Source organism: Gigantopelta aegis, chromosome 4, assembly GCF_016097555.1.
Source record: "Gigantopelta aegis isolate Gae_Host chromosome 4, Gae_host_genome, whole genome shotgun sequence".
NCBI lineage: Eukaryota > Metazoa > Mollusca > Gastropoda > Neomphalida > Peltospiridae > Gigantopelta > Gigantopelta aegis.
In genome coordinates, this window is record NC_054702.1 from 60,628,531 (window position 1) to 60,700,619 (window position 72,089).

Here is a 72,089-nt window from a genome sequence, read left to right on the forward strand (position 1 = left end):
TAATCACGCACCAGATCAATACTGATGACGAATGCATTAAACTGTATTTAGATATTTTTTACACCTGGTCTCATTGTACTTAATTGGCCTCGGTGGCGTCGTGGTTAGGCCATCGGTCTACAGGCTGGTAGGTACTGTGTTCGGATCCCAGTCGAGGCATGGGATTTTTAATCCAGATACCGACTCCAAACCTTGAGTGAGTGCTCCGCAAGGCTCAATGGGTAGGTGTAAACCACTTGCACCGACCAGTGATCCATTACTGGTTCAACAAAGGCCATGGTTTGTGCTATCCTGCCTGTGGGAAGCGCAAATAAAAGATCCCTTGCTGCTAATCGGAAAGAGTAGCCCATGTAGTGGCGACAGCGGGATTCCTCTCAAAATCTGTGTGGTCCTTAACCATATGTCTGACGCCATATAACCGTAAATAAAATATGTTGAATGCGTCGTTAAATAAAACATTTCTTTCTTTTATTCAATGAACAAATTAAAATGTTTTCAAAACATTGACAATCAAAACATGAAACTATACCTGAAAATGTGTCTTATTTTAAATCTACAGTTACCGCAATGTATTTGCAATATATATATGATAAGACTAGTAGAGTAGTTCATTCCTGTACACACATACAGTATATCACCCATGTCAGCATAGGTCAGTGGTACAGGTAAATGCGATGGGATATATGATTAATTGCCCTTAGTGGACCCATCGGCTTTTATCTTACTTCAACCAGTGCCCAGGACTGGTACATTAAAGATTGTGGTATGTACTTCCCTGTCAATGGGGAAGTGCATATAAATGATACCTTGTCGCTGTTTTGTTGGAGCAGCCACTATGCTAGTAACAATTTTCCTTTTGCATTTTACAGGTCTACTAAGTGTCGAAATACCTCAGAGAGACGGCATATGATAACCATGGTTTAAAAATATCATGTGCTGGCGTGCCATTAAATATTTCTTTCCCATCCATGCCAATATCCAACTAGTCAACAAACGTTAACAGCGCATATATATATTAGGATATCCAGGATTTTATATTGGGGATGGAGTGGGGATAGAGGGCATTGCTTTTACACATGCTATGGGGCGACATGCATTATAAAAGTAGATATTATGAAAAAAGACGTATATTTAAGAAGGTAAGGTCTTCTTGTGCCCAATCCCTGGCTACCCGGATACGCCAGTGCATATCTATGCAATTTAAAGTATATCAATCAATAGATTTTGGTTTCAACACAGTTACCTTAAGTAATATTACTTGCATATTTAAAATGTACTCAACAAAATAAATTAAGGGCCAGTAGAATTGTGGTAATTATTTGTTAATGTCATATTATTTTAGTAAGTTTTAATCACAGATAACGTCTAAACATTGTTTCAGTAACATCTGACCCATGTTACATGCAAACATCTTGCAGATGATCAGTTTGTTTGTGCATTTTTGTAAAACCTATGAAAATGCGCATTCTGCTAGGAATCATTACACGTGGATTGTAAATAGATGTGTCATTTTATTCTCTCTAAATTGCTGTTTAAATCAATAAGTTGAAGAACATTTGTTTTAGAACATGTCAAAATGTAGACACTTTATAACGAATGAAAACTTTTAAGGAAAAATGCCGAATATAGTTACTGGCCCTGTATTCATTTTGTTTCGTTAAATTACTGTGTATTAAAAATCATTAAACATATTAACTTATCTGTTAACTGATGAATTAACATTATTAATTCAGTTAGTATCTCAACACTACGAATCCAGGTCAAAACCCCCTCCGGTCAAAACCCCCTCAGTCAAAACCCCCTCCAGTCAAAAACCCCTGCGATAAATAGTCAAATTATCAAAAAACCCTCTTATTATTTTTTTTTGTATTTATGGTGGTAAAATTAGTATAATGTTGATATAGATGGATAATTGTTTTAATTTTTTATAAATAATTCTCTGAAATATATTTAGTTATGTTGTTATTTAGTGTATGTTACACGACATAGACTTCAAGGCTTTAAATGAAGCTACTTATAGACTTGTACATCTGTATCGGGAGAACAACGACGTAAAACTTTCGATGTCATTTCCGGAATCCAATACCTGAGGGAAAACACACCAGATGGACTCGAACCACTAATTGACTACTTCGATAGCACATACGTCTCTGGTCAGTTTTGCCGTATCCAACTACCAACATACTCAAACGGCACTGTTCCACCCATCAGGATGCGTCGATCGCCTCCAACATTTGCTCCAGAACTCTGGAATGTCCATGACATCACACTAACGAATGGATCTCGAACCAACAACGTATGAGAAGGCTGGAATAATGCCTTTGCCAAGTTTATCGGACATGCTCACCCAACCATCTGGCATGCCATAGACAGTCTTGGAAAAGACCAGGCAATGGCATCCACACTGTTACTGCGAGACAACAGGGGTGAGCCCCCAGCAAAACGTGTATGCCGCAACACTGTCAAACTGCAATCCAAACTCATGAATTTATGCACAGCCCGCCGAGATGGTGTTAAGTCAATGGAGGATACCCTCAAAGGCATCGGACACTGCATCAGATGGAAGTAGATCTAAATGTGATGTAATGAACTGTGACCTATGCATTATATGAAATTCTATGCAATTAAATTATATGATATGCAAGCGTGAATAAACTCCAATACTTTATATTTTTGGTATCAATTTTTTGCATAATTTTTTGTTATTTCTTATAACATAACAGTTATAAGAAACTCAGGTTTATTTTCTAAATAGCGGATTTTGACTGGAAGGGGTTTTGACTGGAGGGGGTTTAGACTGGGTGGGGGTGGGTTGACTGATGGGGTTTTGACTGAGGGGTTTTTGACCGGTTACCCAACACTACATATATGGTGCAGTTTACTCTGATAGCTTACATTTTGTGTTTAATTAGTGTAATAAATATATCTGTTATAACTGGTATGATAGCTTACATTTCATGTAACAATTAATGTAACAATATATCTGTTATAATTGGTTTTGCTTTGTTTTACAAATTGTTTTTCTAAAGTTGTTAAGTGCTTCTAGCAACCTGCTACAATACCAGGAAGCCTGATTCACTAGCTCAGTGTAGGATAAGGTTACTATGCATACAGCTGGAAACACCCATGACCCTTGCCAATGCCTGCCATCCAGAGATAATTTGTTATTGTTTACAATTACTTCCTCCTGGAGTAATTTACAATTACTTCCTGCCTCCAGTACATTTTCAAAGCATTAAGAACACAGACCCAATTAGGTGTTTCAGAGCTGCTGCTAAATTGAAAGTTTACTGTTTGCCACGTGGACTTACTGCAAGATAACATTATTCTTGACTTGAGATTTCACACAATTTGTCACATACTGGGCTGTAAGAAAAACTGTTTATAAAATAGCTTGCTTTGGCATGCTGGTTGGAGCTGTTTGTGTTCAAGTTTCAGGAGCCAGAATATATTAAATATTTCTTCATCTAATTACATCATGATCTATTATTATTAGCAGACAAAACTTTTAAGTTTTATACTAAAACAAATAATTGCTAGCAGCTAAAAACAAAATATTTAGCAAAAGTTAAGTTTCCGATTTTTAAGTGCGTTCTGGCACTAACCTCTCGATATGGTCATTCTGACACTGGTTTTTTTTTAGAGGAAACCCGCTGTCGCCACATAGGCTACTCTTTCACGAAAGGCAGCAAGGAATCTTTTATTTGCGCTTCCCACAGGCAGGATAGCACAAACCAACTACCCATTGAGCCTTGCGGAGCACTCACTCAGGGTTTGGAGTCGGTATCTGGATTAAAAATCCCATGCCTCGACTGGGATCCGAACCCAGTACCTACCAGCCTGTAGACCGATGGCCTAACAACAGCCAAGCTATGCAGTACCATCTAAACTAATCAATAATGCAGTACACAAACTCTCGGCATACAAGGGGCGGGACGTGGCCTAGTGGTACAGTGCTCGCTTGATGCGCGGTCGGTGTGGGATCGATCCCCGTCGGTGGTCCCATTGGGTTATTTCTCGTCCCAGCCAGTGCACCACGACTGGTATATCAAAGGCTGTGGTTTGTACTACCCTGGCTGTGGGATGGTGCATATAAAAAATCCCTTGCTTCCAACTGAAAATAGTAGCCCATGAAGTGGCGACAGCGGGTTTTCTCTCTCAATATCTGTGTGGTCCTTAACCATATGTCTGACGCCATATAACTGTAAATACAATGTGTTGAGTGCGTCGTTAAATAAACCATTTCTTTCTGGGCATACAATGTTCAAAAACACCCTTTATATTTTGGTGAAACGTTCCACAATGCGCTAAATTTCCTTCATAAAAACTGCGCAACCTTTCTTTTTAACTTAATCCTACGGGACATTCAAAATTCAATAGCACCAAAACTACGTCCGCCCGCTACCGACCCCGATCGGGCTGCTGGTGCTCCCTTGCACCTACCAGTGCGGGCGGTCCCCATTTCCACCTACCCAAACTCTTTTCCACTCCTGGACGGAGGAGACCGCCAAGGACGGCACCTGCGCCCATGACAAGCATGTACTACAGCAGCTTACTCTGAATGTGCACGTAAAACCCAATGACCTAAATTTAGACTTGAGGGTGCAGGGCCGTACCCTCCGGGGGGGGGCAGGGGGGGGCAGCTGCCCCCCCCCCCCCCGAGAATCTTGTCCTTTTTTTTTTTTTTATATATCTCCAGTAATAGCATAGAAATGTTTAATCTTTATAGTATGTTAAAAATTATTTATAAAATTTAGTGCCCCCCCCATGGATTTTGGTCAGGGTACGGCCCTGGGGTGCATCACCTTGGCAGTTCAATCAGTTGCCTTCACCCCTGTATTAAAATAGGCGATTTAACCTATGCAATTTGATGGACAGTTGTAAAGAAACTCTTTTTTATATTATTTACACTGAAATTTAAAATAATTAAATGGTTTGCGAGTTGGTATGGTATTAGCACGTAATAATATGTTTTGATATTTGTTATAGACGGGTGGGGGACGTAGCCCAGTTGGTAAAGCGCTCGCTGGATACGCGGTCGGTCTTGGATCAATCCTCGTCAGTGGGCACATTGACAATTTCTCGTTTCAGCCAGTGCAATACGAGTGGTATATCAAAGGTCGTGGTATGTGCCATCCTGTCTGTGGGATTGTGCAGATAAAAGATCCATTTCTACTAAAATGTTATGAAAAAAATGTAGCGGGTTTCCTCTAAAAACTACCAAATGTTTGACATCCAATAGGCGATGATTAATTAACCAATGTGCTCTAGTGGTGCCGTTAAACAAAACAAACTTTAAACTTTGTTATAGAGTTGCATGCCAGTTCATCGGTTCCCTGTTGACGCAAACGGACTATCGTGGTGATGTTTAAACAAAACGAAAACAAGCCGACTGTCAAAATGTCCCGGTGGACTTTGTCGACTCACAGGCTTAAGTTAGTCTGTGTCACATGTTGCGGAAGAATATGATTGGTCAGAGCGATAACGTTTTATCACTCTTTCTCGGAAGATTATTTCTCATTTCGCGAGGTAACAATCATGAGCACGGTTGTGAATCCGGTAAGCATAGTATCCATTAGTTCGACTGTCCCCTGTCCGTCCCCTGTTTCGAAAACCAGCATTTAAACAGGGGATGGCTAGAGGACACTCGAGCAATGTAGGCCTATTCATTTGTTTTAAATGTTACTAAATATTATGTTATTATCTCAGGGGCGGATTATGCTTTAGGTAACGGGGGGGGGGGGGGGGGGGGGGGTCCGAAACAATATGTAAATGTTTATAATTTGAAATTATAAATTTTACGTGGACATCAATTTAGATCTACGTGGTGGGTTTTGTTTTTAGCCGGGGGGGGGGGGGGGGGGTCCGTGTAACTGGGAACCCCCCATAATCCGCCCCTGTATCTATTAAGTGTATTTTAATATGATACAAGGATATAGGTGTATGTCTCTATATTTAGGTACAGCGCTCTTATGAACTTTACCGTGCTTTCCACGATGTATATGTACTTCTTTTTTATGCTAAATTAGTTAGTTTTTTTTAAAATCATTTTAATTAAAGGGCATGTGGAAATAACGCGGTGTAAAGGAGATCTATGCACTTGCTTTCAAAACTAATTTCTCCCTAACACTAAATATGCCGAGAAGAAATGAATATCTGAGGTCAGCAAATTGGCCGATGGGCGTATATATGTTGGATGTCATTGCGCAATGAGCTACAGAGGGAATCAATATAAATGTTTTAATGCTTAATATGGTTGTGTTAAGAGTATACAGCCGTCTGTAAAAAGATTAAAATTATTTTATTATTTAAATTCACGCGAAAGTATTTTAGTGCATGTTTAAAAAAGTTCATATAATGTTGTAAACGGCGTAATATAATTATTAATCTACTTTAAAAAAAAACAATATTAAGAGTAATACAGGCCCATAGGAACTGGGGGGGGGGGGGGATTTGGGGGGGGGGGGGGTGCCCGCGCCGATCGAAAACGAAAATGTATTTTTTTTTTTTTTAAATGCTAAAACTCTTTCTCTCTATATAGTTGAAACAGGGTGTTGAAGATGTGGTTGACACTTGATAAATTCACTATTCTTTGTTAAGGGGGCGGGGCGTAGCCCAGTGGTAAAGCGTCCGCTTGATGCGCGGTCGGTCTAGGATCGATCGCCGTCGGTGGGCCCATTGAGCTATTTCTCGTTCTAGCCAGTGCACCACGACTGGTATATAAAAGACCGTGGTATGTGCTGTCCTGTCTGTGGGATGATGCATATAAAAGATCCCTTGCTACTAATGGAAAATTGTAGCTGGTTTCCTCTCTAAGACTGTTTGTCAAAATTACCAAATGTTCGACAGCCAATAGCCGATGATTAATAAAGCAATGTGCTCTAGTGGTGTCGATAAACAAAACAAACTTTATTCCAGGATAAACTATCATGCAATATAAATAGGCAGTGTTCCATATTAACACCATGTCGATAAACAAATGTTACTTTTATTAACTACGGTAATCCATTAAACTCTGGAAATTTGGATGCCGGGGTTGCTCACCCCCAGCACTGTCCTCTTGGATCCGCACCTACAAGCGGCTATTGTATTGTATTTGTGTAATATGACCGGCCTCGGTGGCGTCGTGGCAGGTCATCGGTCTACAGGCTGGTAGGTACTGGGTTCGGATCCCAGTCGAGGCATGGGATTTTTAATCCAGATACCGACTCCAAACCCTGAGTGAGTGCTCTGCAAGGCTCAATGGGTAGGTGTAAACCACTTGCACCGACCAGTGATCCATAACTGGTTCAACAAAGGCCATGGTTTGTGCTATCCTGCCTGTGGGAAGCGCAAATAAAAGATCCCTTGCTGCTAATCGGAAGAGTAGCCCATGTAGTGGCGACAGCGGGTTTCCTCTCAAAATCTGTGTGGTCCTTAACCATATGTCTGACGCCATATAACCGTAAATAAAATGTGTTGAGTGCGTCGTTAAATAAAACACTTCTTTCTTTCTTTCTTTGTGTAATACGTGGACTTTTGCTGGGATTTTGCGGGCGAGTCTTTATTGTCTTTCCATGATAGTGTTAAAGGAATGCTTGCTTAAAAACATACAAGCACATTTAATCAGCGACAATTCGGTGTCAAGAGGCTCAAAAAGACCGCGTGTGTGCGGTCAGGCTAAACAAAAACCCCCGAAATATATTAGTTTCAGTGAAAGCGTCTTGACTGGATGCGTGCAATGGGTGCATTTACAGAACGCATTCGACCAGTCGCAATGAAATAATCGTATATGGTGTATAGGCCTATGTCCAATACGCCAACTACAGACGTATCAGACACTAAAATCTATATGCGCCTTTAAATGAAATCCACTACATTTTCCCATTAGTAGCAAGCGATCTTCATATGCACTTTCCCACAGAAAGTACAGCACATGCCACGGCCATTGATATACCAGTCGTGGACTCGTCACCTTCAACCAGGAAGATTGTGCATTTTACACATACCGAATTAATACCAAAGCGAATTGATATAGAACTGGCCTTTTCAGTTGTTAACGTCTTCCAACGCCTATGGAAAAGAGAGAGAAACGTTCAAATTTATGAGGGTGGGGGTGGGGGTGGAGTTGTAGTGACTATCATGAAATACAGAGCTAATAACTTATAGTATATGTTCTTTTAAAACTACAAGTCTTTGTCCAAATGTAAATAAAAGATCAACGATTTCCGTTCTTATTCTTAACTTCCTGGTCTAATCTTAAAACTCGTATTTCAAATTGTTTGTTTTATGATATAACAGTAACGTTACATCAACAAAACAGTTGGTTTTATAAGTGCTGATCCGAATATATTTACCGCGAGTGTATATTGCATGCATGCATGTGTGTGTGTGTGTGTGTGTGTGTGTGTGTGTGTGTGTGTGTGTCTTAAAACACACTACCATCAGAATAAATTTAAATAAATAGCCCATCCATAAAACACACATAACCTCAGTTTATTCGTTTACATAACAGGTTTAGCCAGTGGTAGTATAATGAATCATATTTAAAAATAGTCAATTGCAAACGTGGTAAAAAATAAATTATATCTACTTGCACATGTCGGACATATTAACGTATTATTAGACTGATTTATGTATAATTTAATTTATTCATGTCTTTAGTTACAAAGTAAAGTGTTGTAATTATAATAACATATTCTTAAAAAACCCCCAAAACAAAACAAAAAACCCTTCGACTGGTTCCTTCAAATCTACCGGCCTCGGTGGCGTAGTGGTTAGGCCACCGGTCTGCAGGCTGGTAGGTACTGGGTTCGGATCCCAGTCGAGGCATGGGATTTTTAATCCAGATATCGACTCCAAACCCTGAGTGAGTGCTCCGCAAGGCTCAGTGGGTAGGTGTAAACCACTTGCACCGACCAGTGATCCATAACTGGTTCAACAAAGGCCATGGTTTGTGCTATCCTGCCTGTGGGAAGCGCAACTAAAAGATCCCTTGCTGCTAATCGGAAAGAGTAGCCCATGTAGTGGTGACAGCGGGATTCCTCTCAAAATCTGTGTGGTCCTTAACCATATGTCTGACGCCATATAACCGTAAATAAAATGTGTTGAGTGCGTCGTTAAATAAAACATTTCTTTCTTTCCTTCAAATCTGTACACAAACGTTTGTGGTCAGGTGACCCATATATTTCAAAGTTTAGTCTATAGACTGTTTGTCGAAACTCGTAAAATATATATACCAATGGAAAGAAATGGGTCAACGCATAAATACTAACAGCAAATATTGACAGAAGCTTAAACCTCTCATCCACTATTACCGGCAGTCACACCCACATGTGATAACTACTCTAATAGTGTATTATATTACGATACGTATCGTGATGACATAGAATATCAATATCACAGTTTATCGCGATACCAAACATACGACAACACCCTTCTCTAGGTTTAACCATTTACTGTTAATATATTACAGTTACCACCGCACCCCCCCCCCCCCCCCCAGCCCCTAATACCACCCCTGGAATACTAACCCCCACTCCCACCCCGCCACTCCCCAAAAAACCCCCACCCCCATCCCCACCCCACCCCCACACCCCACACGCCCACTCCTTGATTTGAGGAGGCGAAGTCTATAAAATGGTTGTGTGGAGATTGTCACACACACACACACACACACACACACACACACACACACTCTTAAACACCTTCAGTAATGTCGACCCAGACTAGTGATTTTTGTCATTATTAGTCTAACCTACTTAGATAACCTTCAAATGTGACCTGTGTTCGTTGTGTTCAGAGGGTTTTCCGGGTAAAGGAAAACAAATGTAATCGATTCTAGAAAACGTTGAAAGTAAAAGTTATTTCCTGGTACTGAAAAATAATCTGGGGCATATCTAAGAAAAAGAAAGGATGGGTAACTACGAAAAAATGTTACAAAAAAAGATTACAGAAGGAAAATAATAATAAGGTGAAAGTTGAATAAAATGGACGCCATAACACCATAAAACGTTTTTATTAATAGGTATGCCCCTTTGAGTCGTTGTTTGTTCGAAAAATAGGAATTTATTTTTACACTGAGGCGATATAACATTATATTTTTTTCTTATTTATTTACTTTTCTTTTCTTTTTGATACCAAATATAATGGTATATAAATTAATAGCCTTGTTAAATAGGCTATCCTGACGTTGCTGTCATTGAAACATTCTTACGATATACGGAAATGGAAATCGTTTATTTAACGACGCACTCAACACATTTTATTTACGGTTATATGACGTCAGACATATGGTTACGGGCCATACATATATTGAGGGAGGAAACCCAGTCCAGTGCACTACGACTGGTGCATCAAAGGCCGTGGTATGTACCACCCTGTCTGTGGGATGGTGCATATAAAAGATCCCTTGCTGCTAATCGAAAGAGTAGCCCATGAAGTGGCGACAGCGGGTTTCCTCTCTCAATATCTGTGTGGTCCTTAACCATATGTCTCACGCCATATAACCGTAAACAAAATGTGTTGAGTGTGTCGTTAAATAAAACATTTCTTTCTTTCTTTCTTTCATATCCAATTAATGTTAAAGGACGCTATATGGAATGTCTGTCCATGGCCCCGTTCCACGAAGCGATCTTAACCCTAAGATTACCTTAGGCGCATAGCTACCCTATGCACATCTTAGGGCTAAGATCGCTTCGTGGAACGGGGCCCAGGAAAGTGGGTTGGTGGTTGGTTGTTAGTGGTTAGTGAGACTGTGAGATAGACATATGTGTTGTGCCGTTACACTTATCTACTGAGTCATTAAACGTGCTTTGTGTGGGGGCCAGTGCCGGGGTACGAACCCAGTACCAAGCAGACTTAATTCGGATGGCTTAACCTACATACCACCGAGGCCGGTCGGATCGATTTCTTGTCTGTGGTTCAAGTATCAGAGACTCAGACCTTGAACTATGCTCAGATAAACTCTGATTAGGCCTACAATGAAACGTCTGCCATGTCAGAAACAATGTCACGTCCGAAAAAAAAATGTCAACAGAGATCGAAACTGAATCGTTAATGTGAAATGTAAACTTCAGTAGATCGTCTTTCAAACCGAATTTAAAGCATGGATGGTGGTTACATCGTCAATAACAAATCGAACCACAACATCGGTAGATTACCGTCATAGGTTGATCCTTTAAGATTTACTCACGCATTGAAGGAAGGAAGGAAATGTTTTATTTAACGACACACTCAACACATTGTATTTGTGCACCGATTAAAAACAAAATTACTGCCCCTACCCCCATCAGTAGCTCTTTTAGGCTAGGCACTTCCCTACGACTAAAAAAAGGAAGGAAGGAAATTTTTATTTAACGACGCACTCAACACAGTGTAATTACGGTTATATGGCGTCTGACATATGGTTAAGGACCACACAGATATAGAGAGGATACCCGCTGTCGCCACGTCACGGGCTACTCATTTCGATTAGCAGCAAGGGATCTTTTATATGCACCATCCCACAGATAGGATAGTACATACCACGGTCTTTGTTACACCAGTTGTGGGGCACTGGCTGGAAGGCGAAATAGCCCAATGAGGCCACCGACGGAAATCGATCCTAAACTGACCGCGCATCAAGCGAGCGCTTAACCACTGGGCTACGTCCCGCCCTCTCACGCATTGAATACACAAAAAGAGACGTTTATATGCAATGTCTCTCTCGGACAAGACAACAGGTCATAGCTCGCCCAAGGTGCATTGGTCGCAGGATCGAAGCTCGTCGGTTGACCCATATCCTACGTCCCATCCAGTGCACCTCGTCTGGTTTATTGAATGCCATGGTGTGTACTGTCCGGTTTGTGGGAAAGTGCATATAAAAGATCCCCTGCTGCTAATGGAACAAAAAGTGCAACGGGTTTCGTCTGAAGAATATATTGTCAAAATGACAAAATGTTTGACATCCAACAGCCAGTGATTAATTAATCAATATGTTCTAGTGGTGTCACTGAACAAAACAAACTTTAACTCTTTAACCTGTAAAGACTACCAGTCGAAATTACCAAATGTTTGAAATCCAACATTAATTAATCAATGTCTTCTAGTGGTGCGGGGGCGGGACGTAGCCCAGTGGTACAGCGCTCGCTCGATGCGCGGTCGTTGTGGGATCGATCCCCGTCGGTGGGCCCATTGGGCTATTTCTCGTTCCAGCCAGTTCACCACGACTGGCATATCAAAGGCCGTGGCATGTACCATCATGTCTCTGGGTGTCGTTCAACATTTATTAATTCATTCATTCATCCATTCTAAGCCAATGCACTACGACTGATATATCAAAGGTCGTGGTATGCGCTGTCCTGTATGTGGGATGGTGCATATAAAAAATCCCTTTCGACTAATGGAACAAATTTGCAGGTTTCCTCTCTAAGACTATATGTCAAATTACCAGATGTTTGACATCCAGTAACAGATGATTAATTAATCAGTATGCTTTAGTGGTGTCGTTAAACAAAACAAACTTTCTTTCTTTTTTGTTCTGGGTGTCGTTAAACATTCGTTCATTCATTCATTCATTCATTCATTCATCCTAGTGGTTTCGTTAAACTAAACAAACTTTAACTTTTGTTTATGTTTGTTGTTTTTTCCCCAACTTGATCTGATTACAGGCAATCCCATACGTGGGACTCATCCCTGGAGGTGTGACTCATGGCTTGAAGATCATCGTACAAGGAAAGGTTCCCCATCATCACGACAAGTAAGTTTATTGTAATCGGTTCACCTTCTAATACTGGTCATAAAACTAAAACCATGACTGAGAGTTTCATCGTACAAGGAAAGGTCTCCCCATGATCACAACAAGTGAGTTTATTGTAATTGGTTCACCTACTAGTACTGGTCATATAAACTAAAACCATGATTGAGAGTTTCATCGTACCAGGCAATGTTCCCCATCATCACAAGTAAGTTTATTGTAATCGGTTCACCTACTAGTACTGGTCATAAAACTAAAACCATGACTGAGAGTTTCAGCGTACAAGGCAAGGTTTTCCCACCATCACAACAAGTGAGTTTATTGTAGTCGGATCACCTACTAGTCACAAAACTAAAACCATAACGGAGAGTTTAATCGTACAAGGCAAGGTTCCCCATTATCACAACAAGTAAGTTTAATTTAATCCATTCACCTACTAGTCATACAACCCCCCCCCCCCCACCACCACCACCAAAAAAAAACAAAAAAAAAACATGCGCGAGAGTTTGTTGACCAAACCACACGCACGTGGCAAGCAGATTACAATTGGACTATTCTGTAGCATTCCATGTGTTTACGAATGTCGTCAGCTGATTTACCCCTCGAATTAAGTAGCAAACGATTGGTTAGGTCTAAAAGTCGTATTAACTGTATCTTCGTTGACGGTAGTGCTCTAACAGTTAAATAGCTGTTGTTGTTGTTGTTGTTGTTGTTGTTTTATCGTGTTTATTTGTATACCTAGACGGCATTATGTATGAATTATAAATATGAAAAAGTGTTTCAAATACATAATTCTTATTCTGATTTCATATACTTGTGAACTATCATGAATTAACATTATGAACAGTTTCAAAAGCAAAAGAGTCAACATCGCATTTTCCATTTCCCTGGTTCTAATTTCCATGGACGTTTTAGTAGTAGGGAAGTGCCTAGCCCTAAATAGCTACTGATGGGGGGAGGGGCAGTAATTTTGTTTTTAATCGGTGCACTAATTTCTAGTCTTCTCAGGTTAAAAGGAATAGTTAAACTAAAAGGTCATCTTTTATTCATATTTTCATGGCTTGGGTGGGATGGATAACCACCCCACCTCCTCCATTAAGTACGGCCCTAAGTCGTAAAATATTATGTACGGGAAATATCATTAATGGTATTTAGAAGAAATGTTCAAATAGGTCGGGAGCTTTTGGGGATTTCATCAGTTGAATAATGTACTGAAATATGACGACTCGATTTGCATACTGCATCATTTGCGTTTCATCAAGCCAGTGCTCCACAAGCGTTGTAAGAAAGACCATCTATGTACTATTCTGTCTAATCGAAAACAGTAGTCCATGAAGTGGTGCGGCGAGTTTCCTCTCTCATTTATCTGTGTGGTTCTTAACCATATGTCTGATGCCATATAACATTAGATTCAAATGGGTTAAGTGCGACATGAAATAAAACATTTCTTTGTTTCTTTCAAAACGTTGAACGATAACTCGACAATACAAAGACAAACAGTTTTATCAAAAGTGTTGTGGTTTGAATTAGGGAATGATGTTAAGTCGTGATGACGTATATATTTTATACTTATAGTCCGTCCTAAGAGGAACGCCTTTATCATATTATGGAATTTATTACAAGTTATTTATTTCTAAGCTGATTGTTTTAAAAACTGCACACAAAAATAGTATATTTTTGTTATTTCCAAACCCTTTTACTTTTCTTTTTGCGTCAAACCAAATTGAAAATATTAACAAAAAAATTGTTTTGTAGGAGGATGGGACGGACTACAGTAGGTACATTATCCATCTACCTCATTTATTTTAAGCTTCCAAGTTGACTTTTCAACGGGGCCGGGCACGGAGCCGAAATCTGACAGCTGTTTCACCTTCAACCCGCGTTTCAATGAGCGGTGTGTGGTTCGCAATTCTCTTCAGTACGGCAGCTGGGGGACTGAAGAACGTCACGGCGGCTTACCCTTCCAAAAGGGGGTTCCGTTTGAAATTACCTTCCAAGTTAAACACGATGTGTACAAGGTTCGCACGTGATACGCTATTATAGCCCGAGTAGCCTACTAGACGGACATTTATATGGTTATGATCGCTCTCTGCCGTCAGAGATAACTATAGCGAAAACATGGAATTGCTGCCTATCACACAGGTAGATAAAGATTCCCATCTAATACAACAATAATGTTATGTTTGACGCTAAATACCATTACACTGATCTGTTTTGAGTTCGCCAATAACAATATTTTATATAGTATCCAATAATACACATATTACAGGAAGACAATATTCCCTGCCAATCATGTTCTGGTTAAATACGTAGGTGCTGACGGGAATTTCCCTATAGGGTGTGTATTAGTGATTAATATGTCAATTAGTTGTTATCAGAAATTATCAATGTAACGGTATTTAACGTCAAACATAGGGTTACTGTTGTATTAGAGCGAGAATCTTTACCTACCCGGGTGGTAGGCTGCCATTTCGTATTTTCGCTATAGAGTTAACTCTGGCGGCAGAGAGCGATCATAACCATCTAAATGTCCGTCTAGCTCTCGAACGGCAGAGTACTCGGGGCTAACGCTATTGGTGTATTATCACTATCACAACTGTATTATACTACTGTAAAGTTATAATATAGCTATAGTGGGATCGGAACTGGGATTGTGGATGCGATCTATTATGGGTTTTTGATAAGAATTGCGATCGGGATTAAAATTGGGATTGGGTTCAGTCTCGATATTGGGATCTGGATTGGTGTAGAGCTGGAGTTCGAGACTGGGATTGAGATAGCATACCTGAATTGGATTGGGTTCGGGATCAATATGACGTGCATAAATACTTTTTGTAAAAATTAGTAATCGAATTAAAGAGTTCAAGGAGCCACTGCATAAGCCTAGACACATGGTGAGGCGGGATGGGGGTGGGGATGGGGAATAGGGGTGGGGGGGGAGTACAATGGAGGCCACAGCTGTCTCCAATCACATCTATTCCGCATCACCTTACATATTGCTTTTTCAAATGCTAGGATCATACTATCAACTGTTATGACTGAGTTGGACAACACAGCAGTTGTGTTGTAATTTTCCCCACTGCTAATTTACGACGGGTGCGCTCAGGTTAACAACTAATCGGTCGTAAGAGTTGTATATGACGAGAATCGAGTTGTAAGAGTGCTCAGACTAGCATAGTCGTAGAAGTCGTGAGATCGGCCAACTCCATCGTGACATTTGGTAGCCTGAGAATAGCATTACAATCCTAATAGGACCTACTAGAGTGACGGTTTGTTTGGCTGACCTTCTCCAGTAAACAAATAGCCAGTGCATTACGACTGGTATATCAATGGCCGTGGTATGTCCTATCCTCTCCGTGGGATGGTGCATGTAAAAGATCCCTTGCTACTAATGGAAAAATGTAGTGGATTTCCTCTCTAAGACTATATGCCAAAAATAACCAAATGTTTGACATCCAATAGCCGATGATTAATTAATCAATGTGCTCTAGTAATGTTGTTAAACAAAACAAACTTTAACTTCTCTTATATCATTGAAAGCAAAAGCAAGACACAACACATGTAATATAAAGCAGAGGACTCAATACTTTCTTCTGGATTAGAAAGAAATGTTTTATTTAACGACGCACTCAACACATTTTATTTACGGTTATATGGCGTCAGACATATGGTTAAGGACCACACAGATTTTGAGAGGAAACCCGCTGTCGCCATTACATGGGCTACTCTTCCGATTGGCAGCAAGGGATCTTTTATTTGCGCTTCCCACAGGCAGGATAGCACAAACCATGGCCTTTGTTGAACCAGTTATGGATCACTGGTCGGTGCAAGTGGTTTACACCTACCCATTGAGCCTTGCGGAGCACTCACTCAGGGTTTGGAGTCGGTATCTGGATTAAAAATCCCATGTCTCAACTGGGATCCGAACCCAGTACCTACCAGCCTGTAGACCGATGGCCTGCCACGACGCCACCGAGGCCGGTTCTTCTGGATTAATTATTTAGTATTCAACGAAATAAGAAGTAAGGAAAATATGTTATGGGGTGTTAAGTAAAGAACCTAACGCATTGTCACTTGGTATATGTTAGCCCATCTTAGGTGTATGACATGCTACGTTGTTTAGTATAACATGCACGCCTTGTAATAATCAATTAATGATATAGGAAATAATAATGATTGCTGTTTACCGAAATGTAAGGAAGTAATGTTAGTGTTGTTTGTCTTAGGTTGCGGTCAATGGGCGACACTTCATCGACTACAGACACCGGATGCCCAAAGAGTCTGTGCAGTATCTGATGATTTTGGGAGGTGTTGAAATTAGCTTTATCAAATACGAGCCCGAGTACCCAATGGTAAGTAAGCACACGTCTTCGTTTTAAATTATGGTATATAAATATAACATGCTTTTTATGGGGCGTCTTTGGGGGTGGGTTTGTGAGGTTAATAATATCAAACAAAAGCAAGGTTTCTAATACAGTAAAATAATGATATGCTTGTTTAATAAGATTATATAGTCCTTCCCAGTAACGAACGTCATTTTCTCATAGTGGTGTGTACTATAATTATATATACTACTCAAAAGAATTTAAGGGTCAAAAATTTATAACCAAATAAGTTTCAGAGTGTATTAGATTGATGATGTAAACTACACCAAAAATTTAATTTATTGTTCCATATTTACAAAAAAACACAAATAAACGTCACTGTATACAAGAAAGTCACATGACATGCTATCAAAGTTGAAGGTTGTCAAACATGGATTTTACACATTAGAACATTCGTTTAATAGTGTGTGAATCCACCCCTGGTGCGAATACACTCGACACATCGTTGCCTCATGCTGTTGATCAGACGTCTGAAGAACTCATGGGGAATGGCCTGCCACTCTGCCATAAGAAGTTGACCCAGATCATGAAGGTTGGCCGGAGGGGCATGGTTATCCCGAACTCTCCTGCCTAATTCGTCCCAGGCGTGCTCTATTGGGGCCAAGTCAGGCGAATATGCTGGCCAATCCATCCTGGCGATACCTTGTTGTCTGAGAAAGTCCGTTACCACCATGGCGCGGTGGGGTCTGGCATTGTCATCCTGCAGAACTGCCCCCCCCCCCCCCCCCCCCCCCGCCAATCTGCTGAAGGCCTGGGAGAAACAACGGCCGGATAATCTCATTCAGATAGCGGATTCCATTCAGATTGCCATCCACCACATAGAGGGGGGTCCTGTGGTGGATAGAGATGCCGCCCCACACCATGACGCTGCCACCACCGAACCGGTGACGTTGTCTAACGTTAACGTCAGCGAAGCGCTCCCCAGGACGTCTGTAGACACAACCCGACCGTCGTTGAACTGGAGACTAAACCTGGACTCATCAGTGAACATCACTCGACCACACTGAACACGTTGCCACCGCAGATGAAGTGTGCACCAGTGACGTCTGGCCGTTCTGTGACGTGGTAGGAGTGGTGGTCGAACAGCCTGGCGTAGATTATTGGCTCTCAAACGATTGCGTATGGTTTGATCAGACACTCGAGTTCCAGTCGCAGTCCGCAGATTGTCACGTAATCGGCGTGCAGTGGTTGTGCGTTGAAGTAGAGCCATATTGGTGATGTAGCGGTCCTCTCTATTTGTAGTGCTTCGGGGTCTTCCCGAACGTGGACGATTTCGAACAGAATTCGTTGCTTGGTACCGTTGCCACAGTCGGCCAACGACACTCTGACTGACACAAAGTCTCAGAGCAACATTTCTTTGCGTATTGCCATCCTGGAGCCAAGCAATAGCCCTTCCTCGATCTTCGATAGTCAGTTGAAGTCGTACCATTGTCGAATTTGGAGTGTGCACCGTACACGAACGCAAGCTCCAATTATACGGAAATTCAGCATTGGGAACATGGAATACACGTGCAAAGCGTGCAAATGAAGCGCTTTGTGAAAAAGCAAGTTATGGGCACTTAGCAGACCTTTCGCTTTCGCCCTAATTTACGTGCAAATGTAAGCATGTTTTCGCCATTAGAACTAGTCGACAGTGTCAATGACAGTGGATTTTAATTCATTTATGGGTTGCTTTGACCCACTTTCGTCAAAATGGAACAATACCATGCGTGACATTATGGTCTAGCTAATATAACTGACATTCAGAAAATAATGTCGAAAATATCGTCTGACCCTTAAATTCTTTTGAGTAGTATATATTTCTCAACTGACTGCTTTTTAAATTGCACAAAAAAGTAGTGTTTGTTTTTGTGTTATGTCCAAAACATTTTTGCTTATCTTCTCATATTGCACAGTTGTTCTTAAACTTGAGTTGGGTGGAGGAAAGAACATTCTAGAAGTGGTGTAGAGTCGGTGAATAAATACAGCATCAGAAACCTACTATACTAAAGGGGATGGGGTGGGGGTGCGTTGGGTCGGAGGGGTAAGCGAACGACTTAGAACCACTGCTGTACGTAATCATGACAATTGTAATACACAGTGCTAGATTCGAAGTGTTGTGTCAGGTCAAAGTGTTATTTCAGAGAATCAAGAATCCTTCCTTTTTCAGGAGAGCACAAAACTTCTAGAAAAATGGCGTTCACAGCAGACCATTAAATCGTTTTTAAATTCAATGTTAAGAAGTATACATCAAATGTTGTGTCGGGGCGGGACGTAATCCCAGTGGTACAGCGCTCGCTCGATGCGCGGTCGGTTTAGGATCGGTCCCCGTCGGTGGCCCCATTGCGTTATTTCTCGTTCCAGCCAGTACTCCACAACTGGTGTAACAAAGGCCGTGGTATGTACTATCCTGTCTGTGGGATGGTGCATATAAAAGATCCCTTGCTGCTAATCAAAAAGAGTAGCCCATGAAGTGGCGACAGCGGGTTTCTCTCTATATATCTGTGTGGTCCTTTACCATATGTCTGACACCATATAACCGAAAATAAAATGTGTCGAGCGCGTCGTTAAATAAAACATTTCCTTCCTTATAGACTGGATGCGGAGCGTGCGTGGGATCCGACTATTAAAAGAAAAAAAATCAAAATACATTAGTTTCAATGAGATATATAGGCCTAAGACTGTCTAGACTGGTTCAGGATGCGTGCAATGCGTGCAATGCGTGCGTCTAAAATGTCATGCGGCCAGTCGCAATGAAATAATCTTATATGGTGTATATGTCCAAAACGCAAGCCGCAGACACATCAGACGCAACATGCGGACCGCACGCACGCGCCGCGTCCAGTCTGTATGAGCCTTAATACCGCTAGTGGCCGACAGTTCAGTGGCTACTGATTTTCACTGATATTAAAATGTATTCATTTCATTTCATTTCATTTTAACCAGGGATATGCCCCACCTCCCATGCCATCCGCTGGATACCCTGGAAGTCCTGTCTTCAATCCGGTGAGTTCGGTCAATACCTCATTATGTACACCAGTAGTACAAGACTTTTAAACAGGATTTGAATATCGTGACTAGAATCAACATTGTGGAAAAATAGTGTAGTCTGTTTTAAATCAGCTTATGCAGTCAAGTAAATAACGAAATTCTATGGAATAATATAATTTTCCGCATATGCATCTTATAATTATTACTTCATAGTCCTTGTTTCTCATTCCAGCCAGTGCGCCACGACTGGTATATCAAAGACCGTGGTATGTGCTATCCAATATGTGGGATGGCGCATATAAAAGCTACCTTGCTGTTAACGGTAAAATGTAGCGGGTTTCCTCTATAAGACTATATGTCAAAATTACCAAATGTTTGACAGCCAATAGCCAATGATTAATAACTAATTGTGCTCTAGTAGTGTCGTTAAACAAAACAAAGTTTCTTTTTATAGTCCTTTTTATTTCACTGAAAACGTTTATGACTAATATGCGATATTTTGTAGGTTTTATTTCTCCTGATATCCGTTGAAATTGTATGTGATTGAATCATTCAGAGTATAAATTCATCCCACAACTAGAAAAACAACATTTTTGTTTTACTATGCATAAAGTACTCATAAAGTGATATGCATGCGTATCTCAGTGTCAGTACCTATATTTCTCGATAATATATATATGTGGAATTTGTTTTTCCTAGATTAAAGTGACAGAAACTAGTTTTTAAACACTAAAGCATATTTTTTACTATTCGAGCCGTTTTTGATACTGATGATCAGACATTACTTAGATTTTATTGTTTAGCTGATCCACTTCCATATATCCGAAGTGTTTCTGGTTATCCTGGTGTTTCTAATACCACAAAATGCATGTGTCATATTTCAAAAACACACGTACGTCTGAGAAGTAACGGTTATGGAGACGAGCTCTAGTCTATTTTTCAGGCTAATTTTTTCCATTTCAGCGTCACATACTCTTGTTTCACTCTGTTGTATCTTTATCCAAATGTGTTAGTTTTGTAGCGTAACTAAACTTGATGTTCATTTTCACGGGTTAAGACTAGGGTCCGCGACTGTAAACATGAAAACATTTACGATAGTAGGTACGAATGTTTCTATTTGTTTTCTCTCTTGTTTACCACAGCCTACGCCGTACTTGATAAACATGCCCGGAGGACTGTACCCTGGTCGCATGATATTCATCAGTGGTTACCCCCGTCCAAACGCCTCCAGGTAAGTAATTGGTTATGACCCTACACTCTAGTTAATCATCTGTTCCTGTTTACCGGCCTCGGTGACGTAGTGGTTAGGCCATCGGTCTACATGCTGGTAGGTACTGGGTTCGGATCCACCCAGTCGAGGCATGGGATTTTCAATCCAGATACCGACTCCAAACCCTGAGTGAGTGCTCCGCAAGGCTCAATGGGTAGGTGTAAACCACTTGCACCACCAGTGATCCATAACTGGTTCAACAAAGGCCATGGTTTGTGCTATCCTGCCTGTGGGAAGCGCAAATAAAAGATCCCTTGCTGCTAATCGGAAAGAGTAGCCCATGTAGTGGCGACAGCGGGTTTCCTCTCAAAATCTGTGTGGTCCTTAACCATATGTCTGATGTTAAATAACACATTTCTTTCTGTTTCTCGTTAGACCCAACTGACCAATAAATAGAATACAAATATCATGATCGAGTAAAACAGATTTATATTGCCAGTGTAACGTGGTATTTATCTTCAGTTATCAATGGCGTAGCCAGCATGAGACAGACTAGTCATTTGCCTCGTCTAGCATTTCCCCAGATTTATTTTATTTTGCCAGTGACACTGATATTTATTTTACAGGTCTGGGGTTTGCCTCGGCGGTTTTTCCTTTCTGGTTACTCCCCAGATTTTCACTCTTAATTTAGTGCACAATAATTTAAGGACTTACAGACAAAAAGGACACTTATTGACTAAATTATTTTTAGTTCGCAAGGGCGGCATGTAGCCCAGTGCTAAAGCGCGAGCTTGATGCATGGTCGGTCTAAGATCGATCCCTGTCGGTGAGCCAATTGCCCTATTTCTCGTTCTAGCCAGTGCACCTCGACTGGTATATCAAAGGCCGTGGTATTTGATATCCTCCATGTGAGATGGTGCATATAAAAGATCCTTTGCTACCTGAAAAATGTAGCGGGTTTCCTCTCCAAGACTGTATGTCAGAATTATCAAATGTTTGACATCCAATAGCCGATGTTGCATAATCAATGTGCTCTAGTGGTGTCGTTAAACAAAACAAACAAATAATAAGTTATAAGAATGGATTTGTTCCATATTAGGGGCCTATGACGTATATTTATACCTTTGAAGGTATGTAACCTATGTATTTACATTTTGACTGTATGTCGAAGACAGCGCCATCCAGTACTTTATTCACCATACGGGTGCGGAGAAACAGCTTGCTTTGGTTAGCACGTGTACGTTATAGGCCTCTTGAGAAAGAAGAAGACGTTTGTTTTGTTTAACGACACCACTAGAGCACACCGATTCATTAATCATCGGCTATTGGATGTCAAACATTTGGTAATTTTGACATAATATATTATATTCTAAGGAAGGAAACCCGCTACATTTTTCCATTAGTAGCAAGGGATCTTTTATATGCACCATCCCACAAACAGGGTAGTACATACCACGGCCTTTGATATATCAATTTTATGGACATGAAGCATCCCACCCCCAAACCCCTCCCTCTGTTTCCAGTGAACCTGCGTTTAACCTTAAACTTGATGTTTAATTTTGTCCCCCTCTTTCTTTCAGGTTTTCCGTGAATCTGCAGTGTGGGCCACATGAAAGCAACGACGTGGGCTTCGTGTTCGACGCTCGCTTCAACTTCGGCGGCAAGTCTAACGCGACTGTCAGAAATCACAAAGTGGGGAACGTGTGGGGGACAGAGGAAACACACGGCTCTTACTTCCCCTTTCTCCCAAACTCGCCATTCGACATGATCATCTTGGTAGATCCCATGAGTGTCAAGGCAAGTCTTGCGGGTTTTTTTTCCAAGTCATAGCTTTTTGTCGACAAAGGCAGATCCGGGGGGGGGGGGGGGGGGGGGGGGGGGGGGTTTTTCTGTGGGGAGTTTTATTATTATTATTTTTATTAAGTTGCCGTATTCTCGAATTGTTCCATGTGCCCATTTTGCCTTAAACAACCCCCTCGAATCATTTACAGGATTCGGCCTTGATCGTGTCCTAGAGTACTAATGTATCAGGGCCGTACCTACCCTGGGATAACTAGAGGGCTGTGTAAAATGATCATGCAGTTACATTGTCTTCACCAGCTCAACAAAAAAAAAAAAAAAAAAAAAAGAGGACACTTTTGAACTAAAAAGGACACAGTCTAAGTTTTCTAGAGGCAACTACCCCCATCCGAACCCGCTAGGTATCACTGGTTATGTTTTGATTTGCAGAATCACGGTTAAATCTATTAAAGTTGCAATCATGTATCTCCGTATCATAACCTCACTGACAAATCGTCAAATACCTTTGCAGTCACAATTAATTTGCAAGTCCTGTCGCCACAATTTATTTATTTAATTTATTTAGTTTATTTATTTATTGAACATGGGTGAAGTTATATTTAACCACTGTTAGTGTGTTAATGTCACACATGTTGATGAACAAAGGTCTTGACTGCTATTTGCAGAGTAAAACGGCTGATGGCCAGGCACAGCGGAAGCAAATAAACAGGGGGGGGGGGGGGGGGGGGGGGAGATCGAGGGTGCAAAGAAAAGCTTCTAACGGTATTTGGGGGTATGCTCTCTCGTAAAATTTTAAAAACTAGATGTCCTGAAATGCAATTTTCTGCATTCTACAAGTAAAATTCATCTCTGCCTTAAGATTTACTACTAATATTTTTATTCACAATTATGGGGGGAGGGGAGGGGAGGGGAGGGGAGGGGGGCTAGGACTCTCCCAAGCGCCCTGCTCCGCCGTGTCTGATGGCCATTCTTAGAATTCAGAATATAGACGCCACCATCCCCGCACAGAAATCGATTTCCAATTTATCGAATTTAGACGACTAACAAAAGGGAGACAATATCCTTGGAATTCCATCCGTTATAACCTTCTACTGGGTAAAATCGACAGTTAAACACAACATTCATATCAGTCGGTTTCTACAGAACGCCCGTTTTTGCATTCCTAGCAATAGGCACCGTGTAAAAACGTCTGATACATTGTGTAAAAGTGACAAACCTTAGAATCTGCTTTATATAAGTTAATCTCTTTATTTCTCACTGTATTTCAGGTTGCCGTGAACAACCAGCATTTCTGTGAGTTCGGACACCGGATACAGCCGATATCCCGCATAGACTGGCTCAACATTACTGGTGACGTGCAACTGACGTCGGTCCGTGTTCAGTGATCCACGCAAAACACGTGCCTGACGTGGTAGTGATTGCGCCATCTCGATGTGATACCTGATACCAGCAATCACTGACATTAGCATGTGTTACGAACAACTATTGTAAGCTCAAAATCAATGTAACGATATAACAATAACAAGAACTTTGTTTACAAATATAGCAAGTTATTATCGACTGGTGTGTTCTTCATTTTCGACTGGAATTTGTAAATTTACTCTTAAGCAATGCAACTTTCTTTATTACTGAAAAGGAACATCCAAATAATAATAATAAATTCATTATTGTATTATACTGAAAAGTTGTGTTGAGTTTACTATTTATATTAATCACAACCTGTTTAGTAACCTACTTCAATAGAGAGTTAATAGACGGGGGGAAAAAAGAAGATTGTTTTGTTTAACGACACCACTAGAGTACATTGATTTATTAATCATCAGCTACTGGATGTAATTTTGACATACAGTCTAAGAGAGGAAACCCACTAAATAATTCCTCCATTAGTAGCAAGAACTCTTATATGCACCATCCCACAGACAGGATAGCACATACCACGGCCTTTGATATACCAGTCGTGGTGCACTGGCTGGAACGACAAATAGCACAATGGGTCCACCGACGGGGTTCAATCCCAAACCGACTGCGCATCAAGCGAGCGCTTTACCACTGAGCTACGTCCCGCCCCGTTAATAGACGGCATGTCCTTAAAATACACAAGTGTTATATAATGTGCCCTTTACAGCACATTTGACTGCATGGACCACACTTCCAACGACATAGTAAATATGTATCCTGGTCTCTGTACATCGAGTGCATCCTGATCAATATATAATGAAAAAAAAAAAAAAATGCTTTGATGTCAAATGTTGTTCTTTTTTATGTTTTAAAAATAATATTGTGTGTCATTAACTAACTGTGATTCACATAATTGTTCTATAACCTATTTCAAATGTGAAATAATTAACTCTTGCTATGTTGCACTAGACAACATCTATTATTAAATATATTTGAAACTAATACAAATATAATCCACTGTTCGTAAGAATAGGGGGAAATGCAACTCGTATGTAGGATTTTTAAGCTACACTTTGCCAAACATAAATGTGCAATATTACATATTTTATAAACAAAACAATTATTTAAATATTTTTAGTAAATGTTTTCTACCACGGCGTTGAAGGGACATAGAAAAAAAAAATTTAAAGCGTGCGCACGAGTTATTAAAGCGTGCGCACGAGTTATTAAAGCGTGCGCATGAGTTATTAAAGCGTGCGCACGAGTTATTAAAACGTGCGCACGAAATATTAAAGCGTGCGCACGAGTTATTAAAGCGTGCGCACGAAATATTAAAGCGTGCGCACGAAATATTAAAGCGTATAGATATAGCTGAAACACTGTAGACGTCAAATTATTTATCAGACAATAAGAACTCGTTATTCGTACCTTCTTGTCTCGCATTCGTTGTACATCCTCTTCTGGAATGTCGCGATCTTTTAACAGAAACTCTCCAAGTTTGTCCATTTCTCAATGGCGTCAAAGCTTGGGCGTAATCTTTAATAACTCATGTGCACGTTTTAATAACTTGTGCACACGCTTTAATATCTCGTACGCACGCTTTAATATCTCGTACGCACGCTTTAATAACTCGTGCACACGCTTTAATATCTCGTACGCACGCTTTAATAACTCGTACGCACGCTTTAATATCTCGTACGCACGCTTTAATAACTCGTGCACACGCTTTAATATCTCGTACGCACGCTTTAATAACTCGTACGCACGCTTTAATATCTCGTACGCACGCTTTAATAACTCGTGCACACGCTTTAATATCTCGTACGCACGCTTTAATATCTCGTACGCACGCTTTAATATCTCGTGCACACGCTTTAATAACTCGTGCGCACGTTTTAATATCTCGTACGCACGCTTTAATAACTCGTGCGCACGCTTTAATATCTCGTACGCACGCTTTAATATCTCGTACGCACTCGTACGCACGCTTTAATATTTCGTACGCACGCTTTAATAACTCGTGCACACGCTTTAATATCTCGTGCGCACGCTTTAATAACTCGTGCGCACGCTTTAATATCTCGTACGCACGCTTTAATAACTCGTGCGCACGCTTTAATATTTCGTGCGCACGTTTTAATAACTCGTGCGCACGCTTTAATAACTCGTGGGCACGCTTTAAATTATTTTTTTCTATGTCCCTTCAACGCCGTGGTAGTTTTCTGCTTTGAATTTAAAATAAAAACTATGTAATTAGCGCATAACAAATGTTAATACAAAGCCGCTACATATTAACAACAACAGTTATAACGCAACCGTTATCGTTTCTCTTTAAATACAATCGTATAATACACGAATTAAAAAATGAGTTACAAGCGCAGATCCTAGTTTCAACCCGCAAAAATGGACACTAAGTTTAGTTAATTTACAAACCTGTAACTCATTTGGATGAAGTTACAAGAGAGTGAAACAAGTGAAAAATATAAGTAAAGTTTGATTTCAGTGATCATAAATGGCTCTAATAGTGAAAAATATGCCTTAGTGTTTAAAAACTAGGGTCTGTCTCTTTAAAACAAGGTAATGTCTGGTGTCAGTAGTGTTTGAACAGCAGTGTATTCTGCTTCTGACACCTAATATTCCGATCAAACTCAGAGGGTTTCATTATGCATGGTGTTGGGTGTTATAACATCATTAGTATATTAAAACAAGGCAAATATTAATGTAATATTTTAGCTAATATACTAGTATGACAAGACTGGACATTAACCTTCTGATCATAAATTTAATTGTAAAATTAGCTCAGCTAATCAAAGAAATGAGAGTTTGACGGTTTAAGGCCCAACACACGACTGCATCTTTCAAGATTTCATTCTACATGCTTAATAACAATAACTTAAATTAAAAAACAAGTACACAAGTATTAAATATTTATTTCAAAGTATAACAAATCAGTGTTGCGTAGAATAATGATATAATAATAAATTATATATATTTATACTAGACAGTGGAGAATCTCTCGTAAATGCATCATTTTTCTTGCGTAAATATAACTTAACAATTTATTTCAAAGTGTAACATATCAATGTTGCGTAGATTAATGGCGTAATAATAAATATATTAATACTAAGACTGGTGAATAACACATTGGTTAAATATAATATTAATAAAGAGGTCATTAAATGTAAAGTCAAAATGGCCAAATCAAAGGTTATACGGGGAGCTAAGGTACTATATACGCTAGTTACAACATAAAAACAAAACCCCATATATCATCGTCATACATTTTAGGACCAAGGTGATAGATATCGTAGACCTTTAGTAGAGATTGTGGGCAGGGTGCAGGAGAAACATCCAATATAATACTGAAAATGTTCTAGGTTTTTTTTTAAATTTGTTAAACAAAAACACAAAAACCGATCAATATCCCCCCTTCCCAGACACACACACAACAGAAAAAAAGAAATAGAAGAAACCCGAAAACACCTATTCCGTTTCTGTCAACTTGTCTATTTTCCTATACTCACCATCGCCCCACCCCAACTCCGCGCACACACCGTTTTACCTCACTGTTCTGTTTCAGCTGACAGAATGGGGCCAAGGTATCGAATCATAAAGTCAGATTCTTCTAGAGATTGGTACACCGCCATGCTGGTATTCCCTTCTTTAAAATGGTCACCATGGAAATCTGAAGTAGTCAACAACATCCCGACGTTGCCATTTCTAACACAAGCGATGAAGTTGGCTTGGTACGGCCTTTCTGGGTAAACGATATTGCTGTATATCTTGTATTCCACCATCACTTGATCTTTTGGCTCAAACTGCAAGATGGCGTCGCGTTTGACGTCTGCTACATTGGTATTCCCTCTTGAAATGGGGAGACAAATCGCGCCAATATTTGCTGTTAGGCGGTTGTTTAGAAAGAGGCTGCATATGTCAACGAGACGGTCTGAATCCATGTTTGGGGTCACAATGTATATTAGATTGTCTTCGTCGGAAAACCAAGAGTTTAAAATGGATCTCCATAAGCGGTAGAGGACAGGTCCTTCTAAACTGGCGCCCACTTTCAGTCTTTGAAGTTGATCCGAGAGAGCATCAGTTGGCAGCTAAAACAACAATAGATACTATTATTTTGCAGTATTTTTATAGCTACAAATGCAAATTCAGCAAACCCTAATTATGACTAATAATATATATTATACTAAAAATGTAAACGGCGATTTTGCGTCTACATGTCCTAATTTCATAAATGATTAAAGTAAAGTTTGTTTTATTTAACGACGCCACTAGAGCACATTGATTTTTTTTATCTTATCAACGGCTATTGGACGTCAAACAATACGGTCATTCTGACACTGTTTTTTAGAGGAAACCCGCTGACGGCACAGAGGCTTCTCTTTTACGACAGGCAGCAAGAGATATTTTATTTGCGTTTCCCACAGGCAGGATAGCACAAACCATGGCCTTTGTTGAACCAGTTATGGATCACTGGTCGGTGCAAGTGGTTTACACCTACTCACTGAGCCTTGCGGAGCACTCACTCGGTGTTTGGAGTTGGTATCTGGATTAAAAATCCCATGCCTCGACTGGGATCCGAACCCAGTACCTACCAGCCTGTAGACCGATTGCCTAGACACGACGCCACCGAGGCCGGTTTCATAAATGATTAAAAACAGCATTTTATATGTATAACTTCAAAATTATTAACTTTACTTGTCTTCACACATTAAAACATATTTTAGATATTAGAAGATATATATTTGTTTGTTCACTTTTTTCTACCTAAAAAATCCACTTTTGATAGAGGATGCGTTTCCCTCCATTTTGATACTGAACAGAAGGAAGTGATTGTAGGTACTTTACCCCAACGGCCACGATCATTTGTTAAAAGACTGGTTTCTTTCATGAAATTATATGACCATAATGGAATGTATCATAAATAAAAATAACCATTGGCTACGTTCCCTAGTCCCGTCCCAGTCTCCATTCATGTTTTTTTAGAGAGTGTGAAAGGTCAGCTGGCTAATTGCTCATTGTTGAACTCATTCAGAAGTGCTTAGGGTGTAGTATTAACACTACAAAACTGACACCTCTGATGATACATAAACGATCACTATTGAATGAACAAACAAAAACAGTATACCGGCCTCGGTGGCGCAGTGGTTAAGCCATCGGACTACAGGCTGGTAGGTACAGGGTTCGCAGCCCGGTACCGGCTCCAACCCAGAGCGAGTTCTTAAGGGCTCAATGGGTAGGTGTAAGGCCACTACACCCTTTTCTCTCTCACTAACCACTAACCAATTAACAACTAACCCACTGTCCTGGACAGACAGCCCAGATAGCTGAGGTGTGTGCCCAGGACAGCGTGATTGAACCTTAATTGGATATAAGTACGAAAATAAGTTGAAATGAAATGAAAACAGTATTAATAGTATCATGTGAGCCTTACCAGCTGAGGGTCTGGTTTGATGTAGCCATGGTCATCAGAAGTGAAACAGAAATGGGTTTCTTTGGCAGACGGCATATCTTCTCCTTCCGGTTTCCCACAGAAGTCAACCACGGACACGCCATCTAACAATGCCTCGTCTGGCCAGTTTTGTCGGTCTACAAGAGAAGTTCAATGTGTATTATTTATAGTGCAATATTTGATAAGGAAAATACTCCCTTTTTGTCTCATCCTGAACACTATTTTTATAATTAAATAATTGAGAAACTAAAACAATGATTCAAGATTGAGTAATTTAGTAATTCTTAAGCCCCGTGTTATACGTTTACACGGCCGTAGCTAGCGGGGGTGGTGGGGTGGGTGGGTGGGTGGGTGATGTGGTGTGTGTGTGTGTGCAAGGGGGAATTATAGAAACTTAAAGAAAATTATATTTTTAACTGTTTAAGGAGTTTTAAACTGTTAACTACTCAGTTGCCCCCCCCCCCCCCCCCCCCCCCCCAAACAAAAAATCCTAGCTACGGCCCTGGTTTATACAGCTTTTTGTCTACAAATTAGTGCAATTTTTAGTCATTTACTTTTACAGGATTCATTTTGGGTGGAACAAAAGGGGATTCTTATTATATATGAAATGACCCTAAATAGAGTAATACTTTTAATAACGTTTTTGCTGTCAACAGATATCGATAAATATATACTGCAACATGACATCACAGCTTTAACTAATCTGTAATCAAGGCTCGACATTATTGTTGTGGAGTGGGAAGCAGTCTTGCTTCTCACATTTTAATCTGGAAGCAAATGTTAGAAACTGAAAACAGTTCTAGAAATTAGTCAGGAAATTAAGACTCCTTGAGAGACTTATATGTGGAATGTTTCAAATAAACATGAATAAAAGCTTATGATTTTTATTATCACTCTTGAACATTTGGAATTCTAGATATATTTAGAATATAATAGTAAATAATTCTCAAAAATAAGATGGAAATCAAAGGTTGCTTGTGAAATTCTTTATCGGGAAGCACATTATTAATTTTGGACAGCACCCTTTCAATATCAAGTCTTGTTTAATTGTATTTTGTTCTTGTGAAAAACCAGTTTTATTAAACGAACATAATCGATATAGCACTTTCCCTTACATTTCTTTATGATGGCTTGCTTCTCCAATGCGAGTGCTTCCTTCTGTGATTCGGTATAGAGAGATTTCAGAGCTCTCGGGTTCTCTATCGGTGACCCATACGCATCCATTATTCCTGGAAAGCGATCAACGAACCACTCTATGGCAAACTGCCCGCAGATTGTCAGTGTGCCACTGGCCATGAATACAGAGACCTTCATCCCATCAACTTGTAGGATTACCCGGTCGTCTCCCTTTGAGGCGCGCTTGTACATCTTCCTGTAGGGAAAGCGCTTTAAAGGGTAGTTGTTGGGATGCTGTAAAACGTTTATCCAGAGGATTGCGAGAGCTGTGGACCCTCGTTTAGAGACATGCTTGATACACACTGTTCTTTCCTTGCTTATATCCAAATACACCATCTCCCCCGTCTTGGCAGAAACAAATGTCCGAACATGTTTTTCTATTGCCGCTTCCTCGGCCATAGCTGCTCTGGATGGTGTGAGGTGGTTACCTTTCTAAAGCAAAACATAAATAATAATCATATTATTAAAGTTAATATAATAATAATAAGTAATAATAAGTAAATATGCTAGTCAGTTTATCATAATGAATTACACACACACACACACACACACACACACACACACACACACACACACAACACGAATCTCGTTGGCTCGAATGCAGGTCGATCGAACATACTGCTTCGATCGAACCATTCTATTTTCACTAGGTCGAATACTAGCTTTTTCTCGCACAATTATGCATTGGCAGATTCCAGTTTTAATACCTTTTTTCTCCTTTTTACAGCTCGGCTCATTTCCCTTCAATGAACTCAAACTTACTCTTTTCATAATTGTGTGACCATCACGCCCTTTATAAATATCCGCCCATAATTATGTCAGTCCCATTTCACTCGAATCGGTAATCGAAGATATTTATATTAGAGTTTAATTCTTTATTGATAAATAAACAATAAACGATTAAAAGAGAATTAAAATGAGGCAGATGCCATACATACGCTATAATTATTCGAACTGAACGTAGACTTGTAGTTATAGCTAGGCGTATACATAGTATATAGTGGAGGTGACACAGTGACAGATTTAGTCTACTGTCACGCATACATATATACATATATATATATATATATATATATATATATATATATATATATATATATATATATATATATATATATATATATATATATCAGGGCCGTAGCTAGGATTTTTTGTTTGGAGGGGCAACTGAGTAGTTAATAGTCTAAAACTCCTTTTCTTTAACTTTCTATAATGCTTAACGAATTTTTTCGGGGGGGGGGGGGCCTTGCCCCCCTGCTAGCTACGGCCCTGTATATATCAACATCATGTAAGGGTCGAGAGTCACAATGTCTCTAGTGTGTGGGGGGGGGGGGGGCAGTTGGGGTTGGGGACAAGCCAGATATTGTTTATTTATTTATACAGAATGGGGGAAAATCCCGTATCTTTTCGTTGTTCTACGGGTCTGAACATTACATGCAAGCTCAGGCCCGTACGCAGAAATGTATATGGGGGTGGGGGGTGCGTAATCGACGGTCCAAAGGACCGGAGTTGCTAGGGAGATCCGGGGGCATGCCCCCTCCGAATTTTTTTAAAATCTAGAGTAAATTGGACCATGTTTTAATCTTTTTTTACACATCCACGGACGGACCTCGGCGGACTATGAGGGTGCGTACACACCCCTCGCACCCCCATGCGTACGGGCCTAATACTATCGAAGATATGTATTGAACGAGATATATATGCAGGTATGTGACCGTTGCTAACGTAAACAATAGTCACTTGCCTAGAGCTGGGTCTGCTCTGAATCACAAACTCAAAACCGTTTCGATATTCAAGTCCTATCGTACATTTCACAAAATAACATGATTAAATCGTTCTGAACATTAAAGTGAACAGTACAAATTCAGACACTCTAGACAATGAATATTATTGTTACCTGTATGTTATGATTTTATGTAGCGGTCCCTTTCATGTCGACAGAGAAGGGAAGTAAGTCAAGTAGTCGGTGAATGTAGAGAAATTGACTTAACAAACTGAGTAACTGATAAAGGTAGGCTATTTCAGGTGTAGCTCAAATATTTTTTCCTTACATAACTATGGTCGGGAGAGACCACCTCAGATATATATTATTTACACTGTATTACGTTACTATTCATGCATTTCAGTGTTACGGAATGTGCATATTAGATTATTCTTTCATAGCCATGTGCGCCGATGGTAGGCGGCGCGTGACATGTAACTGTTGCGCCTTTTGCAATCATCCTTTGTGGTGCATAAGCTTATATGTTAAACTTAAAAGTAGAGGTAAGTTCAGCACTCCATTACTTCATGCATGTGTGTACAAAAAAACCCACTATTGAATGAACGTACTTAAACAACATTAAGAACCATAAAATACACTAACGATTTAGATGGGGCTTTTTGTAGTAACTTTAATAATTTTGCTAAACCGCCATGAGTAAACTGTAAGCCTACATAGTACGTGACACCTTTGATATAAATGTGAAGTAACAAGAAATCTTCCCATCAAATGTTTGTTTTGTTTAACGACACCACTAGAGCATATTGATTACTTAATCATCTGCAGTTGGATGTCAAACATTTGGTAATTCTGACTCGTCAACACCGGAAACCTGCTACATTTTCCCTAATGGTATGGTATGGTATAGGGATTAACGTGCACATTCGGAGTAAGCTGTTTAGCGCACGCCTGTCATGGGCAAGGTGCCGACCTTGGCCGGCTCCTCTGTCCAGGACAGGCTTTTTCCTAATACAGCAAGGGATCTTTTATATGCTTCTTCCCACACAGGAAAGCACATATCACAGCCTTTTACCAGTTGTGTTGCACTGGTTGGAACGAGAAAAAACCCAATCAGTTTAATGGAGATGGTTTGATTCTGCGATGCAAGGACCTCAGGCGAACACTCATCTGACTTAGCTGAATCCCACCTCCCTTCCCATCAAATAACCAGTAGAAAACAAATTGTGCATTTCATTGTATTTCTCATTTGAGACAGTGCACCAAGAATGGTATATCAAAGCCCATAGCATGTACTATCTTGTCTGTAGGGTGATGCATATAAAAGATCCCTTGCCAGTGTTTGAGATTAAACGTTCTGGGCAGTATCCCAGTTGGATACTAACATTTCAAAATCTGGTATCCCACCTGAGAATTTAGTATCCCACTTAAATGAACTTCATAAATTACATGGTAACAAACTTGGACGACACTGTTCTTGTTCCCTGCCTATTGCTACACTGATATCATAATCGAAATCGCAGAATTCACAATCGAACGAAATCGGCAAACAGATTTGCTTCATCCATTTTGGTATAATACTGACATAAATTAGTATTTAGCAGTAATCTATAAGTGTTCTCAACATTACTAATAATAAGCCTACCTGTATAAATTGTCTGCAGACGTGGAATCAATATCTTAAATAATATTTGAAGGGAGGCAACATGCAACAAAAACAACAGCAATTTAGCGGTTCCCAGTCTTTTGTTGCACCGCTATTGCTCCAGTATGACATTAGACTGAGTACGAGTTGGGGAAAATATTGTTACGACGTAGCATTAGACAGGGTACGAGCTTGAAAATACTGTTACTTAACTTCACTGGCAAATAACGACTTTATAGATTCAAAGAAAAATAAAAACTCAGGATTAAAAAACCCAACAACATTATATGGCATCCCGGTGGGATACAGGTTTCTTGAAGTTTGGTATCCAAAATTAAAATCTGGTATCCCCAGGATATCGGGATACCGTTAATCTCGAACACTGCTTGCTACTAATGAGAAAAAATGTAGCGGGTTTCCTCTGTCAAAATGACCATATGTTTGACATCCAGTTGCCTAATAAATCAAGGTGCTCTAGTGGTGTCATTAAATATTTTTTTATTTTTTTCATTGGATTTAATAATAAACACTGGATTTTTTAGACACTTCAAAGTTCAAATGAGGGTGCACACACCCAACATCCACCCATGCACCCTCCTTGGACCCTAAGCCTATAATTATTCACAGTTTGTACATGTATATTGACTAAACCCATGTGCACTGAGTCTTTTTTTTAATTGTTTTTATTTGAACTTACACCAAATATCCAAATATATGGATACATAAGATTTGCTGTCAACCTGCACTTGCCTTTAAAATTTAAATGTGTGCTATTTTTCAGACTGTTTGATGAGATGCTTGTCCAGGTTCAGAATCATCCTGTCTGACTAATACACATCTTTTATCGCTGAACGCATGTCAGTGATTATGATGGGTGAAGAGGGTTTACCTCCAGCTCCACCCCCACCACCACCACCATCTCCAGTTTCACCCCAGCGACCCATTCCAGGTGATAATGCTGATGATGGTTCTGTCTGCACTCAGCCAATAGAACAACCAATCACCAAAGAGATCTCATCCCACAGTTTAGGATGTGAAGCTTATGAACTATTTCATAAAAAGCAGTAGGTGCAATATGCAATAATCTATTACATATATTATGACTGTTTTATTATACATTATATTCTATGTACAGTATACATGGATATATGGATGGATGCCTGGATGGATATATATACACATGGATGGCTGGATAATTTATATGGATGAGTAGATGGCAGGGCTCAAAACTCGCCAAAATATATGGTGGCCCAAAAACAAATATCTGGGCCACTAAAATTTCATTTCCAGTGGCCCAAACTTACTTTAGGTAGCCCAAACATGAAATATTTATATTTCAGGTTTTAAGCGAGATATTCAAGTAAGCATATGAAATGTGCTTCTAAATAACAAAGATACCAACATACACGATATTGAAATGAAAAATTAAAAGTAAATACTGGCTTGAGCAAATTATTTACTTATCTTGTACATATTTTACAAAATATCTCAACTTAATAATTTTTTGTTTACATCATCAACGGAAAATTACATGGCGTGACTCATCTCCCAGGAATAGCTCACGTATAATACAAAAAAACAACTGAGCTACATAATTGTTATTCAAGTATTAGCGAAGTGTAACTCTTGTTCATGTGTTCACTGTTTAATATAAGTATTTGTAAGAAATAGATACAAACGAAGTGCGGATAAGGTTTTTCTTATCCTGATAGAAGCTAACTTCATTTGCGCCAGACAGAACTGAAAAACAAATTAAAATTCCTTGGCATGCTTGCTTTTTTCCTTTGCTTCTTGCTGTGCATTTAAGAAAATAATTCCACCCGGCAGAGGACATCATGATCGTGATTTTACTCCGAAAATGGTAACAATTCATTTCATTAGTCAATTCAATAGACACCAAATTAACTGGCCAATTAAAACCCCCAATTAAAATGGGATTTAAAAAACAAAAAACAAAACAGAAATCGGAACACCACAAAGCATGTAACAAAAATTAAGACGGCATTAGGGAATGTTAGAATTTGATCACGTATTCGGCTGAGATGTTCCAAATGGTTACGAACTGGATCAGAATGACTGCTTTTATTATACAACATCAATGTTTATAATATAAATAAATGTTGGCAAATTATGGTAAGCCGATCTTTTCAGTTCTGTGACCCACGAGCAAAATTTTAATGTGGAATAAATACACGTCATACAGTTATTAATAGTAGCTCATATATTATAGAAAGAAGATCGCCCAAATAATATTATTTGGGCGACTGACACCATTATTTTTTAATATTTAAGTATCCCAAACAGGGCTTTGGTCGCATTTGGCGACCTGGCCACAGGCCGTTTCGAGGCCTGGTAGATGGATATATGGATGGATGGATGGATGGATGGATACAGGTATGGATGGATGGATGGATGGATGGATGGATGGATGGATGGAAAGTTAAAATTTGTTTTGTTTATTGACACCACAGGCACTAGAGCACATTGATTTATTAATCATCGACTATTAGATATCAAACATTTAGTAATTTTGACATATTATAGTCTTTTTACATTAGTAGCAAGGATTCTTTTATATGTCCCACCCCATAGACAGGATAGCACATACCACTGCATCAGCCTTTGATATACCAGTCGTGGTGTACAGTGAGAAATAGCCCGTGGGGCCCACCGCCCATGATCGTCCATAGCCATTTTACCACTGGGCTATGTGCTGACCCTGAATGGATGGATGCATGTATAATGGATATTATATGGAAGGATGAGTGGGCAGGTTATGTTTGAGTGGGTGATGGGTGGATGGGTAATTGACAGATAATGGATGGGTGAGTAGATGAATAGGTAATTGAATAGATGGGTAGATATATTGATTGATGGTATATTGCTTAGATGAATAGATGGGTCAAAGGCTACATGGGTGGTTGTGGAACATGATTGCATTCATGGTTATAGTATAGGACACCACCAAGAATCACAGATTCAAACACTATGTGAAGATGTCGTGAACACATCAGGTAAAAACCTGTAATATTTTTTTTGATGAACATTCATTTATTTCTTTGCAACGTTTCAAAAGAAGCAAAATATTAATATATATTTAAGGGTTAATTGTTTTATTTTATTTTTTTATAGGTCCAGTCTTAGCAACTCTGCCAAATACTGCTATATTTCTTTCTACCAACCTGTCTCCCCTATTTTACAGAATGGACCAGCGTATGTATTCACAGATTACTGAATTATTTGTAATAGTTAGGTGACAGAGTTTATGATAGTAAAATAGATTATGTACATTAAGTTATTAAATGTGATGATAGGATAATTACATTTGTCAGAAGAGAGACAATACTTCAAGTAGTAAGAATGTAAAAGCACTGGACATTTACTTGAATTTACACACACACTCACTCACTCTCTCTCTCTCTCACACTCACTCACTCTCTCTCTCACTCACTCGCTCACTCTCTCACACTCACTCACTTACTCGCTCTCTCTCGCTCTCCTCTCTCTCTCTCTCTCTCTCTCTCTCTCTCTGTCTCTCTGTCTCTCTTTGTCTGATCCTCCTCCTCTCTCTCTCTCTCTCTCTCTCTCTCTCTCTCTCTCTCTCTCTCTCTCTCTCTCTCTCTCTCTCTCTCTCTCTCTCTCTCTCTCTCTCTCTGCCTGATCCTCCTCTCTCTCTCTGTCTCTCTTTGTCTGATCCTCCTCCTCTCTCTCTCTCTCTCTCTCTCTCTCTCTCTCTCTCCTCTCTCTCTCTCTCTCTCTCTCTCTCTCTCTCTCTCTCTCTCTCTGTCTGATCCTCCTCTCTCTCTCTGTCTCTATCTCTAGATCTCACTCTTATGTCTGTATCTGATCTCTCAGTCTATCTCTATGTTCCTAATTCATTTTGTTAAGAGTTGATGGCTAAATGTGTGTGGTTGTCATGCATGTTAACTATGTATTTGTATTGACCTTGTTACTCATATTAATGTATCCAAATTCTTTTTAGCATTTCTATTTCATTTTTATTGTAAAGGCATCAGTTACCAACCCACTCTACAAAATACACACACACACACACACACACATGCACACAATGTCACGCACAGTCACTCAGTCACACACACACACACACACACACACACACACACACACACACAGACAGACACACATACACTTGCATTCACACACACACATATACACTCTCTCTCAAATTGTCATATCTGATATCTTTATGATATCCCATAATAGTTACTACAGTGACGGACTGTTACTAACACCATCAGGTTTACTCGTTACAGGTGTGGGATTGTAGCTCTAGCCATGTCAGCGTCTCTCCTCGGTAAACCTCACATCAAGACACAGCATATATTTAATAGGAGCAGAGAGCTGAACGTGTCAAAACAAGGAGAGCTGTTTTCAGGTATAAGACATAAACCGTAAAAAGTAGACAGACAATTTTTTCTATTTACATCTCACCTTGTGTACAGGTTAAAAACAGTTCAACAATGTTCAACAGTAATAATACTTTTTTTTTTTTAAATGTTTAAAGACACCACTAGAACACATTGGTTTATTAATCATTGGCTATTGTTTGTCAAACATTTTGTAATTTTTTTATATATAGTCTTAAAGAGGAAACCTGCTACAATTTTCCATTAGCAGCAAGGGATCTTTTATATGCATCATTCGCAGAACTCGACCTTAGCGATAGCCCGAGGTGTTTTGGATACCGATTTCTCACTTGGACTACCAGATGTCTAAACACGGTAGTCCGCCTGGCTTCTAGATTTTATTGGCATATTCAGTTACTATTTAAACAACAAGACGATTAAACACCTAATACAACATGTTTTAATAAAAATAAATGATTTTCCTGTTTTCTCTCTTTTAAAATTAAAAAACCCCCAAAAAAACTATGGGAATACCAATTTTTATTGATGGCTACCAGATTTCATAACCTGGTAACTCGGTGGGCTACCACTGAAAATTGTTACGGTCAGGGCCTGCATTCCACAGAAAGGATAGCACATACCACTGCCATTGATATAACAGTTGTGGTCCACTGGCTGGAATGAGAGTAAAAAAGGAACATATATCTGTTACCGTTAATTTGGGTCCACGGGCCTCTGAAAAATTGCGAGAACGGTTGTTTAGTTCCATCGTTGCTTGCGCAAATCAAATTTTGTGTAACCTATTTTTTGTTTGCGCCAAATTTTGAGCACCGTTTACATGGATATAATGTGTTACACAAAAAAGGAAATGGATATATCGGGGTGGGAATTCTCCTTGGATCAGCCATTTTACTCTCATGGAACATTGCATTTCCTCACATTTTAATCGTCCTTTCCTCCAAAATGTGTCAGATGGCACAGATTTTAAGCTAGGATTTCAAGAATTTCCAGGACCCCTGTAGATTTCCTCTTTTTGACAGTTTACCAGTTCCCACCCCTGATATATATATGTATGCGTAACCGATAAATGAGTGACACAGATTTTCAATTCTCCGTGGCCTGAGTACATTATCGTTACATTTAAAAAACAATTATTATACTTTGAAATGATTGCTAGGAAGGAAGGAAATGTTTTATTTAATGATGCACTCAACACATTTTATTTACGGTTATATGGTATCAGACATATGGTTATAGACCACACAGATATTGAGAGAGGAAAACCGCTGTCGCCACTTCATGGGCTTCTCTTTTCGATTAGCAGCAAGGGATATTTTATATGCATCATCCTACGGACAGGATAGTACATACCACAGCCTTTGTTACATCAGTTGTGGAGCACTGGCTGGAACGAGATGATTACTAGGATTTATTCATATGAGTATTAACACTTGGCGAGGGTGAGATGTAGACCATTGGTAAAGCGCTCACTTGATGCATGGTCAGTTTAGGATCAATCCCCGTCAGTGGGCCTATTGGGCTATTTCTCGTTCTAGCTAATACACCATGACAGGTATATCAAAAGGCCGTGGTTTGTGCTATCCTGTGTTTGTGAGGTGGTGCATATAAAAGATTCCTTGCTACTAATGGAAAAATGTAGCATGTTTCCTCTGATGACTGTGTCAGAATGACCAAATGTTAGATGATTAATAAATTAAATGTGCTCTAGTGGTGTCGTTAACCAAAACACACTTTAACTTTCACTTTAACACCTGACAAGCATATATATTTATTTCTAAATTCATGAACAATGAGTATATCCTAAATCTCTGTATATATCAGCCAGGGCTGACTAGGAATTCCAACAGCAAGCAAGAAGACTTCTAAAAAGCGACCTATTGGTCTCCTGGCTTTGCCAGGTTATTGGAAGGCTATTTGACCTTGTTAATTTGATTGAAAACATATTTTATTGCATGAAAACAAAAAGATTGGGCACAAGTTTGCCAACTTACTTGGCTCTCTCCTATATACATACAATATAATGGCGACAATTACGTAATTATAATGTAATAATATAATTATATTTTGTATGTCTCATTTGCTTTGAGAGTAAAAAAGGAACAGATATCTGTTACTGTTAATTTGGGTACATGGGTATAAATGTATTTCAATAATAATCAATGAGGAAAAGAGGGTATTATGTACAACAGGATTTTGAAAGAAACTAGAAAAGAAATAAAGAAGCACATGTGTCTTTAAACCATTAGATTATTTTAATCAAAACAATGTGCTTGTTTAATAAAATTTTGAACACAAATAAATATATTTTTTATTAGAGATCACTTAAGGTATTTTGACCATGTAAAGACAGTTGTAAATTTATTGCTAGTCAAAACCATCCTGGTAATATCATATTAAATATGTGTGATACTAAAATTCATTGTTGAAAGTATTGATGATCTAATGAGAAGAAAAGGAGAGGGAACCAGTCTGATTAGAATTAGCTCCACTGGTTAATAACTACTAGACTAGTAGATCTGATTTCAATTAGACTGAGGTGGGACTGGACCCCATGCTACCCAATCTAATTAACATTAGCTCCACTGGTTAATTACTATTACCTGTGGATCTAACAGCACCCAGTTGGAGTTCATGTGCAGTTGACCTTTCATTCAACCAATCAAAACCTTACTTGAAAAATCATGTCAGTGATTTGAAAAGAATTTGAAAACATTCGGGATTATGCCGAGGGTATACGAAATGATTCGGGTGAATTACGAAGTATGCCGGAAACTAATTTCAATATATAATTTTATATAAAATTTGTTTCAAGACGAAAAAAAACCCTGTGATGGTATAGCCATAAAATCTGTTTATACGTATATACAATTCAGTGTTTATTACTGCACTTTTCCCCTGTTTTTTAATGTTGTAATAGACCAAGAAGTTCACCTATTGCATAAATAGTCTCGCCCAATATATTTAGAATTTGTATGCTCCTGAATAATGCTATAAAAGGCGAAGTGTAATTGGTCGATATTTAATTGTTATTTATAGATGAAATGTCACCTGGACATGGGAGTCCACGCAATGCTGTTAGATCTACTGGTAGACCAGTAGAGCTAATTTTAATCAGATTGCCATGTTACCCTACTTTAGATAAGAGAGACATGTGTAGTCATGGTGCCATTACCTTTGTCTTTACAGTGGAGTACATGAAAACCTTGGCACAAGACACGCTACACTGTCCTGCAATGGTGTCTGGTGTGTGTGGGGATGTTGAGAGACAGCTGATTGTGAAGAGCCTCCTTCAAGGCGCAGTGCTGCTGATACCGTATCCTTTACAGAGTTGAAACTCGGTTGGAATTTAATCATCCTTCATCGATTATAATCCGTTTCCACCAACTGATCAACTTTCGATTACACAATCGGTTAGAATTATATACTAGTAAACATAAGAAGGATTTAAATTATAGGTACCATGAACCTAGTGTCATGTTCACCAAAATAGATCCAATAAATCAAACATTTTACCGTTTGACTATTTAATATAATGTTTTCTTTAAGTACACATGAAAACAAACCCCAACCCAACGTATTTACATCAATTTTAGCATGTAAACTGGAGGAACATTTACAATTTCTCACATCATCGATTGTGGATTTTTGTAATCGATCATCATGTCGAAAGACCCAAACCAGTAAATGTTCTCTTATAATTGATCATCAAGACATGACTAATGCAGGGCTTGAACTTAACGATGGCACCGACGGCAATTGCCGTTGTTGAGATATAAATTGTTATAGGTAAAACTACACAACAATGGCAAAATATATACACCTGGGCCCGTGCTTATAAAACTTAAAGTCTAGACTTTAATAAAGTCCAGACTTTAACGTAATGCTATTTGAATGGCGTTGCCATGACGTTAAAGGTTTATAAGCACGGGACCTGGAGTACATTGTCTGCCAATATTTAACATTTGCACATTTGAAATATGTCTACATAAAGCAAAATAGCCTTTCAGTCATGTTTATTTATCTTTTTTTTTTAAATTGCCATAGGCAGGCTCACAATAGCTGTCGGAGGGACATTTCACCCATGGCAATTCTTTTAAAAATTGCCGTGGGACACAAATTGTTAAATTTGAGCCCTGCTAATGCTTAACATGCAGAGCCTGTTATCTATGTGGGCTAGTGGAAAGAAGCACAATTCTGAAATTAAACAATGGGTTTTTAAATTTAAAGATTTGTTTAATTTGTTTGACACCTTATTATTTTCAGATGTGACACCCTTTATTAGATCAGTGATTTCAGTTTCAAAAGGATTTTTTTTATATGAAATTGTTTTTATTGCAACCAAGATCAAAATGACCAGGGTTTCTTTTAAGTTCTCAAATGATCTCATAGTGTGCCCTTATATTTTCATTTAATCCAAAACCAGTAACTGTTGTAAATTTGTAGATATCCTTTTTTTTCTCTGATTTTCTTTCGTGCTTTCTTTCCTTTATTTATTATTTCTTTTTATGTTCCTTTATTTCCTACCATAGTTGTTTTTCTGCTCAACCTCAACCAAATGTTTTGTCTAGATTTCCTTCACCAGACACTTCAGCTATGATTCGGACAAAAACCACCGTCCTTGTTTGAAGAAAGGTCATAAAGCTCATTGGGCTCTCATAACAGGTAGGCTTAGGTCAGGTCAGAGTGTTTTACGTGCACATTTAGAGCAAGCTGTTGTAGCGCACGCCTGTCATGGGCACAGGTGCCAGCCTCGGCCGGCTCCTCCGTCCAGGACAAGAAAGTGGTGGGTTGGAGGGGGTACCGCCTCCACTGGCAGGTGCAAGAGAGCACCAGCGAGATGGGGTCTGTAACAGGTGGAGGGTGGTAAGCTTTGTAACACTATTTTATTTATCCACTGACTAAACAAGCTAACGTTTATTATAACATGGATTGAAGGCCAAAGTCATAGGGGACCTATCTAAAGTTTTCGTTAGCAACCTTGTGCATAAATACAAAACAAAAAATGTGTATAATTGTTATATATTTGTGTCGTTGATTATGAATCATATATCTAGACATACATTGTTTTAGTTGTTATGTATGTTATATATCATTTTATGAAAACAGTCTAGTTTGATGGTTTTTATTGTTTGAATTGTTACTGGCAAATAGTAATTGAAAATACAAATGTATAATTAAGCTATAAATATTGTTAATGTAGTCGATATATTGTAATATTTTATGAGTGAGAGGCTGGGAAGGAGGGGGTGGGGAGAGAGAGAGATAGAGAGAGGGGGGAGGGAGGGGGGGAGGGAGGGGAAGGAGAGACACATGCAGATAGAGATAAAGTGATAGAGAGAGTGGGAGCAGATGAATAGAGGCAGACATAGATTGGTTGAGGGGAGAATGAGAGGGGAGGGTTAAATATAATGCTATTTATTTATCACTAGGAATGATCGCAATTGGTGGGCTATTTCTCGTTCCAGCCAGTGCACCACGACTGGTATATCAAAGACCATGGTATATGCTATATGTCTGTGGGATGGTGCATATGAAAGATCCCTTGCTACTGATGGACAAATATAGCTGGTTTTCTCTCTAAGACTATGTCAAAATTACCAAATGGTTGACATCCAACAAATAGTGATTAATAAATCAATGTGCTCTAGTGGTGTCGTTAAACAAAACAAAACAAATTTTATATATTGTACCTCATTTAACACAAATAAACATGCATAATCTCATACATGTAGACTTCATTTGACACACACAAATAATTTTTATTACCAGGTTTCTTTCTCGTGGTCGACCACGAACTGGAATCAACAGTACGCTCGCTCTGTTCAGCGGACCCTGAACACAGTGGTTTGTATCATTGTTCCAACCCGTCCTCGCTGCTACAGCTGCAGCATGCGGTGCAGCGTGTCACGGTGTACGCCCAGCAGGGAAAGAGCAAGTACCCCGGGGTGTGGCCGCTCGAGGACCTCCTGGCCAGCACCACGAACCTCACAGAACTCGACCCTGACCGGGCGGCAGACTCAGAGTCCTACGTCATTCCTCATGGAGGTGTATTGGAAGGGTTGTGTGGAAGGATAGTCATTCTTACAAAGGATTAGGATGTTATAATATTGCAACAATAGGCAACCGTCCTGGGCCCCTGTTTTACAAAGCGATCTTAGCTCTAATTATTTTATGCATTTAGACCATAAGGCTGGTACTGTGTTCGTTGCTCGGTACCGGCTCCCACCCAGAGCAAGTTTTAACGACTCAAGTGGTAGGTGTAAGGCTACTACACGTCTATCTCATTGTCCTGGACAGATAGCTGAGATGGATGTGCCAATGACAGCATGCTTGAACCTTAGTTGGATCTAAGCACGAAATAAGTACAAACCAACCAACAAAATAATGCATTTAAGGTGATATTAGCGCTAGATTTGCTTCACGGAACACGAGACCCTGGTGTGTCAGAATATTAAGCGGGTGTGTCCGTTTTTTCGTGCCTTGTTTTTATGTGCCTTTCTTCCTGTCTGGTAAAATGTAGCTTAAATATTAAGAATAAGAGATGCAGATTTGTGTTTCCGTGCCGTTGCTTGTTTTTATTATAGCCATGAGGTGTTAAGATCTCAATGTTGTCAGGGCATCTTTGAACTGAGATGGTCTGACTGTGTGTTCCATTTATTTGTTATCTAATTGTTTCCATTTTATCTGAACCCAGTAATGGGGGGAATTTGTGTTTTGCTTCTTTGTTTTTGTAGCTGACGTCTTTTTTCCCATTGTCATTATTATTTCCTTCTATCATACACGATAATTATTTTCCGATTATTCCCTCATTTCCAGGTTGTCAGCAATAATCTCCTATATACCATAAGTGACAGGGCTCCCATTTTTGAAGGGGGTCAGGCTGGATTTTGCCCGAATTAAACAAAAATGCCCGAATCTGGATAACAACATACCAAACAGCTATATAGGGTTTCAAACGAATGACTACACATTTATACATGGAATACAACTACTTTTGAGGGTAGAATGATGGAAATACATGGTACAAAGTTATCAGGTTAGCACACTTTACCAGAATATCTGTATCATGTTTGCCCGAATTTGAGGTTTTGCTCCAGCACTTGGGGGTGGGGAGCAGCTGCCCCCCTGCTTCCTGTCTCGTAGGCTTATGTCCTATACTAACTGGCTTCTGGAGAAATCTAATCAATTACTCTATGTACTTTTCTTTCTTTTAATTTGTTTCCTCTTTGTTTATAGCAATTTTTAAATAAAATTCTTAATTTATTATATTTTGCTCATCTTAACTTGTATAATATTAAAGAGAGGCCTTAGTATGGGCTTTTGCCAGTTGGCTAATCAGTCTATTTGATGGTAAATATTGTTTAAACCGATGATGATATGGCTTAAAGTTACCACAGATATGTTTTATACGACACACTAGTAGAAGAAGTCAGGCGCGGATTCAGGTGGGGGCCCCTTATTTTTGGTGAAACAATATATATTACAGAATACATAAAGATGCAAAGTTATCCCGTCCACCTTTCTAGGACCTTTCAATTATATTTTCAAATACATTGTACTACAACGGGTTTTGGGCCCCCTCTATTCAAACATCGTGGATCCGCGCCTGGAAGTGAACCACGATGTGTTGTCGGTGAGTCTTGTTTTGAAAAGTGTAATTCATCTGTGACGACAGTGTATTTAAGGACTGGAATGTTGTTACTGACTATAAAATATTTTTTAAATTAACATTTTGTCTTGTTTCTTGTATCTTGGTTTGGGACGTAATAATTACAAGACGAATTGTGATCATTATGTCTGGCGCTTGTAAGTTTCCTTTGGCATGGCCATAGCATAACTAACCGTAAACGTATGGGGCGGGGGGAGCAGGGTAGAGTTGTCATGTACCCAAGCAAATGGGGAAATGAAATGTTCGGTTTATACGCTTATCTGTCTAGCTGGGGAAGTACTGCGGACTGCCTGTCTGCGGCAATTAGCAGTGCCGAGCATAGCCAGCCATAATTTAGACCCCGAACTAGTGTACCCCGATTTATTCTTACTATACTAGCACCCGGTTATTTTACAATACAAAGCGACATCAAGTCATGACTCTCTGTCTCTGTCTCTGTCCTCTCTCCTCTCTCCTCTCTCCTCTCTCTCTCTCTCTCTCTCTCCCTCCCTCCCTCCCCCCCCCCTCTCTCTCTCTCTCTCTCTCCCCCCCCCCCCCCCTTCCTCTCTCTCTCTCCCCCCCTTCCTCTCTCTCTTGTAAGATGACTCATACATATTATGAAATATAGTATATATACATTGTTTGTTTTGCAGGACAGAACACTAGTGTATTTTTATACTGGCACTTAACTTCGAATTGTCTGTTAATATCTTTAATTGGACAAATTGGAAATCCAGGTGGAATTATCCTAATTACATGTTTAGGACCAGTTGGGGGGTAGTGCGTGGGTCCCGGGGCTGTATCTGTCTGTGATGTGATCTGTGGACAGATGCGACCAGGCAAATGGATATGGCTCTTATTGACGTGTTCACTCGTGCGGTCAGCAGATATTGCGTAATATTGCCTGCCTTGCGACAGACGTTTGTCTGGACAGGCTCCTTGCACTGTCAAACAATAGCCTACCATAATATTAAAATTAGTATGTAGAGCAAATGTTTATATGATTAGATCCACTAACCATAGTTACTTGTCTGTAAATAATTCAATATATGACACGGTGTTTTTTTTGCCATTAACTTATACACTGAATAGCCAATAACCGTCAACGTTTCTGCTTAAATTATCAACCTCTGTGGACCGAACTTACGAAGCCTGTGTTTAAGCATTGTTAATGTATGTATTTACATGCGTAAATTCGGAACCATGTATTTCTGGTCATTGACGTACGGACGCTTCTTTTTTTTTGGTGGGGGAGGGTGGGGTGCGTCGCAGGCCGTTTTTGCCCGAATTAAAAAACAAACACCGAATTTAACATTTATTCATATTAGCATTACTGCCAAACAGCTATATAGGATTGCAAACGAATAACTACTCATTTTTACAAGGAATAAAACTAATATTGTGGTTATAATTATGAAAATACACGGTGAAAAGGTTTCAAGCCAGTTACATTTTGCTCGAAAATATCTCTATCGTTTTTGCCTGGATTTGAGGATTTACTTCAATAGTGAAGGAGGGCAGTTGCCCCCTTCAACGTCTCATGTACTTATGTTTTTGGTATTTGTGAGATCTCAACAGACCCCTAGGAACTAAAGGGAGGGGATGGTGGTGGTGGAGTGAGCAGATTTTAAGGCACACCCACTTGAGGACGAAAATGTAGTTTTTCTTTCTTACTCTACGAATAAAAATATGTTTATTTGGATTGCCGATTATTTCACAGCGTGTTCCACACTTATATACATTACAACACACACACACACACTCTCGCGCGCGCATACACACACACACACACACACACACACATATATATACATGTGTGTGTATATGTATATATATATTTAGAGGATATTATTATAAAATTTATGTCCCGAGTGAAATAATTTTCAGTTGTCACGAGCTTTAGCGAGTGACAAATGAAAATTATTTCACAAGGGACATACATTTGATAATATCTTGTTACGAGTTTGTTATTCTATTTATTACCTGAGCTATTTTTTCTCTAAAAGCCTTTATTTTCAACACACATACACGTACATGTATTAAAAGGATATAAACCGCTTTACGCACTGTTCTGAGTATTGCTATAACTTTGTAATTTAATCACGTCCATAGATCATTTTCAAAAACAAATGTCCTCTTTACTCTGGTACAAAATCTATAATGAACTGCATTAAAATGACATTTTGTTATAAATTTAACACCAAAAACAGACAGCCGTAAACGCAAATTCTTTAAACTACATGACGTCAAATAAAAAATGTTGTGTTTGCCAAATCGTGATGACGTCATATTTAGTACCGACAAGGTCATTGTTTTGTAAGCGTCAAATCATCCAATAGTATTGTTCGTTAGACCAATGCATGATAATTTCTCAGTGAGAAATTATGATTTTTATTTTCCCCGTTATGAGTGCCTTTTGGGGTAATAAATATATATACACACACACACACACACACACACACACATATATATATCACACAACCACACACACATATATATCACACAACCACACACACACACACACACACACACACACACACACCTAATTAATTAACTAATATTAAAAGTGAATATAAAATTAATTTATACAAAATAAGTATTGTTAAGTGTGTATTGTATACAATATTGTCTTACTATCTGAACCATGATTATAAACTTACTTACAATCGTGTATATTTAAAGGGTTTAACATTAATAAACACAATTTAAGTTCATCTTGGATGACTATATTTTATGTATGATTACTTTTAAATATATGTTTGTTAGTTCGTGAAATTGTTATTTTAGTGAAATTTAGTAAAAAGAAGCATAAACATCATTCAGATATTGTTCCTATGGGCTTGGCTCAAAATTAATTTTGTGACACCCCCTCCCCCCCCACTCCCCCCACAAAAAAGAAAACTCTAAAAATAAAAACAAAACAAACAACCACCCACCCACCCCAAACGGTACGTACCTTGAAAAACTAGGGTCGGCGACTTTAAACATAATCTTCGAATATTAAGTATGCTGTGATGTCAAGTTACTACGAACATTTGCATAATTTTGTTCATGTCGCTTGTCAGGGCGAGACGTAGCCCAGTGGTACAGCTCCCGCTCGATGCGCGGTTGGTCTGGGATCGATCCCCGTCGGTGGGGCCATTGGGCTATTTCTTGTTTCAGCCAGTGCACCACGACTGGTATATCAAAGGCTGTGGTATGTGTTATTCTGTCTGATGGATGGTGCATATAAAAGATCCCTTGAAATCGAAAAAAAAAGAGTAGCGGGTTTCTCTCTCAGTATCTGTGTGGTCCTTAACCATATATCTGACGCCATATAACCGTAAATAAAATGTGTTGAGTGCGTCGTTAAATAAAACATTTCTTTCTGTCTTGATATTTTATAAATATTTGTATACTATCAAAACTTCTTTCCATCTCCACCTACCCAATTGTTCGATAGTCCCGTCCCCCCCCCCCCCCCCCCCCCCCCCCATCTCTCTCTCTTCTCGGTATGTGTGTGTGTATCTCTTTATCCGTGTATCTCGTGGTCTGTGTATGTCCCTCTGTCTCTCTGTGTGTGTGTGTGTGTGTCTCGCTTGGTCTGTCTCCGTCTCTCTTTCTCTCTCCGTCCATCACCTCACGCTCTCATCTTTCCCCAGTTGTTAATTGCACTCATCCCCATTTTCAAAACGTGCAGTCAATACCGGTATGTATACATGCAATGGCCACATAAATACATTCAGAATAAAAGACAGTTTCCAGTATATTGCTTTACTAAATTATACAATAGTTATACAAATATCAATAATAAAATATTAAAATGCCATATTTATGCTACCACATCACTGCTTAACAATTATTTGGATTAAGTAATTCATCTTTATCATTGGCATGCTTATATTGTTTTACTAAATTATACAAGAGTTATACAAATATCAATAATAAAATAAAAGTAAAACCTTTTACAAACTACTAAATAAATCATCTATAGTTCCTACATCACAAATGAAATATTCAGCGGAAGGGTGTGATTTTACCTCTTCATTATGGGCGAAATATTATAGTTTACCATTTTGCTCTTTAAAAGACCCAACGCTGTTGTGGTTTCAGTACCAGATTTTACAATGAATTATACCAACAAATACCTTTTTACATAAAATAAAACTGATTGATTCTAGTATGTGTAACTTTTGTTCACATGAACTAGAAACACTGCAGCATCTATTTTATGACTGTCCTAAAGTCGTTGAACTCTTGAATATTATCGAAAAATGGTTATTACAAAAAGGTGATTATACCCAGTTGAATAGGAACACAGTCCTATTTGGAATTATAAATAGTAAACATATATTTGTAAACCGGTTAATTGTTAACGTAAAATATTACATATACAAATCAAAATTACAAAAGAGTACACTAAATGAAACTGGTATCAACAATTTTATTACAGATAAGTTACAAATAGAAAAATACATATATTACAAAAACTGTTTTCATATAGAATTCGACGACAATTGGGAACCATGGTTAAAAGTTCTAGAAGGCCACACTTTACACTTAGTACTTTGTTTGTGTATAACTGTCATAAGTATGACGCCATTTTGGAAGTATATTATAACTTCATTTGAAGTTTTCACTTTTCAAGTCTTTTTATTTCCAGGATTGCTCCTTTTTTATATTAGTATATGTTTGCTAGGTGTGTAAGGTGGCTCAGGGCCCCAACCCTTTCGTACACTATCATAACATATTTCTGGGGCAACAAACTATTTACTAAAAAATATTTTTTTATATTTTTTTTTATTATTAAAATGCCATATTTTATAACTACGTCACGTTAACAATCATCACTAAGTAATCATCTTTATCACTGAAGTCGGAAAGAATAATGCGAAAAAACCCATCTTCATTGGCGATTAATCTCATCGTCGTCAGAAGTATCATCATTATTATCATTATCATCGGAAAAACGAAATGTCATCTTCATTTTGTCCTCATCAGAAGTATCATCATCGTCATGGGTGTTCAAAGAATCATCATCACTTGTGGCATCATCATCATCATTATCACTATCATCATCGTCTTGGCTTTTGTCCTCATCAGAATCATCTAGGTCATCGAAATAATCATCTTCGCTTGTATCATCATCATCTTCGTCATGGGGATCCGGACACTCATCTTTTCGTATAAAATCACTGAGATTGAGACAAACATCATTTCCAGAACCCGTGGAACTAGAAAATCGGGTACTCTGGAGAAGGTTCTCGGAGAAACCTATTGTTTTAGGCATCTTGGTTTTAGGCTCATCACCCTCGTTGCTTGTGGCAATGTCTTGTGGCTCATGTGCAAGACCCACATTCCGTTCTATATAACTCCTTTTCGTGTATCCGTTTGCTTCGAGTCTTCATTAATAGTGATTCCAGGTCTGTCTTCAGTCTCAAGATAACAGATCTTCTGAGATATCTCCGTGTTGTCACTAGACACTGGAATGTTTGGAATGTTATTTCCTGTTGCTACATTCTCAGTGCCAATCAAAGCAGTAGCTTCTACTTCTTCAACAATGGAAATACTTGCAGAACACGATTCTACGTGGTTTATTACTTCAGCATCAGTAGTCGGTGTCTTGCCTACCTGATTCACAATCACATGGTCTTCAGACCTCGCACCCACTATGATATTTCCGTGTACTGGAGCATTTATGTTAACCACCACAGTCATATTCCCTGAGCCAGTGTTCATGTAGCCAGTGTTCAGTGTTTTTGACTGTATAGATTGTGCCTGCACAAACCCACTACTCTCACGAACGTTTAGACTAGACATTGTGGCTTTGCTTTGTGACATCACCACTTGTCCATGCAGGTAACGATAGTAGATATTTACCTTCTTTCTTCTTTTCTCGACAGCTTTCTCAACTTAATTCATATGCCAGGTTTTAACAACAGGCTGAAATCAAGTTAATATAATATTAATAACTGGGTTTGATACTTATAAAAACAATTGTAATCCTTCGATCCCAGTAAGTGTCTGTGTTGTTGGATTTAGAAACCGGGGGATTTCCCCACCATCTAGCTTATCGGATCTGATTGGTGTTAAGCCAGTAGACTGGTTATTGTAAACAGTAATTTATGACATATGTAAAGTAACAGTCTGCTCGTAACAGTTTGTATTTGAGATTCGGGTTATCGAGACAGGTTGTCTTGTACTAAGTCGGAGACTTCCGTTTCTCAAAAGGGAAACGCTCTACAACACAAAACGTTAAAGTTTGTCTTGTTCAACAACACCACTTGAACACATTGATTTAGTAAACATCGATTACTGGATGTCAAATATTTGGCGATTTTGACATAGTCATAGAGAGGAAACCCGCTATATGTTTTTCATTAGTAGCAAGGGATGTTTTATATGCACCATCCTACAGACTAGCCTGAGTACTCTGACTGTAAGAGAGCTAGACGGACATTTGGACATAAACACGCTCTCATTACATAGCTTGGTCTCTGACTGTAATGAGAGCGTGTTTATGTCCAAATGTCCGTCTAGCTCTCTTACAGTCAGAGTACTCGGGCTACCTACAGACATGATGCCACATACCACGGATTTTGAGTAGATCAGTAGGCTTATAATCTCCCTCAGTAGATCAATGTAATCTTCTTTCTGTGAATCAAAATACTCATCGTACACACAAGGAAAGGAATAGTGTTGATATATTTTACCTTTTATATATATTTTTTCACACACACACACACACGCACATACACACAACTGGTTGTACGCTTCGAGTGACTTGCGATTTATCATGGTTTCCCCATTGCAGGTACTCCTCAGGAATATTTGTAAGATATTCATATATATCACATTCAACATTAGGCCACGAGGTCATTAATCTATAAATGCTCGGGCAGTTTATAATAGACATTCACGCAAAGCACAAGCCCACAGCACAAGAGAAGGAACCAAAGCAGAGGCAGAGGACATTTAAAAAAAACCCGAAAAAGTATATACCCACCTTTTCTGTCCAATCCATGCTTTAAAAAAAAAAAAAAAAACAAAACCCAAAACCCAAACTGCGTCGCCGCATCAATTTTGCAACTTCGGTTTGATCAGAAACCGGTTATATATTTATTCACGGATTTATCCAGGTGGGTTTGGGTTTGGGTTTGGGTTTGGGTTGGGTTGGGTTTTTTTTTTTTTTGGGGGGGGGGGGGGGGGGGGGGGGGGGGGGTGCCAGTGTTCCATGTCTGATGGGATCAGGACAACTAGCGGTAGTAAATCATATCTGAGATTTTGTTCAGGCCACTGAATGATGCAATACACCACTGTTAAATTAATTTATTAGAACAGCAGAGTTTCTGCCAGAGAGTGAAACGGGTACCTGGGCGCCATACCCAAATTGATTTGCAGATTATTTTTTTAACGTTAACTTTTTGACATAATTAATTACTCTTATCATTACTGTATGATTTTCTTAACCCTATTTCTAAAATTAAAATCCCCCCCCCCCCCCCCCCCCCCATCCCCTGTTGACTGTGGTTGCATTCAATTCCATAGCGCCATACCCAAACATTTCAAATAATTTCTGGCAGAAACACTGAACAGACATAATAAATTAAATGTGTATATAGGCCCCTATATTGGGAATTTTTAACATAGAAATTGGGAATTTTCAGTGTCACTTTCTGTTGGGAAGGGGCCTATGTTCGGACCCACACAACGTCTTGATAAATACTTGTTATTATTATTTTATTCTTTCTTTCTTTCTGTTTTTTTCTTCTTTTTTTTTGGGGGGGGGGGGGGGGGGGGGGGGGGGGGGGGGGGGGGGGGTGCCTATAGTAACTTTCGATGTTTTGATTAGCAACAGATTAACACTTGGGACTACCGACTAAAACAAAACATCAGAAGTACATGAATGCAATAACATGCACACGCATGTGCAATATCATGAATCTGCGTATGTTTATATGGCAACTTTAAGTAAAATTAAAAAAAAAAATTTTTATTTCGCAACATATCATGTTCAGGTGTAGTTATAGTATAACAAGAATACTGACAGAATCCAAAATAGAAGTGCTATGCTTCTCAATGGTCAAAAATGCCTAACACTGATGGGCGATTCAATGTAAATGAGCCATTTGTTTTCACCCAGTTCACTGGTTGCTAGGCATGCTAGGGTGAAGGTCAGCGGATGTGACGTGCAACACGAATCGGAGAATTGACTGGTGTCGCATGACCTTCTACTTCTAGCGTACGTATTCAGTTGAAATGCTGGAATTTGTCGCTGCGCTATTAATAGATCATACATTAGCCCCGGGCTGCGTTCAACTAGACCTCTAGACTGGTTTAGGCGCCTCATGTTAAACCAAATGGCCACAGTCGGGAACCAATCAAATAGTTCGCGAACGTTAGCGAAACCTAAGATTCCCTACCAGGTTCTACATCCTGGCTGGAATTTCCCGCTGCGCTATAAATAGATCATAACGTCGACCCTGGGCTACGTGCAACTAGACCGAGTGGAAAAACATTCACTAGACTGGTTTAGGCGCCTCACGTTAAACCAAATTGGCGTCCCCTAACTTTAGTACTGCATAACTCAGAAAAACTAAAAATTCATTCTAATATCTTCACCATTTTGAGATTGTACATTATAGGGGCCTATCTCTGGCAGTTTCTTGTAATATTTCCCCAAGAAGGTAGAAGACTGTCCCCATTGCCTGGTTTCTAATTTACAAGGTAGCCATTTAATGTAACCAGCATGTATTAAATAACATGTATTTTGTCCGAAAGTCCCCATGAAAGATATTATCCTTCATTGTCCAAAAGAACTTAATAGCTACTAAATATATTTAATAATATTTAATAATAGCAAGTTTTTAGTGTACAAAATCCATGTCCCCAGATTCCTTGTCATCTAGGCCTACGTCACGACTACTTCGGGGTGCATAGAAAAAATGAATTTCAATAAAAACTACTATTTCCATGTGGTATTGCAAGTTCAAGAACGTGCAATTTTTTAATATCCACGACAGCGAACTTGTTTTTGTTGAAATGGTAACAGATATAGTTCATTTTTGGACACTATACAGGTGCGTATATTTATTACATGTCATCTACAAACGGCTGGTAGGTACTGGGTTCGCAGCCCGGTAACGGCTCCCACCCAGAGCGAGTTTTAACGACTCAATGGATAGGTGTAAGACCACGACATCCTCTTTTTTTTCATTAACCAACTAACCCACTGTCCTAGACAGACATCCCACATAACTGAGATGTATGCCCAGGACAGCGTGCATGAACCTTAATTGGATAAAAGCACGAAAATAAGTTGAAATAAAACAAAGAAATGTTTTATTTTAACGACGCACTCAACACATTTTATTTACAATTATATGGCGTCAGACATGGTTAAGGACCACACAGATTTTTAGAGGAAACCCGCTGTCGCCACTACATGGGCTATTCTTTCCGATTAGCAGCAAGGGATCTTTTATTTGCGCTTCCCACAGGCAGGATAGCACAAACCATGGCCTTTGTTGAACCAGTTATGGATCACTGGTCGGTGCAAGTGGTTTACACCTACCCATTGAGCCTTGGTAGTAACTGAAATGCTGAATATATAATTTGTAATTGCATTGACGTCCAGAAGCGATATTACTACATTTACCATAGTTAGATTTCCTGGTATATATTTTAAACACTGTAGGTGTATTATTTGAAAATTAGTCTGTAAAGAAAAACAAATTTTGTTTTGTTTAACGACACCACTAGAGCACATTAATTTATTAATCATCGGCTATTATATGTTAAACATAATGTCATTTTGACAGTTATAGAGAGGAAACCAGCTAAATGTTTTCATTAGTAGCAAGGGATATTTTATATGCACCATTCCACAGAAAGGATAGCACATACCACGACCTCTGATATACCAGTCGTGGTGAACTGGCTGGAAATAACCCAATGGGCCTACCGACGGGGATCGATCCTAGACCGACCGCGACCACATTTCAGATATCTATGACTGGCGTAGGACCAACAGCGATGGTTTATATTATACATGTATATACTTATATTTATGTATACAATATAATGTGCCCCTCCCCCCCCCCCCCCTCCATCCCCCCTCAACCTTTTGGCACCTTCTTTTTTTTGGCACCTTCCTTGGTGAAATAATTTTCATTGTCACTCGCTTATGCTCGTGACAACTGAAAATTATTTCACTCGGGACATAAACATGGTACGAAATGGAAGCTCGTTTAATATCTTATAAAACTCATCTTTCTACATGGTCATGGCAATCATTCTGGGGACCAGAACACTCACAAGAAGTCGGAGCATTCTTTGTTTCTGTTTAGTCTCTTTCTTTGTACACTATATATATATATATATATATATATATATAAAATTACATTGTTCATTCATGTACACAACTCACGCGTGGCATGTCTTGTTGTATGTTAACAATTTGGTATTATCACAATTATTCTCATCTATTAAACATAGTCATTGTAATCACCATTAGAATCACCATGGGAGTTATAGTACTCATCTTATTACATAGCCATGGTAATAACCCTGGACGGCGATATACTCATATTGTTATATACATGTAGTTATATTAACCCTAGGGGTGAGCATACCCATCTTGTTACAAACTCATAATAATAACCCTGGAAGGCAGTATACCCATATTGTTTTATAGTTATATTAACCCTAGGGGTGAGCATACCCATCTTATTACATAGCCATGGTAATAACCCTGGACGGCAGTATACTCATATTGTTATATAGTTATATTAACCCTAGGGGTGAGCATACCCATCTTGTTACAAACTCATAATAATAACCCTGGAAGGCAGTATACCCATATTGTTTTATAGTTATATTAACCCTAGGGGTGAGCATACCCATCTTATTACATAGCCATGGTAATAACCCTGGACGGCAGTATACTCATATTGTTATATAGTTCTATTAACCCTAGGGGTGAGCATACCCATCTTGTTACATACTCATAATAATAACCCTGGAAGGCAGTATACCCATATTGTTATATAGTTATATTAACCCTAGGGTTGAGCATACCCATCTTGTTACAAACTCATAATAATAACCCTGGAAGGCAGTATACCCATATTGTTATATAGTTATATTAACCCTAGGGGTGAGCATACCCATCTTGTTACATAGCCATGGTAATAACCCTGGACGGCAGTATACTCATATTGTTATATAGTTCTATTAACCCTAGGGGTGAGCATACCCATCTTGTTACATACTCATAATAATAACCCTGGAAGGCAGTATACCCATATTGTTATATAGTTATATTAACCCTAGGGGTGAGCATACCCATCTTGTTACAAACTCATAATAATAACCCTGGAAAGCAGTATACCCATATTGTTATATAGTTATATTAACCCTAGGGGTGAGCATACCCATCTTGTTACATAGCCATGGTAATAACCCTGGACGGCAGTATACTCATATTGTTATATAGTTCTATTAACCCTAGGGGTGAGCATACCCATCTTGTTACATACTCATAATAATAACCCTGGAAGGCAGTATACCCATATTGTTATATAGTTCTATTAACCCTAGGGGTGAGCATACCCATCTTGTTACATACTCATAATAATAACCCTGGAAGGCAGTATACCCATATTGTTATATAGTTATATTAACCCTAGGGGTGAGCATACCCATCTTGTTACAAACTCATAATAATAACCCTGGAAGGCAGTATACCCATATTGTTATATAGTTATATTAACCCTAGGGGTGAGCATACCCATCTTGTTGCAAACTCATAATAATAACCCTGGAAGGCAGTATACCCATATTGTTATATAGTTATATTAACCCTAAGGGGTGAGCATACCCATCTTGTTACAAACTCATAATAATAACCCTGGTGTTAGAAAACGTTGTTTTCTTACATGGTCATTGTAATACTTCTGAGGATCACAATAATCATCTTCCTGGGAACCACGATTGTCATCTCGTTACATACAGTCATCATAATCATCGTAGGAATCGGGGTATTCGTCTTCCTGCATAACGAAGTTGTAATCATCCTGGTAGTCTGGGTAGCTGTCTTCTTGTATATAGTCGTTGGGATCATCCCAGAGATCACGATAATCGTCTTCCTGTGGATCAGGATAATCGTATTCCTGTGGATCAGGATAATCGTCTTCCGGTGGATCGGGATAATCGTCTTCCTGTGTATCAGGATAATCGTCTTCTGGTGGATCAGGATAATCATCTGCCGGTGGATCAGGATAATCGCTGTCCTGTGGATCAGGATAATCTTCTTCCAGCGGATCAGGATAATCGTCTTCCTGTGGATCGGGATACTCGTCTTCCGGTGGATCAGGAGAATCGTCTTCCTGTGGATCAGGATAATCTTCTTCCGGTGGATCAGGATAATCGTCTTCCTGTGGATCGGGATACTCGTCTTCTGGTGGATCAGGAGAATCGTCTTCCTGTGGATCAGGATAATCGTCTTCCTGTGGATCGGGATAACAGTCTTCTATTGGATCGGGAAAATCATCTTCCGCTTGATCGGGATAATCGTCCTGTGGATCAGGATAAATGTCTTCGTCTTGGTCGGGATAATCATATTCCTCAGGATCAGGATAATCGTCTCCATACATACAAGAAATGCAATAGTGTTTATAAACAACGATCGTTTTAGGCGTCTGTTTCGAATCTGATGTCTTGGCCATTTTTAATTTAGTCTCTTGAACTTCGGTAACTGTAGTCACGTCTCGTCTCTGACTGACTGAATCCATCTCATTGTCTGTAATATCCGGAATGCTTGCACCAATTCCCTTGGTGTCTTGCTTGTTAGTGCTTCCACTTTTGTCTTCAGTCTGAAGATAACAGCCCTTTTGAAGCTCCTTGGTGTCGTCATCTGAGACCGGATCATGTCGAATACTAAACCCAGTGCCATGCCTTTCTTCTTCACTAGACGTACTTGTAGTATGTGATTCTACCCGATTTGTTGCTTCAGCATTTGGAGCCGATGTTCCGGCTACCCGGTTCACAATGACATGGTCTTCAGACCTCGCACTCAAATATACATTACCGTGTATTTGGCCAGTTATATTAAACACCACAGTCATATTTCCTGACCCAGTGTTCACATAGCCAGTGTTCAGCGTATCAGACTGAATACTGTCTGCCACTACAAATCCACTACTTTCAAGAACGTTTAATGTGGTCATTGTGCAACTGGTTCTCGGTTGCGTTCGTGCTAGTCAATACAAATGATAGTGAACGTTTACCTTTCGTTGGTCTTTTCGTCAGTGTTCTAGTTAACTGAACTCATAACAATAATTTAAAATTAAATAGTAAGTAACACTGCTTTTGAGTATTGCGTTTTGTCACATAGAAAAGCGTAAGTCGTAATCTGCACTGGGAATCCCAGGTTTTTAAATCTCGAAGTACGAAACCTGGGATTTCCTACTACCTGATTCTTGTCGGATCTGATTGGCTAATTCATTCGATAGAACAATACATCAGCCTCAAAGTGACATCTGGATATATCATTGTGTCAGATTCAACTGTTGGACTGTGTGACGGTGTTTGTAATATGTTTTAATGCTGTTATTTATTTCTAATAAATAAATATAATTTATCTAGTGTACAGTTGAAATATTCGTGTATCATTGTGTAAGATTCAAGCTGATCGAGAGACATGTCAATTTTCAGGGTCGTAACTATTATGAAGCATGGGGTGTTTAAAACCCTACGCCCTCTTCCCTTAAAAAAAAGAGAGAAATACTCCACCCCTCCCTAAACAAAAAAGACGCGTAATTACACAGTTATTTTAGACTATGGATCTTACTCTGTTATGAGGTATATCGTCCAGTATTTACCCCAGTAACTACACCTCGTATTGGTTGGACTGTGTGACGGTGTTTGTAAACATATTTATTTACAATAAATAAATATATTTTATCTAATGTACATTTGAAATACTCGTGCAACTGCGATTTTCTGCAATAAAAGGTCATGCTTGAAATGTATTTACATGTGTATGTCATGTTAACGTTCAGGCACATCCATCCCAAGCCAAATCTTTAGCATGGAATGATCATGAACGTTGCTGGTAACAAAAGGAAAAGATTCTTTAAAAACATAAGTAACAATCGAGACACCATATTAATGTTTTTACTTACAGGTTATTATTTGACTGCAAACATTTTATATTGGGAGCGGGTGGAGGTGCACCCGCATTGGTAGTGGGCACCTACACTGTCTATGAGTTGTGTTATAGGGTGACAGGCAAATATAAAAGGTAGTGGCGAAACAAAAGAGGTAGGCTTTTATTAGGATGGGGAGGGGGAATATATCTGTTGATGGTGACAGAGTTGCTGGTGTTTGCATTTCTCCTCATATCTGACGTCATTGTCGTTTGGTCAAAATTAATGCCAGGAAAGTTAGTTCATTTCGTAGAAACGATATCTAACGATAATGTATATTCAGTTTTATATTTATCCCCGTAATCAGGGTCCAATTTCACAAAGCATCGCAAGCCTAGTTTTGCACGTAAACGTAAATCTACGACTAAATGACAATTCATATTACTATTATAGTACAAGAAATATAGTTTAAAGTACACATATTTTATGTTCCTTTGTCCTTAAAATGCTCTATCTTCCGTAACGATGTAATTTCCTGTGTGAAATAGATGGCAAACACATGTAAATGAATGTCCGGTGTAACTTCTAGTTGCACGCGTAAACTTACGATGTTTAGTGAAATAAGTTCAAGATCTATGTATATCCCAGTAACACTCGACAAACAAGCAACAGGTAATAGATATGTATACATCTTTACATATACATACACATATTTAGAGAGATATTCATATCTTTGCCAGTGTCAGGTTTGCCCACAGGTTCATGTACGCTGATTACGTGTTTGTAGACCCCACCCCACGTTTGTTGTCGATTAGCTGAATATTACACTACCGGCCTCGGTGGCATTGTGGTTAAGCAATTGGCCCTAAGGCTGATAGGTACTGGGTTCACAGACCGATACGGGTTCTCACCCAGAACGAAAGAAAGAAAAAGAAAGAAATGTTTTATTTGACGACGCACTCAACGCATTTTATTTACGGTTATATGGATGGAAGGAAATGTTTTATTTAACGACGCACTCAACACATTTTATTTACGGTTATATGGCGTCAGACATATGGTTAAGGACCATACAGATATTGAGAGAGGAAACCCGCCATCGCCACTCTTTTCGATTAGCAGCAAGGGATCTTTTATATGCACCATCCCACAGACAGGGTAGTGCATACCACGGCCTTTGGTATACCAGTCGTGATGTACCCAGAACGAATTTTAACTGTTCGGTAGGTAGGTGTATAACCATTACACCGATTTATCTCTTGTTGACCGGCGTCGGTGGTGTTGTAGTTAAGCCATCGGACACATGGCTGGTAGGTACAGGGTTCGCAACCCGGTATCGGCTCCCACCCAGAGCGGGTTTTAACCACTAACAACTAACCCTCTGTCCTGGACAGACAGCCCAGATAGCTCAAATGAAATATCTCATTACATGTAACAGCTCTCCATTAACCTTTGTCCTGGACAAACAGTCCAGATAGCGGAGATATGTGCCATTGCAGCGTAATTGAACCTTAATTGAATATAATCATGAAATGAAATAAAAAGTATTTCTTAGAATGTTTCGGAAACCGCGGCGAATCGGTGTCATAGGTTCGAGTCGTAGCAAAAGCATGTGAATCAATTTGTTAGGGCAGAAAGGATATTAATTCCCTTGGGTAGTTATAAATGTGTATGTATGTATGTATCTATGTATGTATTGATGTGTGAATATCTATATACTGTATGTATGTCGAGATTGACTGTTACATACATAGATATTAACGCACTGGCGCAGGGGATAATTAAATCCTTTCTGGCCTCACAAATTGTCCCATGCCGTTGCTGGGACTCGAACCTATGGCACCGAATCGCCCGCAAATTGCGAGATTAACCACGATGCGCTCTGAGCTATCGAAGCATGCATATTAAAGTATTAATGTATGTATGTATGTATGTATGTATGTATGTACGTATGTGTGTATGTATGTACACAGTATGTATATGTGTGTGTGTGTGTGTGTGTGTGTGTGTGTGTATACATCCATGCATATATGTGTGCACATAGACACACATACACACACACGAATACATATCTATTACTAAAGTACATACTATTTTTATTTTATTATTATTATTATTATAATAACTAGTATTACTAGCATTATTAGCATTATAAAAAAAATTAAAATAGGGGGTGGGGTACATTTAAACAAACAGAATAAAAACCGAATTGAGCGTGCTATTTGTTTATAGTTGTATAATAATGTATATAGCATCATATTCCCAGCCAAAAAAAACCCATTGACATAAAGGTGTCAAGGACGCGTGGTAAGTTCTTTGTACATAGCTAATCACACACCCACAATCGGAAAATATTTTATGAATCGGTTTCAAGCAGCAGATCATGAGAATAGCAGGTTTTCTAATGTCTGTCTGTTTGATAGCATCTCCAGTCGTTAGACATAATTGCCGTGTGAATGCTCCCGCATGATTGCTTGTCTGTTTGTCGCAAGTATTGCTTTTCATGGCCACGTGACCCCGGGGGCCAAAAGTCAGTCTCGAAGATGGCGATCGCGACATAATGTGGCGACGATCGGTTAATAGCCCTGAAAGTGAATGTTGTTTAATCAACACTGCCCAGAAGGATATAATTACAGCAACACCCCTCGACGACAGGAGCTGCTGGTTTGCGGTTCTAAATAAACAGCTCGTAATGCGTCGCCCGTGGGGCTGTAATTAGGGGTGGAGATACTGATACGCTTGGGTGAGACGTCCACCCGGTTGTCATCTGCGTGATGAGAATAGCAGATGACACTTAAAAACATTTTAGAGAATCGATCTTACTCGACCCCCCCCCCCCCCCCCCCCCCCCCCGGTCCCCTCCCGCTCTTCTTATTTAAATGTATTTTCTAGGAGAGCCTGACACACCTCTCCCCCGCCCCATACCACAGACACTTCTCTCGCCACAGTCTAGACCAATCCGTATGAATTTCTGCACACGCGTCTTTGATATACCAGTCGTAGTGTCCTGTCTGGGACGAGAAATAGCTCAGTGGGCCAACCGACGGGGCTCGATTCCAGATCGACTGCGCACCAAGCAAGCGCTTTACAACTGGGCTACTTCTCGGACCGGGAAGAGACTGAATCAAAACCAGCAATGGCAACCCAACACTTTATTTAATTAACAGATATTGGGTGTACAAATGTAACTGTCGCACACTTATCTATAGAACTAGAAGTCTGTTGTCGCAATATCGCAACATAAGCTAAAAGTCTGTTAATCTAGTACTATGGGAATTTTTTTTACAAATACTTTCCAATACTAAGGTTAGCCTTATTCACAAATGTCTTTGGTAGTGCCCCACGACTGGCATAGCAAACGCCGTGGTATGTGCTGTAATGTATGTTAGAAAGTGCATTTAAAAAATCCCTTGCTGCTAATGAAAAAAAAAAAAGTAGTGGGTTTTCACTAAGACTACCAAATGATTGACACCCAATAGCCGATGATAAATAAGTCAGTTCTTTCTGATGGTGTCGTCAAACAAAATAAACCTCAACCTTGGTAGTCTGTGTCAGTCATGTATCACTTGTTCCGACGACGAATAATTTAAAGTAATTAAAAGCGGTGACTATCTAAATGCTGTAGGAAACCGTTCACGCATTATTTCTAACACCTCATTTCCCCATCATGTTTTCAATATCAAAATCACAAAAAACACACGTTTACACCTTTTTATAAATTTAAAACTACTTTATTTGTTTTCAGTTGTGCATACAAATCTAATTTTTATTGCTTTTCAAAAAAAATGTTAAAAAAAATTGCATAGTTTTTGTATCTTAATTACACGTTGTAAATGGTGATGATCATGATGATGATGATGATGATGATGATGATATTATTACTACTGATGATGATGACTGTCAATAAAATTATAATAATTATAATTAATTTATAATTAATTATTTTGTTATCATTTATATTATTTTAAAATTTACATGCATCGTGTATATGCAGCTTAATTAATGCTAAACAATTCTTACAAGTATTTTGCCTGACAGTTGTTTCTATTGTTGGCGTTCATCAAATCCGTACGGTGGCAGCACCATCATCGACGGACCTTTTCCCAGCAGGCGCCCCAGGGAGCTCTCATTATGTTAAACGACAAGCATTGTTGACAACGTCTTTAAAAAGTTGTTTGCGCACGCCCGATGTGCACGGGGAAGAAGTCACTCCCAGTCATTAGAATCCGAGGACCTATTGTGAGTGTCGTTATAAAAGGCTTTCGCCACATTGGACAGTGATTTCCATATCTAACTCGGATTTGACAGAGCACGAAGGTCTCCCCAAATCCATCTCTTACAGATCTTCGGATAACCAACTGCGTGTTTTTGCCAGAACACACACACAACCACACCCGCAGACATATGCACACAGTCTCTGCCATGGAAGTTAGCGGCATTAATAAAAGATCGGCAGACAAATCTGATTCAGCATCAGATGATTCTGAAAAGAAAATGATGAAGTTCGCAGACAATTTGAACTCCGCTTTCAGCAGCAAAGAGGAAAAGTCTAAAAGTATTCCAAAAGATGTGCATGCTGAAAAGATCTCGCCAGTCGGCACGAAATTAAGAAGTAATTTCTTCGACAGCTTCGGACATCCTCACGGCTATTCCGGCGAAAGACGGGAACCAACTGTCGCAGAATGCGCTCCTTATTTGCGACTGCAGGAAAACATAAAGCGAGAGGTAGAGAGACGATACGAAAGTGATTCTCAGCAGCAGATCAATGTCTGTGACTCTGATGATGGCTCTTCAGATATAAACTACAAAGACTCGTATGGCTCTGACAAAATGTCCAAATCAAGGGTACCAGAAGACGTTCGACTGCGAATCAACAGCCGGGAACGACAGAGAATGCACGACCTAAACTCAGCCCTGGACAGTCTTAGACAAGTGATGCCTTATTCAAATGGACCATCAGTAAAGAAGTTGTCTAAAATGTCCACGTTGCTACTGGCAAGAAACTACATAGTGATGCTCTCTCAGTCGATGGAGGAAATGAGAAAGTTAATTCAAGAACTGAGCTCTCACAGAGCCGCTGTTCCACCCCCACGGCTTCCACAGTTCGTGCACAGTCCATCCAGACATTTACTGTTGTCTCCGTACGGCACTGCCCATCTAGGGGTGAGGTTACCACAGCCGACCATCGCGTACCCTCCCAATGCTGTTCTACCGTGTGCATGCTCGGACTGTCAAGTGAAACCAAGACTGTCACCAGAATGGAAGTCGTGAGATTCAGTATGCACCAGTTAGGTAAAAAAAAAAACAACCCACAACACCTATCATTAAAGCTGAACTCGTGAGATTTGGGTTACTGGTTAGACCAAGTCTGGAAGTTAATAGGATCGGTACGTATTGGTTAAGTAAAAGCCGTCTACCGAACAACACTCGTTAGATCTTGAGATCTTGAGATATAGTTTGTATCAGTTAGATCAAGATGCTCATCAGAATGGATGTCTCTCGGGTACCAAGCAGAAACTGTTGCCAGAATGACAGTCAGGCCAAAACTCACTAAATTGGAAGTTGTGAGACTTAGTATATACCGGTTAAATCAAAACTATTTTCATGTTAATAGAATGGAAACAGTCAGATCCAGTATCCAGTATACATACATACATATATATATATTTGGAGTTTCAGTATGCCAATTTAAAAATTTAAAAAGGTTTCCAATTCACTCCGAGACAGGCATATGTGTGAAATTAAACGGGGACTATGGCGGTGGAGAATATGTTCACATGTTGTGAAGTGTAAACATAAACATCAAACATTCATAGGTTTATTATGTGGACTAAAAACATAGTTTACAAAAACTGCATAACGTAACATCGTATTAACTAATCCACAAGGCACGATTGTGAAATCCTATTGTTAACAGCAGACTTGTATTTGTAATACTGATTGTGTACATATTGTTATCGCTGCAGACAAGTATACAGCGGCGAAATTTGAAATGAACTGACAGTGTGTGATCTTCTTAAAATAGTTGTTACTGAATAAATTATTTATGTATTATCAAAACGCATTTGGTTTATTCTTACTGTCTTATTTTATCTGTAATAATGTAATGCATGTAAACAAATATTATTACTTGCAAATAGTGAGTTATTTTACCCGTGTATCATACACCAAATGCAAACGTTATTTCTGGAATAGAATACTACTATTTGTTTTATGAATTTTATATATTATCCACATTTGCGTCCATGTTTGAAAACATTTCCATATATATATTTAAATGAACATTCCTGAGTTTGCTGCAATTGTTAAGATGTTGTCGACTAACAGAGACTTTTTAACGACTGTAATTACATATCAAATATATTTGTCTGCATAAAATATTAGTGGCTGTATATTAAACGTGTTTCTGATCATTCTAATATTTGTACTAGGTTGAATTTCATTTTATTTCATACGTACGAAATTATTTGCAGACAAAATACTGGATTTTGCGCTTCTTACAAATATTAAGACGACCAGAAACACATTGAATATACAGGCACTGAATACAATTTTAATATATTCTCACATAAGCCCTAAGAATGTTGCCTTTTTAAAACTTTGCCACCCAATAAATAACATTTTTATAATGAGATACATTACATATTGGATAAATTACAAAATTTGACACCCAATAGCCGATGTATTTTTCGTGCTGGGATGTCGTTCAACATTCATTCATTCATTCATTCATTCATTCATTTGGATAAATTAAATACCAGAATACTGTAAATCATGAAATTAATGCGTCATGATATTATTGCGTCCGTACATGAGTGAACAAAAATGCGTATTTTTATTAATGCGTCGGGCAAAAGTACACATCACATAAAAACCACAGTTTGTTTGGGCTTCATCTTTCATGATAAAAGAAGTCAGTAGTTGTTTTGACAGCTAGTAGAGCTACTACATAATCTGAAGCTAATCGCATGGTGGGACGACCAGGAAACCCTAATTACTTAAAGTAGTGTAATTAGTATAACTACACCTTATTGTTAAGGGTATGCCTCGCACTTTTGTGTGGTGATTGCTTCTAATTAATCCACCAGTAGGAATAAAAGGTAAATGGGTCGCTATTGCAGGGCACAATATTTCACGCGAACGCAGACGTATTATTCTAACAAATGTTTTAGACTGATTTTATACACTTGATGCGCAGCACAGGAATAGACGTTAACAAATACGATATATTGCAACAGTGACAACTTGCGACCAGTCTAACTTAAAATGCCATGTATAGAGTCGAGCCAAATGGTTTGAAGAAATAATTTTCTACTGTTTAATGTTTAAAGGAATATATTTAGTAATAAAATTTGTTGATGATAATTTTACAAATGTTCAAAACAGTTTAAATGTATACAGTAATCCAGAAGTGTAAGAAAATTAGAAAAATACTCACATCGCAAAATGAACTTTTTAAAAACAAAACATTTGGAACATCACTGTATTATATAACCGCTATGATATTCCAGGAAAGTGAAAATAGAATGGCAAAATCGAAACGAAAGAAAGATTCTTGAAGTATTCACAAAACGACATTTAACAAAAATTGTTTTTGTATTTTGTTTCATCTTTATATTATAAAAGTTTTATTTTATTTAGAAGTATTATAGTAAAATCCTGCAAATTTTTTGTATTGGGAATGAGACTAAACAAAATGCGTCAAGTTATTATTGCGTCGATGTCTTCGCCGCATTTTTCGCATTAATTACTTGCTCGCATTAATTTCATGATTTACAGTATTTAATTTCAAGGTATATACAATTACACAGTTTTCCCTTATGAGTGAGTAACGGGAAGTGGTTAATATTGGCGCCTTTCGTCTTCTGATTTTTGAAAAATATATCTCAGTATATAGAAATATTAATTTTCCTTAATTCAAATATCAAAAATTCAAGAACTCCAGCTAATAATTAAAAGTTAAAATATAACATAATTATTATACACATCAGGGGTTTATCAAGGAGTTCTGCGGAACGTAACACAGGTCTCTTCCCAAAAGCAAGTAGCACTTAAAATTGTTTGTTTTGATAAATTAATTTAATAATAGCACATGTCCTAAAAAAAAAAAAAAAAAAAAAAAAAAATCAAATTTATAATTAAATCGTGATAACTTTCTCAATTCCATCAGAAAAGGGACCCTGCCAAAAATCCTGTATAAATCCCTGCATCTACAAATAAACACTTTAATTGTTTTTAAATTTTAGGCCACATGGCCTTTCTCATAAATAGACTTACCTAAATATATAACTATTTTACTTTCCTGTAGGAAGATCGTTCTTACATTTATAATATAATATAGTCTGACGTGTAACTATAGGCTTATGAGATGGAGGATGGGCAGAAAGATATCTCTTGTCGATATATAAGAGAAGTTCAAAACGGATTTCGGTTCAATTTCTTGAATTTCGTATTTTTCAAGGGTGTAGTTACATCAGAATAGATTTTCAGTAAGCGAATATATGTGAACGAAGGAATGATAGAATGATCGGATGGACTGACGAACGGATGAACATAATGAATGAATGAACGAATGAATGATTCATTTATTGAATGAAAGAACACAATAATGTTTAAGGAAACCATAGCACGATACAAATATCGGCTACAGGGCGTCGAACAAAGGTAAATACATACAAATTCTAAACTTATTAACAAGACACAATTTAAACATCTGTGACGTTAAAGTTTGTTTAGTTCATCGACACCACTAGAGCACATCGATATTTTAATAATCGGCTATTCGATATCAACAAGCCCGTAGGAACGGTATCTGGAGTACGGGCCACAGTCTCTTGTGATGGTGGTGGTGGTGGTGGTGGTGGTGGTGGTGGTGGTGGTGGTGGGGGGGGGGGGGGGGGGCACAGCCACATTTTGATCTTTATTTATAGAGTAGGACAAAGAACACGTACATTTTTGTCCTCTAAAGTGGAGGGGGCTATGCACCCCGGCCATTCGGTTCCTACGGGCCTGATCAAACATTTAGTAATTACATTCAGACCCGTACCTTTCAGACAAAACCCGCAATATGTTTCCATTAGTAGCAAGGAATCTGTTTGATGCACTTTCCCCACAGACAGTACAGCACATGACACGGTCTTTGACAGACCAGTCTTGGCGCACATGGTCCATTGAGAGGTTTGATCATACTATCTTCGTACCTCATGTGATGACTCTACTAATCTTTACAGAGACAAACAAAAGAAGATTACGCATATCTGTGTGAAACGAAACTTTGTGACCAGACCATCAAAAGAGCTTAATATAGAGCTGTGGTATACATGATAAAAGTATACAAACGACAACAACAACAACAACAACAACAACAAAAACCACTACCACCAACAACAACAACATCAACAACAATAACAGCGAACAGCCACAACATCAAATTCAGCATAGCACTAAATGTCTATATTATTTATAACAAATGAACTATTTTGAAAACGAAAACATATCGTGTTAGCTAATAACGGCATCACAGATGCTTGTGAAATTATTAAAGAATGTGTAATTCGATACTCTCATGAAAAGCCGCGATAATGTTGACACCCCAGCACCGCGATTAGAAACAGCACTTGAGTTCATTTTTGTTTTATTTAACGACACCACTAGAGCACATTGATGTATTCATCATCTGCTATTGGATGTCAAACATTTAGTAATTTTGACATATAGTTTTAGAGAGGATATTTTATATGCACCATCCCACAGGCAGGATAGCACATACCACGGCCTTTGATATACTAGTCGTGGTGCACTAGCTGGAACGAGAAATACCCCAATGGGCTCACCGACGGGGATCGATCCTAAACCAACCGCGCATCAAGCGAGCGCTTTACCACTGGGCTACGTCACGCTCGACAAAAAGAATGACACTGAACAATAAATAATGTTTTGTCTTAGCTTTGTCTTATAATTGTATTATATTTTACCTAATGTACCATGTATATGGTCTGCGCGAATAAATAAATACATTATTGTGTTAAAGGAACTATCCTGAGTTTGAAGCCATTGTAAGATGTTTCCATCTACCAGAGCCTTTTTGGCGACAAAAGTTACATATCAAATACATCTTCTTGTTGTAATTGTAGTCATCAATAAGGCTCGTGTGTCGTAAACATGTTACAAACTCAGGATTACGGCTTTAAATAGTAGTAAATAGCAAAAAAATTAAATCTTCATCATTTGTTTCATACATCCGTTTTCATTAATTAATTAATTAATTCATTCATTCATTCGTGCGTGCGTTCTTTCCTTCCCCCCTTACTTTCTTCATCCATCAATTCATTCATTCGTTCGTTCGTTCGTTCGTTCATTTATTTATTCATTCATTCATTCATTCATTCATTCATTCATTCATTCATTCATTCATTCAGTCAGTCAGTCAGTCAGTCAGTCAGTCGGTCAGTCAGACATTCTGTTTTCTTTCTTTAATATTTTTTTCTTTAAAAAACGAGTATTGAAAAACCCCAATAATCTAATAATTCAGTTTCCTACAGTCTTAGGTGCCAGAGGCGATTTACACTGCGGTTATAGCATACACCTCCAATCAACGACAAAAAACCCCAAACCATTAGATCGTTTCCGGATGCTTGGCGGGAAAATCTCTGTTGCCGTCTGCTAACCTGTCATCTCTTTTCACGAGTCATCTTTTAACTGCCAAACACCAGGGGGCTGGCTCTTCGGGGATGAGCTTCAATAAAAGGGACGAAACCTGCACGCGAGATGGGAGTTATTTAGACACTTCCAACACAAAACAGTTATCAATTTGTTATCAAACACCTTTTCGCTTTGTCATTTCAATTCCAAATGGCATCTTTGCCAGAACAAGAAAAGGCGCGATGTTATCTGTCGCTGGCCGGGTGGCGGATTGAGTCTCTCGGTGTTTCACTCTAAGCTTCTAATAGCAAGAGCTTTAATTAGTTGTAAGTCTTCCACTGGAGGGTCGCCTACAGGAGAAATGGAGTTGTCTGATGCTATCTGGTGGTTTGCTCGTCCGGCTTTTGTGTTGGACTAATGCTTCATTGCATCATTGTCAAGTTGTTTCAGTTTCAACACTCTCGCGAACAGCCGTTACGTCAAAACCGAGAGTATGTCCTCTTCTCATCCACTTCCATATCGGGTCAATCTTTTCAACAGCTGTTTGCTTTTCCTCGTCATAATTACTATCAGAGGCGATCAAAACAAGATCTTTGTATATATTACAAGTAGTAGTAGCCATGAAAATGATTATGATGTAACGGTGATTATGATGATGACCACCATCGTATTAGTCGTCATGGGGAAGAGGACATGCTTTATTTAACGACGCACTCAACACATTTTATTTACGGTTATATGGCGTCAGACATATGGTTAAGGACCACACAGATATTGAGAGAGGAAACCCGCTGTCGCCA

General features: G+C 39.0%; 4 protein-coding genes across 5 annotated transcripts; 2 read left to right on the plus strand and 2 right to left on the minus strand.

The window, feature by feature from the left end:
* Nucleotides 1-5,438: 5,438 nt before the first annotated feature.
* Nucleotides 5,439-24,764, plus strand: LOC121372151 (galectin-4-like). Its single transcript, XM_041498422.1, has 8 exons — nucleotides 5,439-5,559; nucleotides 12,630-12,718; nucleotides 14,526-14,733; nucleotides 16,942-17,067; nucleotides 20,026-20,085; nucleotides 21,213-21,301; nucleotides 22,861-23,077; nucleotides 24,349-24,764. The coding sequence occupies exons 1-8, from the start codon at nucleotides 5,539-5,541 to the stop codon at nucleotides 24,463-24,465; spliced, it is 927 nt and encodes a 308-aa protein (XP_041354356.1). The 5' UTR covers nucleotides 5,439-5,538; the 3' UTR covers nucleotides 24,466-24,764.
* A 2,629-nt stretch (nucleotides 24,765-27,393) lies between these two features.
* LOC121372152 lies at nucleotides 27,394-33,084 on the minus strand. Of its 2 annotated transcripts, none has more exons than XM_041498425.1 (4): nucleotides 33,016-33,084; nucleotides 31,058-31,546; nucleotides 29,925-30,079; nucleotides 27,394-28,581 (listed from the first exon to the last, which is right to left on the minus strand). In XM_041498425.1, exons 2-4 carry the CDS (start codon nucleotides 31,515-31,517, stop codon nucleotides 28,042-28,044), a joined length of 1,155 nt encoding a protein of 384 aa, XP_041354359.1. In that variant the 5' UTR covers nucleotides 31,518-31,546; nucleotides 33,016-33,084; the 3' UTR covers nucleotides 27,394-28,041. The 2 variants fall into 2 exon arrangements, with proteins under 2 accessions (XP_041354359.1, XP_041354358.1); XM_041498424.1 differs by having other exon boundaries at nucleotides 31,058-31,550; nucleotides 33,016-33,073.
* A 232-nt stretch (nucleotides 33,085-33,316) lies between these two features.
* Nucleotides 33,317-46,599, plus strand: LOC121372153 (UPF0692 protein C19orf54-like). The gene is made up of 7 exons (XM_041498426.1): nucleotides 33,317-33,383; nucleotides 35,265-35,547; nucleotides 37,616-37,696; nucleotides 38,758-38,879; nucleotides 42,058-42,184; nucleotides 43,463-43,533; nucleotides 44,641-46,599. Exons 2-7 carry the CDS (start codon nucleotides 35,339-35,341, stop codon nucleotides 44,964-44,966), a joined length of 936 nt encoding a protein of 311 aa, XP_041354360.1. The 5' UTR covers nucleotides 33,317-33,383; nucleotides 35,265-35,338; the 3' UTR covers nucleotides 44,967-46,599.
* A 4,805-nt stretch (nucleotides 46,600-51,404) lies between these two features.
* Nucleotides 51,405-51,788, minus strand: LOC121369928 (prostatic spermine-binding protein-like). The gene has a single exon (XM_041495010.1). It carries the CDS (start codon nucleotides 51,786-51,788, stop codon nucleotides 51,405-51,407), a length of 384 nt encoding a protein of 127 aa, XP_041350944.1.
* Between the last annotated feature and the right edge of the window lie 20,301 nt (nucleotides 51,789-72,089).

What these genes read in the sequence shown, in the direction of transcription:
- LOC121372151 (XM_041498422.1), top strand. Translation starts at nt 5,539, where the DNA reads ATGAGCACGGTTGTGAATCCG. An exon ending in GAAGTCCTGTCTTCAATCCG is followed by an intron (nt 20,086 to 21,212) that starts GTGAGTTCGGTC and finishes TGTTTACCACAG; the next exon opens with CCTACGCCGTACTTGATAAA. An exon ending in TAGATCCCATGAGTGTCAAG is followed by an intron (nt 23,078 to 24,348) that starts GCAAGTCTTGCG and finishes ACTGTATTTCAG; the next exon opens with GTTGCCGTGAACAACCAGCA.
- LOC121372152 (XM_041498425.1), bottom strand. Translation starts at nt 31,517, where the DNA reads ATGGCCGAGGAAGCGGCAATAGAAAAACATGTTCGGACATTTGTTTCT. An exon ending in GCAAGCCATCATAAAGAAAT is followed by an intron (nt 30,080 to 31,057) that starts GTAAGGGAAAGT and finishes CTTCTCTTGTAG; the next exon opens with ACCGACAAAACTGGCCAGAC. An exon ending in TCAAACCAGACCCTCAGCTG is followed by an intron (nt 28,582 to 29,924) that starts GTAAGGCTCACA and finishes TTGTTGTTTTAG; the next exon opens with CTGCCAACTGATGCTCTCTC.
- LOC121372153 (XM_041498426.1), top strand. Translation starts at nt 35,339, where the DNA reads ATGTCAGTGATTATGATGGGTGAAGAGGGTTTACCTCCAGCTCCACCC. An exon ending in ATTTTACAGAATGGACCAGC is followed by an intron (nt 37,697 to 38,757) that starts GTATGTATTCAC and finishes TACTCGTTACAG; the next exon opens with GTGTGGGATTGTAGCTCTAG. An exon ending in TCATTGGGCTCTCATAACAG is followed by an intron (nt 43,534 to 44,640) that starts GTAGGCTTAGGT and finishes TTTTATTACCAG; the next exon opens with GTTTCTTTCTCGTGGTCGAC.
- LOC121369928 (XM_041495010.1), bottom strand. Translation starts at nt 51,788, where the DNA reads ATGCCTAAAACAATAGGTTTCTCCGAGAACCTTCTCCAGAGTACCCGA.